Consider the following 72,089-nt stretch of genomic DNA (forward strand, 5'->3'; position numbering starts at 1 on the left):
TAAAATAGGGATTTTATCACTTTGATAATCTTGTTAAAACTCAACAGGTATTCATTAATAAGTATGGTCCAAGTATGCTTGATGATCTAAAGGAATATCTCTAAGTAATATCGGGCAAGGTTTAGCTCAAGCAAGGAACAGTACTCCCGAGTACACTTTGCTAATAAGTTATTTTATAGCAAAAAGCTAAAATGGACCATTGAAGAACAAGGTTGCTCGTAAGGATTTGTCGGGCAAAGTCTGGCAAAACCAAGAAGACTGAAATCTACCCGGTGAGTATTTTACTTGGTAAAATACTCTTCAAGTAAAGTCTACCCGGAAACTGATTCCGAGTACACTTCTATGTTACCAAGTCATGAAGGATGGCCGAGTACACAGCGTACTCGGAGTATGAAGACTTTTATAAAGCCTACCCGGAAGACTTGTTCTACACTTAGTTTATTTTTGAATATGTAATTTGAATATGTACGATTGTATTTAGGGTTTTTAGAAGGAATGACAGCTGTCCTAGGATGGCAGACCTATAAATAGAATATTTAGGGCACGCCTCCAGAAGACGCACAATACGGATAAGACAGACACATTAACTGAGAGAATATTGTGTGGCGGCTGTCCTAGGATTCCTTAAAACCCTAAATCGATTATCCTTTTGTATGATTAAGTTATATAAATGGAAATCTTTTGAGTGAATCATGTGTGTGCTTTCTACCTTTGATTATTAATTGCAACCGTATGTTTGTTATTGATTCTGCCTTTAACAAACGGTAATCTTTCTAAATATAGTAACCCGTCATTAACTCCCTTGTCGACACATCAATCTGTGTGAGTTATGACATGATTAAGTAAGATCCAGCTGAAATCAGGGACCTGACAAGTGGTATCAGAGCTGATTACTGCTATTTTGGAAAGATTGTTGCTGATTGAAGATTTGAAGAAGAATGACGTAAGCAGGCTACTGTTCCATTGATTTGTGACGTCAGCAGCTCCGTTTTCATTTTTCTTCCAGATCTACAATCTACCAGTGTTTTCTCTTCCTTATTTCAATTAAAGCGTTAATATTTATATTTAAATCTTGTTCTAATCACATCAGACACATCAGATCTGAGCATTCTGTTTTCAGATCTGATTGTTTTGAAACTCTATTTTTTACAAAGAAACTGATTTTTAATTTCTCAAAATGTCTGGATATGAGAAACAAGAGGTGTCTACTAACAAGATACCAAGATTGTCTGGACAGGAATACTTTACTAAGTGGAAAGTACTCTTTGAAGCAGTCGTATGCTACAATGATGTTGATATGTGGAACTCCTTCAAGAATGGTCCACAAGGGGAAGCTGAAGAAGGTGCAAATCCTGCAGCCACTGCTGCTGTGAGAGAAAGGTTGATGACAAGGCTTTAGCTATGTTGAAGTTAGGTCTGTCTTGGGAAATACTTACCAAGGTTGCACATCATCCCAATGCCAAGGCAATGTATGATGTAATACTTGAGATGTTTGAAGGAAATGTTGAACTCAAGAACATTAAGAAGCGGAGACTGAAGCAGCAATTAGAAAGATTCAAGTATAAAGAAGGAGAAAGGTTGAAATCAATTCTGGAGAGGTTTTTGGGAATTGTAAATGAGCTCGGAACAACAGACTATGTCATGACTGACTTTGACCTTAATACTAAACTGCTCAACTCTATGCCAAATGAATGGTATACTGCTTGGAAGTTCATCCTTACAAAGCACAACTTCAATAACCTAAAAGTAGATGATGTAGTGTGCTTTCTCCAAGTTGCTGAGATAAAAATGATAGAAAATGAGATGATAAAGGAGGAAAGACCCTGCTTCAATGTTTCAAATGCATTGATTGCACCTATGGGTAATCTTACTACCAAGAATCAGCAGCAAATTCCTATCATTGAAGAACCTGCTGAGCACAATGCTGATACTCCAAATTCCTTCATTAGTGGTAGCACAAGTAATCAAGGAAACCAGCAAAGATTCAATGTGCAGCTGATTGATGACACTGATTCTGCCTCTGTTGCAAGTGGGAATGTTCCTCACACTGGTGGTGGACATGGTCAAAGCAGTGATACACAGGCTTTGTTGTCTATGTTTACTGAGTCATATAATGCATTTGTTGCAAAGAACCTAATCCACACAAGTGTAGTACAAGATGATTTAGAGCAGATTGATGCAGATGATTTGGAAGACATGGATTTGAAGTGGCAAGCTTCCATGTTAGCTTTAAGAAGTAAGAGGTTATATAATAGAACTGGTAGATCTCTGGTTTCTGGTCCTAATGAAAGGATTCGATTTGACAAGTCAAAGGCAATCTGCTACAATTGCCAACAACCAGGACATTTTGCAAGAGAGTGCAACTTGCCAAGGAACTATCAGATGAATCTATTTCAGAATCAACAACCGAGTGGTCAACATCAATTCCAGCAGAATCAGCAAAGAAACAACAACCAAAACTTCAACAATCAAAACTTCAATCCTAACAACAATTACAATCCCAACTTCAACAACTTTCAGCCTCAAATGAACAATCAACAGAGTATGCAACAGAATCAAGGCTTTCAAATGAACAACAATCAGAACCTTCATGCAGTTCAAAATGTTCCAAACAACACTGTTCCAGCCAACCAAAATCAACAAAGAAACCAAGGAAATATAGCAGTGACTACACAACATGAAGGTAACTTTGATTGGAGCAATCATAAAGAAGACATTGCAAATGATATCAAGAAAGCAAAATGTGGCATTCATGGCCATAACTGAGAAAGAAAATGCATCTTCATCTCAGGTACACTCTGCTCCTACTACTAATTTAAATGAAGTTATCAATGAACTAAAATTAAAAGTAGGCAAGCTGGAAAGTGAGTGTTTTAAGAAACAAAGTATTATCAATGCATATGAGGCAAGTGAAATGGTGAGTGAGGAAAGAATGAAAAGCTTGGAAGAAGACTGTGTAAACAGTTACAGAGCTCAGAAAAAATTCACCACTGAAATTGATGGGTTGAAGAAAATGATAATAGAAGAAAAGGTACTGAACACAAAGTTGCAAGTTGACAATGAATTCTTGAAGAACTTGGTCTCCACTGGTAACATTTGTGGAATTTTAAACCAAGTTAAAGAAGAAGACAAATACAAAGCAGTACCACCACCTTTCAACAATAACTTTATGCCAAAAGTGGATAAAGAGAAAAGAAATGCATATCTACAACAATTCAAAGATGTCTTTCAAGACAAAGAAGAACTTGTGGATTTGTACAAGAATGTTGAGGTGAATGATGAAGGAGAGTTTGTTGCGAAGAAAGAGTTGAAAGAAGAAAAATCAATTGGAATTCAAGTTTCAGAAGATGACCTTGAGTCAATTGATTTGAATCAAGATGACTTGAGTGATTTGAGTGATCAAATTACTGAAGAGGAACTTAAAGCTGCTGAAAGAGGAAGAAGATACAAGAAACCTGAATCTATTGATCAACTTCCAAAGTATCCACCTGTCACACCAAGAATGAAGAAACAAAATGATAAAATGAAAAGAGAACATGTTTCTTTTGATATTTGTGAAAGGAAGAAGATAAGCTACAATGCAGTCATGCCACCAAGCAAAGAGGTGTTGGAAATGATAAAGCAGAACAACAAGAAAAGGGTGAAAGAAGATGTGAATGTTGAAAACTTTATCCCCATTTATCCTATTTTCTCAAGCATTGAAGATTTTGACATTGGAGAAGTAGAAACAATGAGAGAATATGAAAAGAGGAAATCAATACAAAGGGAAAACATAGAGGAAGAACCTTTGAGTACAAGAAAAATTGTTTTTGTTAAAGGGAAAGTAGAAAGAAGTGACATAAGAATAGCTGAATTTGTTCCTTTCTTAATTGATTTTGACAGTTTAAATTCTAAAAAGACAATTGGAGTTGATTCACCTAAGCCAAGTGAAAGATACAAGAAACCAAAAGAACATGAAATGTTCAAAGGCAAAGTATGGTGCAAGAAGTGTGATGAATATGGTCACCACACAGACTCATGTAATGAAATATTGAAATTTCAACCATTTCATGTCCCAGATGGAACAAAGTATGGACAGGACTTTGTCCTGTACAAAAAGAAGTATGATGTGTATCTGGGAAAAGGAAATGTGTGTGGAAAGGAGACAAGTACTAAGAAGAAAATTGAAGTTAAAGGAAAGAAACAAGTGACTGAATCATCAAGAAGAAGTAAGTCTCCTAAGAAGCATGAGAAAGTGACCAAAAAGAACAATCAGCCCTTGAGAATCAAACAAGATACTCAATCAGTTAAATCTGATGAATCTCAAGAATCATCAAGCAGTGAGAAGACAAGAAGAAAGGATGCATATCCTAGAAAGAAACCAACCGAACTCACTGGTGATGAGAAGTTCTTATTGAAACATGGACATGAACCACAAGGTTTCCTTTGGAAACCTAAGACTGAGAGTAAGGTTGAGATAGTTGCTGATGTGAGAGACTACTCTGAAAAGAAGGAGTATATGATAAAGGAGTATGCCACTGACTCAGCTGAATACCAGTGTTTAACCTCACTTGTTAAAACTCCAAGAGAGTGTGGTTATGAAACAGACAATTCAGACAATGTAGAACTCACTCATGAAGATCCTGAACCAATAACACTCACTTCCCAAGCTGCCTCTGAAACTGAATCTGATAAGCTGCAAGTTGATATGGCTTGCACTTCATCACTCAACTGATCAAATTTTTCTTTGTGCAGGAACAGTCCACTCCTCTGAATGACATATGGTATATGGATAGTGGTTGTTCTAGGCACATGACTTGTGACAAAAGGTCACTGGTGAATTATGAAAAAAATATGAAGGTCCTGTAGCTTTTGGGAGTGATGAAAATGGTGGAAAGATTGTTGGAAAAGGAATCTTAACAAATGGGAAAGTCTCATTTGATAATGTATTTCATGTTGAAGGTCTACAATACAATCTGCTGAGTATATCACAAATGTGTGATAAGGGATACAAAGTCAGTTTTGATGATTCACACTGTTTCATTTTAAAACCTGAGTTTGTAATTCCACCTGATATGATTATGATGATGGCACCTAGGAATGGCAATTTGTATGATTGAATATAAAAGAGGCTGTTTCAAAAGGAGGTGCATGTTTTGTTTCCAAAGCCACTGAAAATGAATCAAAATTGTGGCATAGGAAACTTTGTCATGTGAACTTGAAGAACATGAATAGACTTGTCAAAGGGGAGCATGTCATAGGCTTACCTACAAGAGAGTTCAAGTTGGATGATCATTTTTGTTCATGCCAAAAGGGAAAACAACACAAATCTACTCATAAGCCAAAGCTCATCAACTCAATTGATCAAGTACTTGAATTACTTCACATGGATCTTTTTGGTCCTGTAAGTGTGCCAAGTATAGGAAAGAAAAGATACTGCCTTGTGATCATTGATGACTATTCAAGATACACTTGGGTTTATTTCCTAAGTACCAAGGATGAGACTGCAGAGTTGATTAAAGGTTGTGTAACAATGATTGAGAACAAGTTGAATAAGAAAGTCAAGATAATGAGAAGTGACAATGGCACTGAGTTCAAGAATGGAGTTATGCAAGAATTATGTGAAGCAAAAGGAATACAACAACAATTCTCAGCTCCTAGAACTCCTGAACAGAATGGTGTAGCAGAAAGAAGAAATAGAACTTTGATTGAAGCTGCAAGAACAATGTTAGCAGATGCTAACTTGCCTGTCACTTTTTGGGCTGAAGCCATAAATACAGCCTGCTATGTTCAGAACAGGGTACTTGTGAACAAAAGGCATAACAAAACTCCATATGAAATTTTCAATAATAGAAAGCCTTACATCAAGTTTTTTAAGCCCTTTGGATGCAAATGTTTTCTTTTGAACACAGAGGACTATTTGAACAAGTTTCAAACAAAATCCCTGGATTGTTTCTTTGTTGGATATTCTACACACTCAAAAGCTTACAGAGTTTATGTGCATGGTCATATGAGTGTTATAGAATCATCTGACATTATCTTTAATGAGAACCAATTCAATACAGTCAATGGTGCAGCATGGCTGTTTGATCATGAAAAGTTAATAAAGTCTTTCAAAATCTATTCTGAAGACTTTGATGACACATTCTACAAGACCAGTGTGATTGAAGAGAAGAAAAAGAAACCATTGGACTTGGAAGAATTATGGAAAAAGGTTGCTAGCAAAGAAAAAGAATACACTTTTGTGAAGAATTCCTCAAATGATGTTGTTGAGCAAATTCAAGGAAACATTCAAGAAGATAATCACATTCCTGAAAATGATCACACTGAGATTAATCAAGACAATCCAGATGTAGTGTGTGATCAAATTCAGAATGAGGGAAACACAAGTAACCAATCAAATGAAGATGAATCTGCATCTACTGCAAGGTTTCAAGACTTGTTTCAAAGATTGAATTTAGAAAACAATGGTGCATCCACTTCAAGACAAAATACTGAAGAAGCACCAGAGTTTCATGATGCAGAAACTGAGTTGATCATTGAAGAACCTGAACTCAATGAGTCAAATCTTGACACAACTGTGTCTACAGATATGATTGAATAAACTCCTTATGTGGAAAAGAATCATCCTTCTGAAAACATCATTGGTGATTTACATGAAAGAGTCACAAGAAGTCACTCAGAAATTGCAAACATTTGTCTTTACTCCTGCTTTCTATCCCAAATAGAGCCTAGGAACATTGCTCAAGCACTGAAAGACAATAGTTGGGTGGAAGCAATGCAGAAAGAATTGGCACAATTCAGAGATCTACATGTGTGGGATCTTGTTGATAAGCCATTTGACAAATATGCAATAGGTACCAAATGGGTTTTTAGAAACAAAAGGGATGAAAGGGGTTTGGTGATTAAAAATAAGGCTAGACTTGTAGCACTGGGATGCCTTCAAGAAGAAGGAATAGACTTTGAGGAAGTTTTTTCTCCTATTGCAAGACTTGAAGGTATCAGGATTTTTCTTGCATATGCTGCCTCAAAGAACATTAAGGTGTTACAGCTTGATGTTAAGTATGCATTTCTAAATGGAAATATTGATGAAGAGGTGTATGTAGCTCAACCTCCAGGTTTTGAGGATCCAATGTATCCAAACAGGGTATATAAACTAAACAAAGCCCTTTATGGATTGCATCAGGCTCCTAGAGCATGGTATGATGAGTTGTCAAATCATCTTCTTGATAATGGTTTCAAAAGAGGAGCCATTGACAAGACACTCTTCTACAAAAGAAAGGGATCAGACTTGCTTCTGTTACAAGTGTATGTTGATGATATCATCTTTGGTTCAACCAATGAACAAATGTGCATGGAGTTTGAAGGGGTAATGAAGTCCAAATACAGCATGAGTTCTATGGGAGAAATGAACTTCTTTCTAGGATTGCAAGTTCAACAGAAAGCTGAAGAGATCTTCATTCACCAGAATAAATATGTGCAAGACATACTGAATAAGTTCAACTGTAATGAGTACAAAATTGCTGAAGCACCAATGGACAGCAAAGAAAAGATGATTGCAGATGAAAAGGGGGAGCCAGTAGATGAACATGAATATAGGGCAAAAATTGGATCCCTGATGTATCTGACTGCAACAAGACCAGATATCATGTTTGCTGTATGTGTGTGTGCAAGATTCCAATCAAGTCCAAAAGTCTCCCACATGAATGTTGTTAAAAGAATATTCAGATATTTGAAGGGAATACCAGACTTAGGGATTTGGTATCCAAAGAACCAAGATTTTGATCTGATTGCATATACAGACAGCGATTATGATGGGTGTAACATGAGCAGAAAGTCAACCTTAGGAGGATGTCAATTTTTGGGTGAAAGGCTAGTGTCATGGCAATGCAAAAAGCAGACAACAGTCTCAATCTCTACTGCAGAAGCTGAATATGTTGCTGCATCTGCCTGCTGTGCACAAGTTCTGTGGATTCAAAATCAGATGCTGGATTATGGTTTGAATTTTCTGAACACCCCTATTCTTATTGATAATACTGCTGCATATCTTACTGTTAAGAATCCAGTTCAACATTCTAAAACTAAACACATTGAAATCAGACATCACTTCATCAGAGATTGCAGTGAAAAAGGTTTGATTGAAATGCAAAGAGTTGATACAATTGACAATTTGGCTGACCTATTCACCAAACCACTTGACAGAACCAGGTTCAATTTTCTTTTGAAAGCCCTGGGAATGATCAACTCTGATGAAATCTGATTAAGGATGTGTGCCTAGTTGTGTTCCTCTATGTGCTAACTGATTATTTTGTTAGAGGGCACACAGATTGAATGTTATGTGAATATGTTTAAGTATGAAACTGAGTATGTTGCTGAATATGTTAACTGTCATGTGCTTTAACTGATTATGTGTGTAAAATGTTAAGATAGGTAGTCATGCTATGAATTACCTGTTAATCTACTTATCTGATATCATTGCTTAATTGCTTGAATATGTGCTTTATCTGATCTTCTGATGTTATTAAGATAGGATAGACATTGAGTGTTAGTATTGTCTTCTTATCTTAATGATGTTATGTTTGATTAAGATTTGATTATGATAGTTGATGTGCATTTATGATGTTAAGATAGGTAGTCATGCTATGAATTACCTGTTAATATTGCTTAATTGCTTGAATATGTGCTTTATCTGATCTTCTGATGTTATTTAGATAGGATAGACATTGAGTGTTAGTATTGTCTGCTTGTCTTAATGATGTTATGTTTGATTAAGATTTGATTATGTACTGCAACTGTTTATGTCAAAATGTGTTTTATGTTAAAATTATGTGAGAAAATGAATTTTCAAAATGAAGTTTGCTTAAATACTCTATTTTGAATCAAAACATGAGCATGTTGTTAATGGAGCAGAGATATGATAAGATTATTCAGTTCAAGCTTTAAAGAAGCTTAAAAAGAAGGATTTTTAAAGGAAAAGTCTCAAGTAGTTATTTTTGCTGAATGTCATTTGCCCAGTTGGAAGGACATGCACTTGTGTATGTTTGGTCCTTAAATCTCTACAGATTCAAATGATAGCCATTGACCTGAAAACTGAATGCATTTGGGGCAATTTTAACTTGTTTCTTATTCCTTCACTTAAAACTATGTCAATAGCTCTGATTTTGAAAGGACATATTTTCACATGTATGTTTGGTCCTGTTGACTACTTGTGGTCAACTAGGATAGCCATTTACCTGCCAATGGAGTCAAATTGGGGTGATTGAATATTAAACTGAATTTAAATTGGGAAATGATAGTACATTGACTACTTAGCCAATCATATGGATTTTATAGGCTAAAAGGGCACTTAGTACAGTAATTAACATGTATGGTTGCTTTCTAATGATGTGTAAACTCTAAGGTGATATAAACATAATGAATATGCTAATATTTATATGTGGAGATACATAGTGTCCTTGCATGTCTCAAGATAAATCTCTCCAAATGATAGGTAGAAAAGTGATTACCCAGTCATACACAAGCCTGTTGTTATTTGGTCAACCCAAAAATGAAACATCTTTAAATATAACAAAGAACATGCTTCAAAAAAATTTGAGAAAATATCAAAAACAAGGGGAAGAATGAATAAATCAACCAAAAGTTGATAAGTGTTTTAAATATTTTATCAAACAAGAGGGTTACAACAAGAACTACAAAGATGTTGACAAAATCTGTCTCATCTTGAATGAAAGGCATGTTATTTAACTATAAGTCCAACGTTCAACCTCTACATATGTTTGAAAATCAAAAATACAAAAAGATCAAATAAGTTCTGTCATACAAAAACAAGTTTTTGACCAAATACAGGAGGTTGGAGTCAAATTGGGGTGATCTGGGGAAAGCCAAATAAGCTTTGAGAAGAGATATGAGGCATCATAGAACAGTGTTGACCATTATTGCATTATGCTCTAATTGAACCTTAATCATATCACCAAAGAAATGATAGTCATATTAAGTTCATACCTACTGTTAACCTGTCTATACTGTCATAATAAAGCTGACCATGAAGTATTGAGAAAGCTACTTAGTCAATATGATCCATTTCTTGAGATCTTTTCAGAAAAAGGAAGAAACTGTTTTGAAGTGAAATACAACTGAAATTTGATCTCTAAATGCACCATTTGCTCTTAAACTCTTAAACTATGATCTGTAATGAAAAATTTTGTTTTGACAAGTGGTTTAAGTCAAAAAGTGTTGCATTTTGCCTTAAATAGGTTGAATATGTATGTTCGGGTAAGGTTTGATGTTTTACAACCTCTCCGGGCACAAAACAGTTGTTTATGTGTGAATATGTATTTTGGGGTAAGGTTTGATGTTTTACAACCTTTCCGGGCATAAAACAGTTGTTTATGTGTGAATATGTATTTTCGGGTAAGGTTTGATGTTTTACAACCTTTCCGGGCACAAAGCAATTGTTTATGTGTGAATATGTATTTTCGGGTAAGGTTTGATGTTTTACAACCTTTCTGAGCAAGCTTAGTCACTTTTGAGATAAGTTCATGATTTTCGGGCATGCTTTGAAGTGTTTACACTTTCTGGGTAGAGTACACTGGTGTACTCATTTCCCGAGCAAGCTTGAAGTCTTGAGATGTATATGTGTTTTTAGCTTGTCTCTAACAAGAGATTCTTGTTCCGAGCAAGCTTTGCATTCTATATGCTGATTGTTAATCCCAAGCAAACTTTGTGAACTCCTTGAGTACACCGAGTAAGCTTTGTGTGTGAATATGTTTTCTTTGAAATTACAAGTGTTTTTCGGGTAAACTTTGTTCTCCGAACACACTTTATATTTCGGTACACTTTTGTTCCCCTAATATACTTGGTAATTTTCAAAATTTGACTTTCCGAGTACACTGTCTACTAGAAGTTCGTTATGGGCACACTTTGTATTTTTGGAAGGTCATTCAGGTACACTTTGTATAATAAGGCTGTTCGGGCACACTAACATTGTGAAGGTTTCTCGGGCACACTATGTTTTCAAGTATGCTTGATTGAATATGTTTTTATTATGATTGATTGAATATGATTCTTATTTTGATAGGGTATATGCTAGATTAAGTTTTTAATTTAAATTTGAGAAATTTATATGGGATCTTAATTTATTCCTAGCAAGGATGTTTATTTGATATTTTATACTTGATTATTTGTCTTGTGATTAAGTTCTCAAGAAATCTAGTATTTCGAGTAAGCTTTCTTCATAATGTCTTAACTTTAAATTACTTAGCTTGACCAAGTAATGTTTGCAATAAAACAAGGGATCGGGTAAACCTTATAAAAGTTAAAGAAAATATCATCAAGGTTTAATATTGATCGGGTAAGCTTTGTATGTGGAAGTATACCGAGAAGACTTTGCAAGGATTCACTTTTCCGAGTAAGGTTTTTATTAAATGAAAATAAATGTTTTTAATATATCAAGTGGATAATGTTACTGTTTGACAGCTAATAACTCACAAAATGACAAAAAGCATTTAAAACTCACTTTCAAAAAGTATATAAGAGGGAGATAGGTAAAATTTTCAACATTACTTTTTCCCTCTCTCTCCTTCCACTGCAACTGCTTACTCGCAATGAAACCTAAACTGACTTATCACATTCAACTTTAATCCAAACCCTAACTTGTATCGGCCCTCTAATTCCGACTCGGTAAGCACTGATAATGTGTTTTTCGATCACGATTAGACCATAATGGGCTATGATTATGTATTTGATTACTAACATCTTGTTTATGTATTTAGGTTATAAACTTGTCGAAGAACAGGTTCTTGATGATTTCTCTCTCTTTCTTCTTCATTTTTATACCTTGAAATTATCTAAAGTACTGAACTTTATGACTAATTTCACTTTGAATATGTTTGTTTATGTGATTCGGATATGGCAGACGATGAACCCAAATATGTCTTCGAACCAAAACATAATATGTGTGCACTTCTGCAAGTGACACCTGACAATGAGCCGATGGCAAGGATGATAACATAGATGGCACGGTCAAATGTCAGCTTCGCATTCACTGAAAGCCCTATCATATACAGAAATCGTTCTTTGGATTTCTGGAGATCTGCAGAACTAGTTGAAGACATCAATGGTAAAAGAATCGAAACAACTGTTGCCAGACAAGAAATCCACATTACAGAGAGGTTGATAAGAAGATGTCTACGGTTGAATGATGATAATCATTACCATATAAACTTCAGCACACCTCACTTGATGAAGATATTTGAAGAAACAATTGGGTATCAAGGAAATGTTCATGATGGGCAGTTTCAAAAGGGTATGTTCCCTATGTTGTATAGTTTTCTTATTCACCATGTGATACATGGATTTGCTCCAAGGAAGGGATCATGGACCTTGATGAGTCATGATTTGGCAAATGCCACAGTTGGAATTATGTATGATCTACCTTTCAACTTTTCAATGATGATATTTGAAGGTTTAGAAGGAAACTTGACGAAGGCTGAAAAGAAAAGATTTATACAATATCCAAGGTTCCTACAGATAATCTTCAACAGTGAACTCCAAGATCTACCCACTGTTGGAACTACACACCAATTGCAAAATCCTGATACATACAGAAGAATCAAGAATCCAGGTGTTTCAAATATGTACCACTCAAATGTCCCATTTGAGATATTGCCATGGTTGTTGAACCATGACTAGGCTGTGATGCATGTGCCTGAGTTAAGCTCAGAGGAGGAAGGAGGAGATGATGCTGAGAGTGATGATGATGGAGACTATGATGATGGAGATGATCATGTTGATGGAGATGAAGGAGGAGATGGAGTAGCTATGGAAGTTGTTGCACCTGATCAGGGGGAGCAACTTGAGCAAATAGAACAACCTATTCCAACACCACCACACATTGACCAACCTATTGTACCTTCACCACCACAAACTCCACCACATCAAACCACTCAATCCCCACCTCAAACCCTAACCATAAGCCAGCCTGAAACTTCAACACACACATCCCCAACACCACAAACACCACCAACAACATATAGCCCAACTAACACAGATCCATTCATTTCAAGCCCACCTCATACACAATCACCGCCACCATCCATTTACCAAACTCACACCACTGAACAACCTGACTTTGAACCTATTTCTACATCACAACCTACAACCTCACAAACAGAAACATTTCAAAGAAATCTTGACTTAATGTTGGAAAATGTTGAATTGAGAAGAAGGAATGAGGAAGTGACAGAGGAGAATGTGATGTTGCTAAAGAAGTTGGTAGAAGCAAATTTGAGAATTCAAGCCCTGGAGCAGGAGGTTGAGAAGACCTCAGCTGCCCCAAAACAGGGGGAATGAATCTATGCCAACTGTCTCAGGTGAAGAGGGTGAGAATGTGGATGCTTTAAAGTTGATTATGAATGTGTATGATGATGTTGAGGAAAGTAGTGAGGAGAGGAGGATATTGGATAATGAAGAGTATGAAGGTGATATGTCTGAGGGTGCAGAACAAGAGTATGATTACATTGATGAAAGGAGGGATGCAGAGAATGTTGAGAAAGTGGATGAAACTGAAAAGACAAATGTTGAGGAAAATGTAGCTGCTACTGATATGGCTATTGATGTTCAAATTGGAATTGAGACAACTGAAGTGTTGAATGAAGGAGATATTGTTGTTGAGGAGCCTATCACTCAAATTGAACAACCAGAAAGCTCCAAGAGGACAGAGTATGATCCTGAGTTAGAGGCACTAGAAAGAGAAATTAATGATTATGTAAACTCTGAAGAAGATGAAGAAGAAGTAGTGCCTAGAGAGATGGATAAAGGCAAAAGGAAAGTTACAGAAGAAGAGACTGTTAAGGCATATCCTGAAAAGGATGTATTGTTCAGAGAGGATGATATTGCTGCTGCTGATGCTCTAAGGGAACAATAAAACATTTTAAGAGAAACAAGGGACAGAGAAATACTGGCCCAAACTATGGACCCTATAGAGTTGGCAGAGCAGGAGAACTTGCTCAAACAAGCCGAACTTGCAAAGGAAATTATTGATGACGTGGCTGATCAAGAAGCAATTGAAACTTTGATTATGATGAATAAAGCTGAGGAGGCTGACAATTCCCTAGCCATGGTGGTCAGCATGTTTCAACCCAAAAGTCAACCAGAAAAGAAGTCAGCTGAGAATACTGAACCAACCAATATGAATACAGATATGATGACTGAAGAAGAGATTGGTGAGTCCATTGCTTCAATGGCTGCCAAGAAATGGACTGAGCAAGTAAAAGAAGATCTGAAGAAGAACCCTACTGACAGCTGGTCAGAAAGGGTAAAGGTGCCTGAGCCTCATGAAACACTTAACCAGAAAAGAGAAAGACTTTCTAAACTTCATGAAGAATTTTCTGAAAAATTCAATAGGTTTGCCAAGACCTACATGAGAAGAAAGAGGGCATATGAGCAGAGTGAGCATGAAAAAGCTGCTAAGAGGGGCAAGTGGGATGAAAAGAACAAGTATTTTGTTGAAACACCAGAAGATGAAGCTAGTCCTATAAGGGTTGTTCCACTGCAAACCTTGCAACCGGGTGAGAGGGTTCAAGGTGTCCCTGATGTGCCAATAAGAAGTGAACCAGATCATCCACCTTCTGATGAACCAAAGATTGATGCCATGAATGATTTAACTGAAGGATAGGATGAGTCTGGAGATTCTGATGATAATGATGATGATCCTGAGAATGATCAAGGAAAGAATGTGAAAGCTACTAATGTTGTGTCCCCACAGGTTGTAATGACTGATGAACAGAGGGCAAACATTGAGTTGAGTATGAGGGTGGCTAAAAGGAAAAATCCTTTGGTTGTAAAATTGAGAAGTTATGGCATAAGTTTTGATTCACTGGCTGATCTTGATGATGATCAGTTGCAGATGAGACTTGACAAAGAGAGAGATGCTTTGAAGAAAAAGATGGTAGAGAAAAATAGGGAAAGTCAAAAATTCAGGGAATATCTCAGAATGCAAAACCAATCAGAAAAAGATCTATCTAACCAAAACTTTGACAAACTTCAAGATCTGTATAACAGTGAGAGAGAGAAGGTGATTGAGAAGTCTGTGAAAGAGAATGAGAAACTAGAAAAGATGGAAAGTTTAAAGAAAAAGTTTGGAGGAATGTGTGGATACCTGCTGGAAAGAGGTATGAAACCAGAAATTGTTGAGCATTTGTCAACGTAATCAGTGGTAGACCAGTATAATAAATTGAAAAGAAAAGAAAAGCTGAAAAGAGCTCAAACTGAAAGTTCTGCCAAACAGGTTGAAGAAACTGATGAACTTCATGCTAAGAAAAGAAGAATTCAAACTTTGAGGGAAAAGGCAAAAGAACAAGCAAGATCGTTTAAAACCCCTACTCCTCAAGAAGTGAAATCTAAACCTGAGGATGAACCATTTGTTCCTTGGGAGAATGAAGAAATGATCAACATTCTGAGGAACATAATGATCAACCAAAGGGGAATGAGTGAAGCAGACTTTAATGTCTTGGAAAAGGAGGATTTAAAGACTCTTTTCTATCTTCAAAAGACTGAATGGGAAAAGGCTTTAAGAGAAGGTGAGAACCCAAGGTATTATGCTGATGGTAGATTTGTACCTGCTGGTTTAGCAAGAACTCCTAGTATGGCAAAGATGATGCTCCGTCTCAAAGAAGCAGGAGAAGACATTGAACTACTTGCTAACCTTCCAACTGAAATGGTAGAGGCTGCCTACATGAAAGTTTTCAATTTGGGACCTAAAAAGCCCAAGAAGTATGTTCCTTTCAGACCTCCTAAATCCAAGAAGATATCCAAGAAGTGGTAGAGAGCAAGGTGGAAGAGGTGAAGGTGGAAGGGGTGAATCAAGTAGTTCTGCACAACAAAGAACAACAAGACCACAGTCAAATGTGGATCTTCCAAGAGAACTTTACTATGATTCTGTTTGTGAATGTTTAAGAGTAATCATGGAAAGTAGGCAATTGAGAGAGATAGTTGTGAGGAGTGACTTCTATGAGTACACTCAAGAGCAACTGGAACGGATGGTTACTCTGAATTTGTATGATTACAGAGACAGATTCAAGATGGTTGGAAGGCAGATGAATGATCTATCAAAATTTTTGAAAGAAGAAGCTGAGAATGGATTCAAGTTCCTGAAAGAAAAGAGAACTTGGGAAAAAAATCCAATTTCACAGGTCAAAGAGGACTGGAAAGCTGAGAAGGATGGACATTGCTGAAAGAGACTATTCAATGAATGTCAAAGACAAGAATCCATTGTCAAATCTGAACACTTGTATAAGTCTTGAAAGAAGGATGACACGCCCCGACTACACAGTGCAAAGAAATGGTGTTATTACAGAAGTTGAATACAAAGAAAGTAATGACCACTATTTGCTGAGAAACTCTGATGGAAAAATACTAGGGATTATCAAGAGGGATGAAGACTTAAATTGCTTACATGATGAAGATCTAATGGATATAAGGGACTTGGTTATACCAAAGAGTCACACTCACTACCGAGCCCTTAACATCTTTAAAATGAGAGCTGCATCGGTCATAAACAACAAAAAACAAGCCGCTTACAATGCATGGAAAAGACATAATTCCTAGATTAGGTTTTACTTTGTAATGTCTTCGGACAGTTTGCTGTTGATTATGTAACTTGTTTATGTTATTTGATTATGTAATTTGACTTCTGGATTTGATATGTATTTTGGCTAAGTGTATGTAACCATAGAATTGTTTTGGGTCAGCTGAGGTGTTCTAATCTAGGGAGAGATTGTTGAGTCAAAGATTTGATCAAAATGAGATATATGGAAGATTGGAATCTTCTCAACCTCCTCAGAATTCGCTAAGTAATGGATCCGGGTAAACCTTGAAACTCCGAGCAAGCTTTTACTTAGCCGGGTACGAAATTTTGTCTATTGGGCAAGGTTTTCTTCAAGTAGTCTTCTTTAGTGGGAATCCGAGCAAGGTTTTCAAATTAGTGTATTCCCGAGCAAGGTTCACTAGTTTATGTAAATCCGAGCAAGGTTCACTTTATCAAGCAAGTCTGTTCTTCAGAGCCAAGTATATTACTCTAGTAAGGTTTTGGTTAACCAAGTCCAAGAAACGAAGTGATTGGAAGACCGGGCAAGGTATTCATTAATAAGTATGGTCCAAGTATGCTTGAAGATCTAAAGGAATATCTCTAAGTAATATCGGGCAAGGTTCAGCTCAAGCAAGGAACAATACTCCCGAGTACACTTTGCTAATAAGTTATTTTATAGCAAAGAGCTGAAATGGACCATTGAAGAACAAGGTTGCTCGTAAGGATTTGTCGGGCAAAGTCTGGCAAAATCAAGAAGACTGAAATCTACCCTGTGAGTATTTTACTTGGTAAAATACTCTTCAAGTAAAGTCTACCCGGAAACTGATTCCGAGTACACTTCTATGTTACCAAGTCATGAAGGATGGCCGAGTACACAGCGTACTCGGAGTATGAAGACTTTTATAAAGCCTACCCGGAAGACTTGTTCTACACTTAGTTTATTTTTGAATATGTAATTTGAATATGTACGATTGTATTTAGGGTTTCTAGAAGGAATGACAGCTGTCCTAGGATGGCAGACCTATAAATAGAATATTTATGGCACGCCTCCAGAAGACGCACAATACGGATAAGACAGACACATTAACTGAGAGAATATTGTGTGGCGGCTGTCCTAGGATTCCTTAAAACCCTAAATCGATTATCCTTTTGTATGATTAACGTTATATAAATGGAAATATTTTGAGTGAATCCTGTGTGTGCTTTCTACCTTTGATTATTAATTGCAACCGTATGTTTGTTATTGATTCCGCCTTTAAAAAACGGTAATCTTTCTAAATATAGTAACCCGTCATTAACTCCCTTGTCGACACATCAATCTGTGTGAGTTATGACATGATTAAGTAAGATACAGCTGAAATCAGGGACCTGACAAAATATCCCATGTTTTTTTCTTTAAGAGGTTGCAGGTTCAAGCCTCACCATACTCTGTTTTTGTTGTTTTTTTTATATCCTAGTCAATATTTGTTATTTAGTTAGGGTATTTATGTTTTTCGTTAGTTTCTCCAATATAGCCATTATCACCATTCACCATGCAACATATATAATGGCAACATGGGTTTTGAATATTCTTTCATTATTTATCTTGTGTACGTATATTATAATTAATCATTTATTTGTGTTAGAGTTAGTTTTTCATGTTTGGTCATGTATGTAAGACCATATATACAGCTTATGTTTATGTTTTTCTGGTATGAATAAAAATGAATTAAAAGTCTATGTTCTATCTAGTTTCCAATCTAAATGCTTTCTACTTACTCCTTTCCAATATCACCATATTTCCGTGTTTTGTTATGTTCATCGCATGTGCCTCGATCCGACCCGAATAATGACCGGCCCGAAAATTTTGTTAACCGAAAAAGTTGGGACCCCATTGACAAAAAATCCTAGGTCCGCCACTGCATGTGATAATCGTAGAATTGGGATGGGTTAAATGCAATGTTGACCCTAAATCAGTGTTAGGTGGTGAAGACAATTATATAACTTTCAATAGTTATTAGTAGGGTAAAGTTAAAATATGAAGGCAGACAAAAATGAGAAGTGTGAAAAGGATCTGTGATCACATAAAAAACCCCTTAAAATAAATTCAAAAAATATATATAAAAAAACCATAACTCAAAATAAAAATAAAAAACAAAAAAAGGTTTAAAAAAAACTAAAATGTTTCCGTCATCATTCTCGTTTAAAAAGAAATTTATATAAAAATATACAAAAAATAAATAAAATTGAGGAAAAGACACAATAACGAGATCAAAGACACAGTGACGAAAATGATAAAAGACACAATAGATCGCAAAATATAACACAATGCCGAACAAAATATAGCACAATATAAAGGAAAAAGACACAATGTCAAGAAAAAAAACACAGTCAATGACGAAAATAAACACAAAACACAATAATAAACAAAAATACACAACGACTTTTTCCACTTACCATTGCTTTTTATATGAGAACGAGAAAGACGGTGAAAACATTTTTGTGTTTTTACGTTTTTCGTTTTTTTAATAAATTTTGAGTTATGATTTATTTATTTACTTTATTTTAATTTTCAAGGGTTTTTTTGTATAGCTACAAATATTTCTCATCCTTCTCATTTTTGTTTCCCTTTATAGTATTACTTAACCCTAATGAATTAATAAATAGTTACAATACTGCTAGGAAATTAAGAATCCAAAAACATATTCTAAACAAATTATTTAAGTGAAACAATGTTATCACAAAGATAAAAGCAACCTTCTGTTGAGCTCATATTAAAGATACTAACGAGGTTTTCATGCGATGTGATGGAAAACTCAGACACTGGTATGCATGTAATATGTTATTTTTCTTCATTGTGCATATGTTATTGAGTAGAGGTGTAAATGAGATGAGCCGAGCCAAACCTAAAGTCAACTAGGCTCGAGCTCAGCTCGTTTTAACTTGTGAGAGCTCGAGCTCGGCTCGATTCAAGCTCTTTTTAAAGTTTGAGGCTTCGAGTTTGGCACATTAGTCATTTTTCTATGATCGAGTTTGGCTCGTTTAATATTTATTAAATGCTATATGCATTTTTAATTATTTATATACTTTGAAAAAAACTTAAACAAGCCTAAACTCGGCTCGAGCTCATGAGCAATATTAAGTTAACACATAGAAGCCTCAAAAAATAAAAATTTAAAAGTTCACAAGGCTTGACAAGCCTGAACAATCTTTCCATACAAGACTTGAGCTCGGGCGATAACTAAATGAACCTTATTTGAGGCTCGGACTCGATAAATGTCACACCCCGACCAAAGGCGGCGGAACATGCCGGGGTGCAACGGATTGCCCAAAACACAAGACACTATTAAAGTGAAATATTTAATCAACTCATTTAAATTCATAAAATCATAGAGAGTCACATAACTTGTTCATACAAATAACTGAAATTCAATCATAACAAAGACTATATTGTTCGTTCTGCTAATATCATAATAGTCTTGATAACGTTTTCCTTCAAGTCCTCAAATCAATCTATAGTCAAACCTGTAACATTGAATAAAATAAAATTTGTCAACACAAATTTTAGTGAGCAATTTCATAGCTTTGAACAATAAGTATATAATAGGAAATTCCACAACTTGTATACAAAACAATAAGTAATAGCAACAATTTAGATAATGAAATCGTTAATAAGAATACATTAACGACACCTTGCTATAAAAGAATATCCAATAGTCTAGGATTTATATGAAATGGTTAATAAGAATACATTAACGACACATTGCTATAAGAGAATGCCAAATAGTCTAGGATTTATATGAAATCGTTAATAATAATACATTAACGAAACCTTTCTATAAGGGGGTGCCAAATATACTCGGATTTATGAATCAACCAAACAAAAGCGGTAAACACATTAGCATGTAAGCATATAGCACCAAATCAAGCATTTATTTAAGTAAAGTATACAATAAAGTTTGTGGTTTAAGACTCAAGTATAAACATTTAGTTTGAATAAGTATGCAATATCACCTCAAAACGAAATATGGAAAACAGGGGATGAAAGTACTCACATTCAAGTAATAAACTTGATCGGTAAAATGACGAGTAACTTGAAGGATGAGGTTTAACGAGCAAATTCTAGATGAAAAGAAGTCTTGCATTAGAAAGGTTGCCTAGGAAGTCGTTAAATAAAATAAATGATAAGAAATGCAAACAATTTAAAGTTTAAGGTTTAAAATGTAAATATTTAAAAAATTATAATAATAGTCCTTTTAAAAATATAAGTTTGCTCAAAACCGGGTTAAGGTATCTAGCCTTTAATCTTACTCAACCTATATTAAGTAATAAGGTGGGTAAAAATGCAAGAATACAAGTCTCTTTATAATATAGATACTAAAACGGGTTTTAACGAGTGTTCGGGTTGTTGGTTCGGGTCTTGGTAATTAGTCAAACCCAAAGTCAACTTTTCAATATAAAGAATGTTATAAGATAACTCAATAAAATTCAATAAGACTTAACCAAGTATGTAGTTCTATTGTTTTAGAACTAACAGCGTCCGTTAAGCGAGTGTTCGGTTTCGTTGGTCCAAACTTTGTTATAAGATCAAGTTGGATTCAAAATCCCAAGTACTTTGAGAAATAATTAAAATTAGTTTATAAAGTATATTTAGAGAAATATACAAGACTTGATAGCTAGAAACACACTTGTGTGTCTTAAGCGAGTGAAATCGGGTTTGTTCGTTTTGGTTCGCTTTCCATCTCGGAATAAGATCAAGAATGGTCACTACATGCCCAAACATCAAAGAATTTTTATAATAATTTATGAATGATGATACTTAAGTTTTACAACCAAAAAGTTATCAATAAAGTCTTTAAACGAAAGTTCGGTTCTCAGTTCGGATCTTGTTTCAGGTTAAGACCGAGATTAGATTTTACAAACCCATAACCATAGAACTCATAAAAATGATTTTAGAAACTTATATCTAACATAAAACATGTTTATACAATTATTTAACAAAACTAGTAAACAAAGTTCGGTTCACGGTTTAGAGCTATTTACGGTTAAACCAAGGCTAGTCTCTACAAACCCATAACCATGGAACTTCATAAATATGATATACAAACTAAAATGAGCAGAAGTTAAGCATGGTTAATATGTATAAACAAGTTATATAATTATATATATATCAAGGACTACGTAAGTCCTCCATGTAGCCTTACCTTACAAGGCCCGACACTCCACCAACCGAAACTGGAGAAGTGACCACCAAAGGTAACAAGGTGTGTATATTATATATATGTTTTATAACAATCTTCAAGTATTAATGAAAGCTAACAAGTTGATTAAAATGAAAGACTATGGTATGTTTGACTTTGGGAAGTCAATGTGCCAAGAACATGAAAAACAACCCTTAAATCTTTAGAATTTGATAAAGATGATGAAGTGTGAGCATGGATTAATGAAGCATGAGGGTGGGTATAAATAGGATAAGGTTGAAAGGGTTAAGCATGAGGTCTGATGGGTAAAAATTCGAATTGGATAATAGGATATAAACCAAAAAAACAAAGAAACTGATCTGAAGCTCTTAGAGATACGCACTGGGGATTTCGCCACACCCATCGCATATCTCTATGGGGTGGGTGGCTAGATCTCCAAACTTTGCAAAAATGGCAGTTTTGGCCCTAGAGTTGTTTTAAAGCGTTTTTAAGGCATTTTAAGGACCTAAATGGATATTTTTGAGACTCGAAAAGTTTGAAACAAATATGTGACATACAATCCATCATTTTGATTATTTTAAAGGTTTCGGTTTACAAAACGGGTCGGTTTACATGATAAACAAATACAAAAACGAATACACGATTGACTCGAAGTTGACAAATGTCACAGTATCCCCAACTTTTTGGAAATTTCGTCCCGAAACTAAAATAAACTTAAAGTTAAGAGGTAATTACTAACGAATGTCATTTTTAGTAAAGCAATTGTAAGAAAATTTTTAGAAAACAAATAACGTCAAATCCTTGCATGACTCGAAAAACGCCACAAATGAGAAACATAATAAATGCACTTATATATAAGATGTACCCGCGGCGTATCCACCTTGCCTTTATTATCTTGCACTTATACCGTTTTTCTGCTATCCTTCTCGGGTCTGAGTTATCGTTCATAAGCGTACTTACTATGGCTTCCATACGAGAGTTTCGATAATTAAGTGTGCACCCATAATTATTTAGATCGTCATATAGTTCACATGGTTCGTTCCTTTGTGGGGTTTAAAAGACATATTTATTTTGAAATCTTAAATATTAGAGATGTAAATAAAATCTGTTGAATTTTACCAATATTGACAAATCCAATAACAGCGGTTGAAAATTCGGGGGTTGACTTTTAAATAAGAAAGAAAAAATGGGATAAATAATTGAAACAACTAAAATCTTAAGATATATACCGAGGTGAAAATAACAGTTCGGTTTAAATAAGTAAAGACGATCGAATAAATAAAATAAAATTTAAGGTAAACAATATGAAATGAGATTTGAAGTCAAAAGTCATCAAGGTAAATGTCAATGTCTATAAATCAAGGTACTAAATAAAATCGATTAATGAACCCGATAATGAGGACTCCGATAAGGGTAAATAAGGAAAGAAATCCAAATAGTGAGTACATGAGGCTGGGATAAACAACGATACCATTAGCAATAACATCGCACGATGAGTTTCATACGCGAAACAAACTTGAGGTCATAAGTATTTGAGGATATGATTGCGTGAAATTTGATAACATGAGAATTAGGTGAATTCTAAGGGGTGACATAAGCATGTATCAAACACAAAATCACAATAAGTTTTGCTTAACTTGGCAAAATCATTGAAGAAATGTATCAAAATGCGATCACGGCTTCTATTGTGAAACCATTTACATAATCATGATTATAGTAACGGTTTCCAATAGCGTCACACTTGCGGACAGCCACATATAGGCTGTTGGATGAGTAAATGAAATGATGTGAAAAAAATGCATAGAATTGTGTTTTGCTTGAAAAGCAAAATACTCGAACATAAACAACATAGTCATGAAAATATCGTTTAAAAATGTAAACGAAATTTTTAGCGAAAATGAGGTTTTGAAAGCAGTACACAAATTGTTATTGAACGACTTGAATTCGGTCATGAATAATCAAAAGACAAAATGAAATCTCATGTGCATAAAATTACCATCGAAACATCTCATCAATTGAAAAGAAAATCGTAACAACAGTGAGACTCGAAGAAATGACAAAATATGTAAATCGTGTATCATATACTCTTTTGAAATTATAAAAGTAACATCGAAAATGAAGTCTCAAGTAAAGTCGTTCTATCGTTTCCAAGAAAATGTATATAATAACAAAGAATCGCGGTAACGCGTAGTTAGAGAGACATTTAAACTGAAAATTTTGTAAGTTAAATTGTTAAAGGAATTTTGCATACGTAAAGTTGTTGTGATGATAATGAATCATGAAAGAAATGATGTTTGCGATAGTAAGAAGTAAAAATTTGCATAAACCATTATCGAACAAAATTAATTTTACAATATTTAGTGTATGAAGCATTTATGAGTGTGTCCCAAAAAGGATTTGTAAAGTCTTGATCATTGAGTTTATGAAAAATAATGAAAGTTGTAATTTGTTATTGAATAAATCTCTAATTCAACATTCAAAATGAAGCCTCGTATTTATGAAGTCATTATGGGATTATCACCTTAGGTGACAATATTTATAATTCTTGAAAACACGTGTATAATTGTTTAATAATCTTTGAAAACAAATCCTCATAATAAAATTTTGAGTGAGTATAGTTGTCATGACAATATTATATTCTACAAAGATGATTTATAAAATATGGGTATAATATGTAAATCATTATCCTTGAAATAGTTTATAATTTAAAAATGAATATTTGAGCACACGTGGTCGTTGTAAATACACTAGTTATATATATATATATATATATATATATATATATATATATATATATATATATATATATATATATATTATATATATATATATAGGGAATGGATCATCCAAGAAGTCAGGTTACAGCGAGAAGTGCGAGAAATCAATCAAGACCATTGATTATGTGTAATCAATGGATTAAAAAGTTTATGGCAAACTTGTAATTATGAAGGTATTAATCTACCAATATTTTAATGAAGAAGGGTAGTTTAGTATTTGTTTTATAGAATTTTCAAAGTGAAACTTAATTCATTAATAACATTTACTTGTTATTATTACTAACTAATAGAAAGTTACATTTAAATTTTTTTAATTGTCATTTTTTAATTGATGTTATTTGTCAAACTAATGTTAAACAATATAATTTTAATCAAATACTATAATATCTTCAATCATATTTCTTCAAATGCGTTAAATATTAAATATCGCCAACGCAAATTTATATACTATAAACACATGCATATTAATGTATTGTGTAGGTGGAATCACGAATGTGTATTTGAAAATTTTACAATTGTAGGCTATTAACATGATATGTTATTTATTATATGTAGTATAATATGAAAAATAAAAAATAATATATTTTGTAAGTTCATATATTTAAGGTGTATTAGTATTTCTAATTGTGTACGTGTGATTATTATCGTTTGTAGGTTCATTTATGAACTGTGTAGGTTCATACATTACTGTGTAGGTGATATTTTCTATGGTGTATGTATAATTTTTATCCTGTGTATGTTCATTTATGTGTTGTATAAGCTCATGTATGTACTATGTAGGTTGTATTTCGAATTGTGTATGCTAAATTTTATTCATGTGTATGTTCATTTATGTACTGTGTAATTTGGCGGAGCTATTGAATTTAAGAACTATTATTTGTATAAATGTATGAAACTTAAATTATAAGAAAAAAATAATATTGATAAATCAACAAAATTGAATTTGATAAAATATAAAAAAAAAGAATTTAATATAAGTTGATTTGGCTATATTTTAAAAAATAAAAAGAAAAATTAATTATAACTTCTCCAAACATTATGACTTACCAAATATGAAAAGATGCACCATTTACTATAACACCCTTATCATTAAATAAATAACAAAAGAAAAGAAAAAATTTGATTGGTTGAATTCATTTCTCGCACTTCTCGCAATAAGAAACACTTATAAATTTCTTTATATATATATATAAAGAAATTTAAGGGAAATATGAAGCTTGCGTGTGTATGGAGAGGTTTTAGGCTTCGAATGGTGAATGGTTTGAAAATTTGATGAAGAGTGAGTGTGTTTCGGGTGTCTTGCGTAGTTGGGTTTTCTTGAGTTGAATTGATGGGGTTTATTGAGTTTATGTCGTTTGAGTGGGTTAGGCTTAGATGACTTGTGTGAGTAATGGTTGGGCTATTTGGATGAAGTTTGCTTATTTGAGTTCGGGTTAAGTTGATGGGTTGGATAAGTCGATCTTGACTAGTTTGGGTTGAGATTTGGTTTATACATGTATTTTGCAAGGAGTGTTTGGGTTACTATTTTGGTATCAAACTCTATGGTTGGATGGAAACGGTGTGGCGACATGGTTTGTGATTTGACATAGCATGGGTCGAAGGATTTGAGTCATAGTTGGGTAAACTTTGGTTTGCATATGTTCGAGGCATTTGTCAGTGCGTTTTCGGTGTCTTCGAAGTATCAGGATAGTGAGTTTGATAGGTTTTCATGGCGTAAAAGTGTCGGTATTTAGGGATTTTTGTTGGGTTGAAGTTGTACATCTTGGATTTGCATGGGGTTTGAGTTGGTGAGGGTATACTTTTGGATGTTAGGTTTCGTTCATTTTGAGGAAAGATTTGGTTGGGTGGGAAAACTTTTGAAGTATAAGGATGGTTTGGTTTAAGGTAATAGTTCGAGATGGAATACGGGTGTTTAGAAGCTTGTGGTTGCGTGTAGGGAAATTTTGACTAGTAATAGGTTCTAAATTGAAAACATCATAATTTATAAATAATGATTGAAACATTCATGAAACTTTTGATAATAAAATTACAAATTAATATATATATATATATATATATACACACGAGAAAACGGAACTTTCGTGAACCACCATGGGTTGTTTGCTTTTAGCAAACTCATGTTTGTGAAAAGGTTGTTATAAATAATTAGATAAAGTTATTTAGGAGGTTCCTACAAATGTTTGAAATGTAAAGTTTTTTTTTATAAAATACTGAGATTTCAAGTTTGTGAATCACACAATTTCTTTGCTAAAAATTTTCCACTAAATCGAGAGTTGTTACGATACGTCGGGTCGGCTTAAGTTGTAAACTAATTTACGAGAAAATTTTGAAATAAACCAACCCGCGTAACGTAAATCGTTCTTGAAATGCTTAAAATTAAATAGTGGAAAATATCACGAAAAACTAAGATAATAAAATTCGCATTTAAAGTTTGTTGTATAAATAAAAGTCGATTGCCATGATGAAGCAAAATAAATTTTATAAAGATCAAAATAAAATTTTGCTTATGAGAAAAATAAAATAATTAAAATGAATGTCGAAATTTGTTATGAGATATCAATATGAATGATGAATGTCGTTTTAGGAATACAAATTTGCGTAATGAAAATATTTTTACCAAGTTCGTTATTTAATATCATATAACGAAAAAAATAATAATATCATGGTAAGTTAAAAGGACCGGCATTGTGAATCGAGAAATCGAAATAAACGACATCTTTGTAAAAAAAAGTAGAATTTCTATGAAGTTTTGCATGAGGATTTCAAGACAATTACAAGCTATAAGTTTGTGAATTTCTTGAAAAATCAAGGTAAAACTATCTTAAGAAATTTAAAACAAGTTGAATCGTATAATGCTAATTTTATTTGTGAAAAGTTATAATGAATCAAAAATTTCATAATGAAAGTTATGAGAAAAAATTTGGGTAATGAAAATCTTACTATGTGTATTATATAATATAGTGTGACTAAAATGTTGTAGGAAATTTAAATAATCAATATTGTAAAATGATAGTTCAAAATAAACGGGATTGTTATAAAAATAATTTTTTTTATGAAATCTTGTATGAGAACTTTAAAAACAGTTTAAAATTTATATAATGAGACTCTACTTTATAAATCAAGGTAGAATTTATCAATAAACCTTTAACACGATGAAATTTATATGATAAAATTTTTGTTTGTAAAAAGTCTTAATGAACAAGGATGGAATATTGAAAGTCATTAGAAGTAATTTGAAATATATTAACTTATATTGAAGAAAAATCACAATAGACGAAATCTTGTAATGAAAATAATAGGTTGAAATCAAAATGAAAAATAACTTAACTATGTGAAATCAAAACGTATGAGAATTAATCATAACAGACAAATAAAATTATACAAATGAGAATTTTGTGATTGAGGATTAATATGATTAAGTAGAGGAAAATTTATTCAATTCTTTGAAACTTGTAAATAATGTCTTTGTAAGGCCCCGTTACCGGTGCCTCACTTTAGATGTTGGATTTACTCATAAACACAGCTTTAAATATCAGAGTTAATTAAAACTTTCGCGGAATAATATTAAAAGTCAACAATTCATTACAAACGTGCATAACTTGTCTTTTTAAAACTTAACATAACATATAATTTCAAACATCATAACAGATCTTCAAATATCAACCTCTTCCAATCCTGCCATGTGTCTCCTTCAAGCTAGTTGTTGCAATCTATTCACCTGCGCACATACTAAAAGTCAGCTACGCTGAGTGAGTTTTAGTTAATCAGATAACTTACTTTACACACACATATACGTGCCCGAAGGTACGCATTACATACTTAACATGTTCATCATTCCTTCATATACATTCATAACTAACCTTACATTATAAAGAGCATTTCGCCCTACATACCTCGAATATTATTAGGGTCTGGTACCCTCTATCCTCGGATATTATTAGGGTCCGGTCTCCCTTCTTTCTCGGATATTATTAGGGTCTGGTACCCTCCATCCTCGGATATTATTAGGTTCCGTTACCCTCCATCCTCGGATATTATTAGGGTCTGGTCTCCCTTTCTCTCCTACTATCATGTCATACCTTTTCCATGTATATAATTATAAGTTTCATACATACATACATCATTAATCCATCACATATACAATCATATCGTCAAAACGTCACCTGAAAGTGCATGCAATATCCGAAGATCGTTCACTCACCGACAAGCTTTCATTCACATTTAGATATACATAAATAACATAAAAATCATACATGGCATAAACTTACCATTTAATGTAAGTGTATTAACAATCACATCGAGTATGCACACAACCTCGAAAACATAACAAGGAACGGGGCTAGAAACTCACCTGAAAACGGTTACGTTCACCGTTAATTGTTATTCCTTTCCGTAGCTACGCGCGACTAACTGTATAAAAATTACACGTATCAATTAAAATTCACTACTCATATCGCGTTTCTAGTCTAGTTATAACCTTCAACGCACGGGGGTTCGGGGGCAGCGCCCCTGATAACGCGGTTCTAGGGGCGGCAGCCCCTAGCGGGGTCCAAGGGGCAGAGCCCCTGGCTGGGGTCGAGTTGCCAGGTCAGCTTGGAAAAATTTTATTTCCATTAACTGTCTTAACACATTTTCCATTATAATTTTAAATCCTTATTTAATTTGCTAACTTAAAAAGTTTGAGGGCTTCTTTGTAATTAAACCACTATTTTCTAAGTCCAGGGACCATTCTGTCATTTTATTAAACTTTAGTTCATCATCCAGTCCTTAACGAATTGAGGTTCATTCGTTACTTCTGTCTCTCATAACGAATTGGCTAATTCGTTACTTTATAACGAATTGACCTTCATAGAGAACTGAGCCCTATAACGAATTGGACCTTATAACGAATTGAACCTTTAAAACAAACTAGTCCTTGTAATGAATTGGAACTTATAACGAAATGGTTAACGAATTTGCTTAACGAATGAAACTCATTCGTTATTCTATCTTGACGAACTGACATAACGAATCAGCCTAACGAACCAGAACTCATTCGCTAACTCTTCGTAACAAATTACTTAACGAATTCGTTACACGCGCGCCTATGGTTAGGTAAGAATGTCAGAAAACATTCTCTGACATCCTTACTTCGTACTCGTCTTTCAGGCGCCGCCGTGCCGGAAAACCGGCCAGTGGCCGGAAAAGCGGATTTTACCCTATTTTACACCGTTTTTCACCATTTTTGGTCCCGTTCAATCCAGATCTGAGTTAGGGTGACCCCTAAGCTCATCTTTGCTCGGTTCATACCCGATTCCACTCAGATCTCGCGACTTGAATGGTTTAAAGGTGTCGGCTCGTCGTTTCGTGACTAAATCTAGCGGGTTTGGATCTATACAATATCATACTATCTTTACCTCGGGTTGGTGCTCGAGTTTCTTGGTGATTTCGGCTTGAGAGAGGAAGTAGGATGAGAGAGAGCTAAGTGTGTTTTTGATGGTGTAAGGAATGAGTGAAATGGATGGATTAATGCATAATTGTTGTTTATATATTATGGGTCATGGCTTAAGCCCATGGTCTTTTCTTCTTTCCTTTTTAACTCAAGTCCGTAACTCATATCTATTTAACCCAACACAAGCCCGACTCATAATAACTCACAACTTATTTTATTAACTGAAACGAGAAAACGGGATGTTACTGTCTTAAGATGTAAAGGCGGAAAAATCGTGCATGAGCCACCATGACTTGATGTCCCGACGATAAATCTTAAATAAAATGAGATAAAATGTGGAGTCGAACAGGTGCACGTATCACCGCGTCTTTCATGTTAGCGACTCAAATCACGATAATAACAACCAATAAATTTTGAGATACAACGAGATGTTAAAACACTAGTCCACGTATCACCATGGCTCTATTGTTTCAACACCAAAATTTGGATGGCGACCGGAACGATCGCATTCGACAACTTAAAGTGGTTGTCTCATATGAGACAATCTTTAAGGAGATTTGAAACAACGGGATCCAAGTTAAGCTCATGATCCATTAAACACAATAAAAACTAATGTTTTTTTTTGTGGTAAGGTAAGGATACCTTATATTGTTACGAGAGTGTGTGTATATGTATATTTACGATTTGTTGAAATAAATAAGTATATAAATAAGTAAGTGTAATGAACAATCGAGTAGAGTAAACACGTATAAGAAACACGTATAAGGACCATAAAGAATAAACTATACTAGGTTGTTACGTCTAACCACATATCCTATAGTCTTGTGGCTCTGATACCAATCTGTCACACGCCAACCAAAGGCGGCGGAACATGCCAGGGTGCAATGGATTGCCCAAAACACAAGAAACTATTAAAGTGACAATATTAAATCCACTCATTTAAATTCATAAAATCATAAAGAGTCACATAACTTGTTCATACAAATCACCAAAATTCAATCATAACAAATAATATATTGTTCGTTTTTCTAATATCTTAATAGTATTGATAACTTTTTCCTTCAAGTCCTCAAATCAACCTAGAGTCAAACCTGTAACATTGCATAAAATAGAATTTTATCAACACAAAGGTTGGTGAGCAATTTCATAGCTTTGAACAATAAGTATATAATAGGAAATTCCACAACTTGTATACAAAACAATAAATAATAGGAACAATTTAGATAATGAAATCATTAATAAGAATACATTAACGACACCTTGTTATAAGAGAATACCAAATAGTCTAGGATTTATATGAAATCGTTAATAAGAATACATTAATGACACCTTGCTATAAGGGGATGCCAAATAGTCTAGGATTTATATGAAATCGTTAATAAGAATACATTAACAACACCTTTCTATAAGGGGATGCCAAATATACTCGGATTTATGAATCAACCAACCAAAAGCGGTAAAAACATTAACATTTAAGCATGTAAGCATATAGCACCAAATCGAGCATTTATTGAAGTAAAATATACAATAAAGTTTGTGGTTTAAGACTCAAGTATAAAACAATTAGTTTGAATAAGTATACAATATCACCCCCAAAACGAAAAATGGAAAACGGGGGATGAAAGTACTCACATTCAAGTAATAAACTTGATCGGTAAAATGACGAGTAACCGGAAGGATGAGGTTTAACGAGCAAATTCTAGATGAAAAGAAGTCTTGCATTAGAAAGGTTGCCTAGGAAGTCTTTAAATAAAATAAATGATAAGAAATGCAAACAATTTAAAGTTTAAGGTTTAAAATGTAAATATTTAAAAAATTATAATAATAGTCCTTTTAAAAATATAAGTTTGCTCGAAACCGGGTTAAGGTATCTAGCCCTTAATCTTACTCAACCTATATTAAGTAATAAGGTGGGTAAAAATGCAAGAATACAAGTCTCTTTATAATATAGATACTAAAACGGGTTTTAACGAGTGTTCGGGTTATTGGTTCGGGTCTTGGTAATTAGTCAAACCCAAAGTCAGCTTTTCAATATAAAGAATGTTATAAGATAACTCAATAAGACTTAACCAAGTATGTAGTTCTATTGTTTTAGAACTAACAGCGTCCGTTAAGAGAGTGTTCGGTTTCGTTGGTCCAAACTTTGTTATAAGATCAAGTTTGATTCAACATCCCAGGTAGTTTAAGAAAATAATTAAAATTAGTTTATAAAGTATTTTTAAAGAAATATACAAGTCTTGATAGCTAGAAACACACTTGTGTGTCTTAAACGAGTGAAATCGGGTTAGTTCGTTTTGGTTCGGTTTCCATCTCCGAATAAGATCAAGAATGGTTACTACATGCCCAAACATCAAAGAATTTGTATAATAATTTATGAATGATGATACTTAAGTTTTACAACCAAAAAGTTAACAATAAAGTCTTTAAACGAAAGTTCGGTTCTCAGTTCGGATCTTGTTTCAGGTTAAGACCGAGGTTAGATTCTACAAACCCATAACCATAGAACTCATAAAAATGATTTTAGAAACTTATATCTAACATAAAACATGTTTATACAATTATTTAACAAAACTAGTAAACAAAGTTCGGTTCACGGTTTAGAGCTATTTACGGTTAAACCAAGGCTAGTCTCTACAAACCCATAACCATGGAACTTCATAAATATGATATACAAACTAAAATGAGCAGAAGTTAAGCATGGTTAATATGTATAAACAAGTTATATAATTATATATATATCAAGGACTACGTAAGTCCTCCATGTAGCCTTACCTTACAAGGCCCGACACTCCACCAACCGAAACTGGAGAAGTGACCACCAAAGGTAACAAGGTGTGTATATTATATATATGTTTTATAACAATCTTCAAGTATTAATGAAAGCTAACAAGTTGATTAAAATGAAAGACTATGGTTTGTTTGACTTTGGGAAGTCAATGTGCCAAGAACATGAAAAACAACCCTTAAATCTTTAGAATTTGAGAAAGATGATGAAGTGTGAGCATGGATTAATGAAGCATGAGGGTGGGTATAAATAGGATAAGGTTGAAAGGGTTAAGCATGAGGTCTAATGGGTAAAAATTTGGATTGGATAATAGGATATAAACCAAAAAAACAAAGAAACTGATCTGAAGCTCTTAGAGATACGCACTGGGGATTTCGCCACACCCATCGCATATCTCTATGGGGTGGGTGGCCAGATCTCCAAACTTTGCAAAAATGGCAGTTTTGGCCCTAGAGTTGTTTTAAAGCGTTTTTAAGGCATTTTAAGGACCTAAATGGATATTTTTGAGACTCGAAAAAAATGAAACAAATATGTGACATACAACCCATCATTTTGATTATTTTAAAGGTTTCGATTTACAAAACGGGTCGGTTTACATGATAAACAAATACAAAAACGAATACACGATTGACCCGAAATCAACGAATGTCACAATAAAACTCAACTCATACTAGATTTTTTGACGATATAATCTCGAATAGCTTGCATACGGTTCGACCCGTTTACACCCTCTTTCTGAGTTTATATTTATCGTCCATTATTCATATTTTAGACCAAACCCATTTAAATAGTCAAAGCAATCAACATCGAAAGAGATGATCATCAAATCATTAATCTATTGTAATAGACCCTTGAATACAATATGCGCCTATGTACGCACAAATGTAGGTATGATAATTAAACTAGTAATAGTTCATAATATATTATAAAAATGTCGACAGACGCACCTACACCAAGTTTCCAACCATTAACTACTAAAAAAACACTCCTCTCAAATATAATATTCAGTTTTGGTCTATTCAAAACTTCTACCAGGCCTGTCATTTTAACCATAACTTGAAACCCTACCCGAGAAAGCCTATCGTGTATATGGAAAAACACTAAACCGAACTTGAACTGTAGTAATTCAGTTTCGTTAACGGTTTTATTTTCTGGGTTTCGGGTCAACCCGAAAACCCGAATAAAGTATGCGTCAGGTGTAGTCAATTCAATTCACATTCTTGTTTAATTGTTATCTGATGCAGGCCCAAATCCTTCCCAACCAACCTAGCTGAACAAATCCTTGGGCCATCTTGAAGTTTAGTTTGCATTTTAGTCATGTTATTTAATTTATGTTATTTGTTTTATGTTATTTAATTATGTCACATGTTAGTTATGCATGTAGTTTGATCATGGGGTTCACGTATGTCCATGATCCTAAAGATAAGGTAGAGTGGTTAGTGGAGTAGTTGTTGCATTGCATATTTATATTCATGTAATTTGCTTTTGATAATTAACAAGAAAATTGCCCCAAGCTAGTCTTTCCTTCCTGTTATTATTCTTGGAGTGTTGCCTACTCTACAGGCACAACATTATCCTAAAGTATATTATGGCTTGACATGATTTCAGTTGCTAGTAAGAAGCATTAATTAATTTATGGTATTATTTTCTTTGCGTGGTGGATCATTTGGCGGGCTCGGAATCAGGGCCGGCTTCAAGAAATAAAAAAAAGTTTTGGGTCGAAGGCGAAGTTTTTTTTGGGCTTTAGATAAAAGGAGTATTTTGTTGGGTTTAAACAATTTAATTTTTATATGAGTTTTCTTAGTTATAATTTGAGTTGTGTAAAAAAATTTTGTATAAAAAATATGATTAAACATGTCTCAAATGAGACTAGAAACCCATAACCTTTTGGTTATGAGTAATACTCCTTTACTACTAGACCAAGCTAGTGGTTATCTTATTGAGTTTAAACATTAAATACACATATTGTTTTTAATAAAAACACATATAATTTTTTTCTAAAAAACTTTTCGGGCCTAGCGTGGTGTCGGGCATGTAGCCGTCGACCATCCAGCCACCCCTAAGGGCCGGTCCTGATCGGGATGAAGTTGTTTTTTAAACGAAAGTTAGCAGAAAATATCTCATTTTCAACTCTCTTCTTATTTACTCATTTTCATGGATTACAAATAGAGATAGTAAAAATATTATTGATTGGACGTTGTGGCTTAAAATTCTTCTTCTTGTAATGTAACTGATTTGTTGTTGTTACTAGCTTTTGCTAGTTTTGGTTTAATAAAAGTTGTTTAAAAAAAATTTATCCCAAAAGTATATTTGGTTCAGTTAGCATTCTCTTCAATTTAATTCACGACTAAATGATTGTTTTATAGTTATTTCCAAAGAATTTAAGACTAATAAGTACATATTTAATCTCACAACTCTTCAATTGTTGTCTACCATTGGGATAATTTTTTATTTACGTTCGAGTGAAGATAATTTAAAACATTCTTTTCCAGTTTTCTCAGCCAAATTTTATAAACCTGCCTCGGATAATCCAAACCCAAAAAAACAAGAGACATAAGAGTCGGATTTGAACATTGTATTTAAATTTTTCATACCCGAGAAAAAATAAAACCAGAAATATCAACACACAAAACACTTTGGTTCCCAAATCACCTCAAATTTGATATTTAAGTTCCATTAATTAAGCAATTGGCCGTTTCGTTTCGTTAAATGGAATGTGATGGTTTAAGACTTTCAGATTTTTATGGCCTCAGGTTCTAAACCTGATTTAAGAGAGCTTTATCACAATCATAGATTTTTTTTATCAAATGTGTTATTAGGTAATATTTTGTCTCAAGAAAACTCTCTTGGTTATTGTATGGATTATGGAAGGTTGCTTTTGTGCTTTTTTCCATAGGGGTTTCTTAAAAAAAGTTGCATCACTTCAAAGTTAAAACTAATAAATTGGAGGTTCAAATTAGATCATGGGGTTTTCTTATATATTAGTGGGTTTTCTCATGAGAGAGGAATGAAGATAATTGACGAGTCTGTGATAAATATTAGGAAAAATTACAGAAATAGACAAGTTTGACCAATAATTTATCAAAATAGACATGTCTATTTAGCCCACATCACTCCAATCATTGGTTTTTTAACAAATAAACAACTGACACGTCACCGAAGCCAGCTAAGGCGGCTAAGCCTTAGCCTCCACTTTATGGGTACGGAATTTTATAAAAAGTAAACGGGTCCCACCTTTAACCAATAAAAATTCGACACGTGTCAAAGGCGGCTAAACTTAGCCTACATCTATTGGTATTTAGCCGGCATACTTGACTCTTAGCCAGCTTCGGGATACGTGTCTATTTAGTTAGCCGGCTCCAAATATTCCTTCTTAGCCGGCTCCAACTCGGCTTGTAAGCTAAGGCTTCACTTAGCCGCCTTTAATTTTTTCATTTAGTCGTCTAATTTTAGCCGTCAAAATTGAATATTTTACCAACCTTATTAAATATTTAGCCGGCTTCACTTAGCCGTCTTCGTAGTCGGTGTAAATTTAGCCGCCAAAATTGAATATTTTACCAACCTTACCAACTCTATTAAATATTTAGTCGGCTTCAATTAACCATCTTCTTAGCCGGTGTAAATTTAGCCCCTAAAATTAAATATTTTACCTACTCACTTAATTATTTAGCCGGCTTCGTTTAGCCGCAATTTTTTTCTCATAGCCGGCATGTTTTAGCCATCGGCAATAAATATTTTACCTACCCAAAATTAATTTTTCACCAACCATTTTTATAAAACTATACAACCATATTCCCTACATCTTATAAAACCATCTTCACCCTCTCAAACTTTTTAATTTCTTATCACAAGATACTCATTTTTTTAAAAAATATGTTTGTTAACGTCGTCGTTTATAGTGGTGGGAATTGGCATGTTGTTGATCGGGTTGTTGAATACCTTCCGGTTGATTTACACTGGGATAAGAAGACGACTAATTGAAGCCGGCTAAATATTTAATAGAGTTGGTAAGGTTAGTAAAATATTCAATTTTGGCGGCTAGATTTACACCTGCTAAGTGAAGCTGGCTAAATATTTAATAAGGTTGGTAAAATATTCAATTTTGGCGGCTAAAATTAGACGGCTAAATGAAGAAATTGAAGGCGGCTAAGTGAAGCATTAGCCTACAAGCCGAGTTGGAGCCGGCTAACTAAATAGACAAGTATCCCGAAGCCGGCTAAGAGTCAAAGATGTCGGCTAAATAACCATAAATGTAGACTAAGTTTAGCCGCCTTTGACACGTGTCAAATTTTTATTGGTTAAAGGTGAGACCCGTTTACTTTTTATAAAATTCCGTGCCCATAAAGTGGAGGCTAAGGCTTAGCCGCCTTAGCCAGCTTGGGTGACGTGTCAGTTGTTTATTGGTTAAAAAACTAATAATTAGAGAGATGTAGGCTAAATAGACATGTCTATTTTGGTTAATTATTGGTCAAACTTACCTATTTATGTAATTTTCTCTAAATATTAGACGTTAAAAAATATAAAACTAATAAAAAACAGTATCAACAAAAAAGTAGATACTTTATAGTCGTCGTTATCACATAAATAAAGAAATTAATAATTTATTGACAAAAGAAAAATAATAATAAACGGTGTGGCTCTGCCCACTTCAATAGTCACTATTTTATAGAATCTAAAATAAAACCATCGTCCATTGTTTCATATGCAGGTCTTTCCTCGAAGTTGTCATCGTGTCACTATCCTCCCAAATTCCGTACATTAAACCCATCATTTCAGCCATTTCATAATATCACATGGAGAACAACAATAACAAACACCCGTTGCTGGATAACCTCCAACGAGACAGACTGGCATCGTCTGCATTAGGCCAACAACCACCACCTCAACCTGATGGTGGTGGTTGTGTGGGTTCAATTGGTCGTGGGTTTTGGTTGTTTTTAAAGGTGACGGTGGTTGAGGCTTACAAGATGGGTCGATCGGACCCGAGAAAGGCCGTGTTTTCGGCCAAATTAGGGCTGGCGTTGGCTCTGATTTCGCTCTTGATATTTTGGAAAGAGCCGTTTCCGGATATTAGTGAGCATTATGTCTGGGCGATACTTACTGTTGTCGTCGTCTTTGAGTTTAGTATAGGTAACTTTTATGTTCATCTGATTTGTGTTTTAATTTGAATCAACCTAATGGCTTACATGAAATTTGAAAAAGTGCTTCTGACTTTTCTATGTTGCTAAATATTGAGGATCTTTCTAGAAATGATTGACTCAGTAAGGGTACAAATGTCATTTTACTTTGTCTTTCGGTAATTAGCACGATCTCTAATTTCACCATGTGTATGGCTCTGATGCATGACATGTATAATTTGGTCAAATGTTGGGTCTGGACGAGGCTGATATGTAAAAATGACCAACTTACGGAGGAGATTATAAATTGATTAATATAGTTATAAACTTTTGCTTGCTTGGAAATCTAATGGTATCCAAAATCAAAATAAACTGTCATAAATGTGTTTGTTGCTTGTCATATATTGTGGTGGGGTAGAAAATAGATAATAGAATGGCCTGTTATGTTATACCCTATCCATGTGTCTCAACTTGTCATTTAAAACCACAAAATATAATATACATTCATTCAAGGATGCTACATTGGGGTGTTTGAATATGTGCTATTTTATTCTGATTTTGATTCTTGAGGTCATAGTAATAATAATCATTTAATTGATTATTATGCAGGAGCAACGTTTAGCAAAGGATTTAACCGTGCACTGGGAACTTTGTCGGCTGGTGGACTTGCTTTAGCCATGGCAGAGTTTGCTCACTTGTGTGAACGAGCTGGCGAGCCCTGGGATGAAGTTGTTATTGTTATTAGCATATTTACCATAGGTAACGACCACCACCAGGCAATATGTGTGGGTCGGGTAACCGGTCAAAACAGACATTGTCCCTAAACATATTTTGTCCAAACTTTTAAGATTCATATATGTTTTATTTTCCTCACTTAACTTTAAAAAAGTTAAGCATATATAAAAAGTTTGCAATAAGATCGAAACACCTCATGAAAGTTGCATAACTTTAGAGTAAAGTTTTTGTTTATATTAAATAGTTGGTGTGTCAAATATGATTGTAAAAGTAATATTTTCATTGAGTTGAATAAAATGATTTAGGAGGTTTTGTGGATTGTAAATACATTTTGGTGACGTTTGACCCAGCAGATTCGTTTCCTTTTAAGCAAGTTTTTGACCCGTTTGACCTGTTAGCATTAAATCATAAAAGGGTTTAAATTATCATCTTTGTAATACGATTATATATCTTTTGTAGGATCACTTGCAACTTTTGCAAAACTTTACCCTACATGGAAAGCTTATGAATATGGCTTCCGAGTGTTCACGTTGACTTATTGTTACATAATGGCATCCGGATATCGCACTAATGAGTTCATAGACACAGCCGTGAGTCGGTTTTTTCTAATTGCATTGGGTGCGGGTGTCAGTCTGCTTGTGAATGTTGGCATCTATCCAATATGGGCCGGTGAAGATTTGCATAATTTGGTAGTTAAGAATTTCTATAGTGTTGCTAGCTCCTTGGAAGGTTAGTTAATACATTGTGATGTTTTATCTATATCTTAAGTTTATTTCATGACTCTTCCTTTTGAGGTCAAACATAAAATTTACAAATTCAAAGTTCATGTGAATTTCTTCACATTTTAACACGTTTTGTTTTCAGTTTTCTAATATTTATATAAAATCTCCAGCATATGTATCCTTATTCTCTTGGAAATTCAAAGAATCCATATGAATTTTTATTTTTTAAAAAGTGTTTCTTTTGACTTAATAAGTCAACGCATACCCCTGTGTTTTGTGAAGTTTTATTTTTAAATATTTCTTTTTGGCCTTTTATTTTCAGGTTGTATCAATCAATATCTTGATTGTATTGAATATAAAAGAATTCCTTCAAAAATCCTTACTTACCAAGCTCATGAAGATCGGCTTTATAGTGGTTACAGATCGGCTGTGGAATCTACAAGTCAAGAGGATGCTTTGGTATTTTACACTTCAAACCTTTTGTTTTTTCCAAAACCATATGTTTTTTTGCTAGTAATACATGACACATTATTTTTCTGTTGATTCTAGAATTACTTTTAGTTAAAGAAACAAAAGAATTCAGAAGTATTCTGAACTTGAAAAGTAATTTGTTGACTTTGAAAACTCAGAACATATGATTTGATATCTTACAATTCAAAACTTGTTTTTTCCAAATTCATATGTTTTTTCTGTTAATAATACATCACACACTGATTCCAAAATAATTTTAATTAAAGAATTTAGAACTATTTTGAATTGGAAGAGTAATTTGTTTGACCTTGAAAAGCCAAAGATGCGGTTTAGCATTCTGAACTTGAAAATTAATTTGTTGACTTTAAAAAGTCAAAAACATATGATTTGATATTTGTTTTGTTCAGTTGGGCTTTGCTATATGGGAACCACCACATGGTGCTTACAAGATAAATAAGTATCCTTGGAGAAACTTTGTGAAGGTTAGCGGTGCTTTGAGGCATTGCTCGTTTATGGTCATGGCGTTGCACGGATGCATACTATCCGAAATACAGGTATTTATTTGAGAATGGTCATTTTGGGTTATATACTTATATGGATTAATAAATATTAAAAAATTGGGTTATTAAATAATTATTTTTAATTGTATAATTATTTATGGATTTAAAAGAAGACTAAAAAGAAACTATTCTTGGGTTGACCCGAACTGACCCATGGTATATTTACCCGTTTTGACACATTTACTCTTAGGTATGTAAATGAGTGAATCCAGCTTTAGAGGAACTCAGGATCGGCTCGTTAAAAGATTGTATCTAGTTGACTTTAAACAAACTCGAGCCTCAAAATAAACTTATTTAACATTCATGAGCCAGAGCCAGAGCCAGAGTCTAGTTTCACTTATCGAGCCTAAAAAGTTATTTAATATATTAAATATATGTATTTATAGAATAATAATTGTTATATATAAAATTATGATTTAAAGACAGCTAGATAATGCATATTACGTTATATAAAATCTATAATTAAAAATATATAAATATACTTGAAATGTATATAAATTATAATAAATTAAAAACGAGCCCAAATTACGAGCTGAGGTCGAAAAAAAAAACTACTCACAAGCCCAACTCAAGGTTTAGAAAAACTACTCAACGGTCGAGCTTGGGCTCTGCTCGACTTGTTTGCACCCCTATACCCTGTAGCTTCCTTCTTATAGGTTGTCTTCTTAAACTCTAATAACATGTAAATAATGTGCAGGCTCCTGCGGATAGAAGACGGGTTTTCCGAGACGAGCTTCAAAGGGTAGGTACAGCTGGCGCGAAAGTGTTACGTGAACTCGGTAACAAAGTAAAGAAAATGGAGAAATTAGGTTCGTTAAACATACTCGATGAAGTTCTCAAAGCAGCGGAAGACTTGCAAAAAAAAGTTGACCAAAAGTCATACCTTCTCGTTGACTCAAACAGTTGGGAAATCGGGAAACCACCAATCGAGATTCACGACCCACAAGACTTCTTAAAGACGGAAGACCCGTATGCATATCATGGGTACCACTCGTTTAGTGAAACCCTGCTCGATCTTGGAAAGTCTAGGACCACCGAAAGTGAAAGTACTAATTTACCCGTTGAGGGTACAAATGGTCTTCACAAGTCGTTGACCCGACAGTTCTCGTATAAGCCCGAAAGAATGGTGATTCCAGATGAAGCGGATACTTATAAGAGCGCGAGTGTGCTTTCATTGGTGACGTTTACTTCGCTTTTGATCGAGTTCGTTGCGAGACTGGGGAATCTGGTTGTGGCATTTGAAGAGTTGAGTGAGATAGCCAAGTTTAAGGCTCCACCAACTGAGTCCGGGGGGAGAGTGGAGGATGAGATTTGTGGAATGTGGACAAGGCTATGTAGATTTTTGAAGCCTACAAGTAGAAATGATCAGAATGTATTAGTTTAAAAAATAAAATGTTTAAAATGAGAATGTGTTAGTTTTGTAGGAATGTTAAATGAGGAGCTTTCTTTCAATCTTTCTTGATTTATTTGTTAGCTTCTTTTTTAGGTTATTAGTTATTATGTTTTTATCATTACCATTAGCGGTAGATCAATGTTACTTTTTTTTTCTGCAAGTCTCATTTCACGAAAAAAAACAGAAAAGAAAACGATCCCTCCTACCGAGAAGCTACTATGAAAATGTTCGGATGTAAGATACATATATGACGTATGAGTATGGAAATTAATATGACCCATTGTAGCGGTTTATCAGTTATGTTGGTGTTACTTTTTAAAGCATTTACGCTTTGTTTTTGAGGTTTTTAACCAAGGAAAGAAAATGAAATGAGAGGGAAGGATAAGAAAGGGAATGGAAGGGAATGCAATTTTTTTTTAATTGGTGAGTTCTTGAGTTGGAAGAAAATAAGAGGAAAGGAAAGGAGAGAGGATAATTTATTGGGAAAAAACATCAATTTAATCCCTCATAACTCCTCCTATTCCTTTCCTTTCCATCCTAAAAAAACTCAAGAGCATCCATTTTTTAACTATCCTCAGTTTTCCTTTCCTTTTCTTCCTTTAAAAAAACTCAAGAGCGGGGCGTTAGTAAATTGATATCACTCTGGTGTAATATACATATATGGCGTATAACTAGTACGAGCATGGAAAGTTATATAATACATCATTTATTTTTATTTAATGGTGTTACTAGGGTATAGGCCCGTGTTACACACGTGTGAAAAAACATGTTAACAAACATAATAAATTTAAATAACAAATTCAAACAACACAAAGCTTTTTCAACTTTTGGACTAAAATGCTAACCATTTACAATGTTTAGATATTAAAAGTTTAAATTTACAAAAAGTTTGTGACCACCAAAAAACATCAATGACCTAAACATGTTCTTTTATATCAATCCACCATCAACTTCTTCAAATATTCTAACAAAAGAAACTCATTTTGTTTCACCACCTGAAAATTTAAAAAAACAATATCATTCAAATTAAATATACCTTTAAAATAATAATATGTTTAATAATGAAAGCCCGTGTTACACACGGATGTTGTAACATTCATTATAGTTCAAACCCGACTTATCTATTATTAATTTTTTTTTCTTTTCTTTCTCTTTTTTTTGTCTCATTATTTATTCGAACATTCAATGCTAGATAAATTCTCGGGTCGTTTAACATATGCATTTTCTTTTATTTGTTACTTAGATTTAACTATGAGTTATGTACACTAATAGCCCCCTAGCTAATTTAAACCCACTTTTACACCCATATCCATAGAATAAGGACCTAATTGCAAAAATTATTCAATTCCCCCTCCTCTCTTCCCTTTCCCGCCGACCCACCACATTCACCCTTTCTTTACTGAGTTGCAGCCCTAATTCTTGGATTAATTGACGAAAATGATGTAACCAATCAATTCCTAACCAAAAACCGCGTCCACCGACACCCTAAACATGGTAAATTGTTACCAATTGACAGCTAATCGCAACCTAATCAAGTCGCGGCCAAATCCTCTCTAAATCCTTATATATATTCGTCTAAAATTCAATTAAACTCGTACCCACACTCCTCTCAGCATCGCGAATCCAAACCATATATCAATTGCAAGTTTTTGAGCCGTCTGCACCCCGTTATTGATCGAGTTTCAACTGAGAACCCTAGGAGGTCGTTCTTATTCAATTCGTTATCAACTCTTGTAATTATTCCATGTTTCTGTGTCGTTTTTAATCAACCAACAATAACCCTAAATCAAATGTAAACGATGGTGATCAAATAATCTGAATTCGGATTTTAGGGTTTAATATCAATTTAGGGAAGAACAAGAAAAACCATTGTGTTTATTAATTTGCAGGCTCACAATTTAATCAACATCCGTGCTGGCTCAGATGGCCAGCACTGTTTATGCTAAACGTATGAACCGGCCTGGGCGCGGGGTTCGAGCCCTCCCATGCCCGGTTTGTAATTTTTTTTATTGTTTTTCTCCTTTTATTTCTCTTAATAATTTTTGTTGATGATACAACTCTAATTAAACACTATCTTGATAAACCGAACCCTCGGCTTCGTGTTTTCTTGTCTTTTGAACTTATGATTCATAATTAATCTATATATATATGTGCTCATATATTATCTATTTTATTTGTTTAAAATAATCTAAATAATAATAATAATATTAATATTAATAGTTTAAACCCCAAAAACACTCCGAAATTCTTTTAAACCGATTTGTAACCGTAAGGTTATGTCGTATTATTTTATTGTTTATACCCCCCTTAGTTCATATTATTTACAAATTTGAATAATTAACCTAATGATATTTTAAATAACAATTGTACTTACGACCCAATCAAATCCTATTCTTTATAAGTTTTGTTAATACTTTGTTATAATAAATTAATATTATCTTTAAACAACTAGGAGCTCTATCCCAAGGAGCTCGACAGTTTCTACTTAAATTTTTTATCGTCATCTCATATTCGTTAATCCACTCGTTAAGGTGAGTTTACATACCCCTTTTTCTATATTTTATATTTTGGGGGTAACATGTATACGATATTCAAGTTTACTTATGTTTTATTCCCACATCTATTCAAAACACAATTCAATATATGTTTATGTGTGATTATTGCATGCTCTATGATAAATGCTCTATGTGTTTAATTGTTTATTTTATGCTTGGTGATTGGTATCTCATCCTCATCTAGTATGATCATACATTTACCCAAGTACTTTGATTTCGTATCAATAAGAACGGGTCCATATCTATTTAGTTGTTTATATCTACATAAGAATTGTAATACTCATCATTTACATATGAATTGTGATGTATCTCTCTCTATATATAAAACTAAAACTTATGTATTCTCACCAACATTCGTGTTGACAAACTCTACTTTCATACATGTTACAGGTACAAATAGTTGATATTATTCAAGATTGAAGAAAATAGTTAGACCTTAGGATATTTATTCATATTACACAAAAGAATGATTTATTTGATTTAGTTATTGTAATTTGTGTATTTGATGTAATGTTAATGAAATAAAAAAATAATTGCCACATTAATTAGTGTCTTATAAGCTACTGTCCAATCAATACGTTACGCCCCGACATGTTCCGCCACTTTTGGTCGGGGTGTGACAGATGTAAGTTATAATAAAAGTAAAAAAATATTACATGTAATACGTAAATTGAGTTATATTATATAAAAATTTTTATTTATGACTTTTATAATAAGTTTTTGATATATTTATACACTGTTAATTATAAATTATAATTTGTAAACCAAACCTTGGTGTTTGATTTATTTTAATACAAAACATTTATACCGATATTATTATACATTTTATGTGTATAAAAATTATTTTTAAAACAAAATGTTGTCACATATTAAAAAATGGCTTTCTATAACGTTAGAAGAATTGGAGACGAAGACTCAAACAATAATGTAAAATTTCAATATCTTTCAATGGCTAGCAACTTGTGTATCATACGCGTGAAAATTATATATATATATATATATAATATATATATATATATATATATAAACGAAGACATAAAAATCTTACGTGTCGCGATGTGGTCGCTCCCCTTTTTTTGGAGTCACCAGATTTGCTTGATTTTTAAATGGAGGTTTCTCATGCATTTGACCCGAATTCATGGGTATGAGTCTTACCAAACCCATATATTCCTTAAATGGGTTATAACATCTCATAAAATTAAAAATTATTCTCATCAAATTATTGATGTAAAAATCCTATAAAATATTATATAATAAAAATTAATATCTTATTTATTTTAAAAAAGATATATATATTATTTAAATTAAAAAACCAATTTGATAGTTTAAAAAATAAACGGGTCTTGGGTCTCATCAAACTATAAATATATTATTAATTTTTAAAAATATTATTTATAATTAAAAAAAGAATTTTATAGTAAAAAAAATAAACGGGTCTTGGGTCTCATCAATATCATATAGCTTTTAAACCGGGTTATAAAATCTCATTTATTTGTGAAACAATTTATCGCCAAACCATAAATATATTATTAACTTTCATACAATAAAAAAATATAAATTCAAAAAAATAAATATATATTAGAACAAACAATATATAAAAACCCCCGTAATACGGGGGATAAAAACTAGTATATATATATATATATGTATATATATATATAAGAACTCTAAAAAGGTTAAGAACTCTTAAGAACCCTTAACAACTAAACAATTTTTTAATTTTTTTTATATATTAACATTATTTAAGAGTAGTTTTATCATATTTTATATAAACAATTTTGATTACATATATTAATCACAAATTTACATATATGTAAATTTATGTACTAACAAATTTACATAAGTGTAAAACAAAACATAGATATGTATAAAAACTAATTTTCAAAACTGTAATCGTAGATATAGAGATCTACTCTCAAAGAACATTAACATACAAATTTTTTTTAAAAAAACGTTAGTTTTCAAGGGTTCTTTCAAATTCTTAAATAATTTAACAGTTCTGTAATGATACTCATCCTATATATATATATATATATATATATATATATATATATATATGCTGTCTACATCTTACCTTCCTCAGACCCTACCATAGCATTGCTATTGGTGGGATATACTGAGTACGATGATGATGATGATGATGATATATAGGGTGAGGTTATCCTAAAAAAACCATAGTGTCTAAGAAGTGTAGGAAGGAATGTGAACCCTTAGATCTATAGAATTAAAGGCCAAGATTGAAAGTTATCTAAGAGTGCAATGTGTTTTATTTTATAGCTTGTTTTTTAAGCCTTCAGGGGCAAAATAGTCCGATGTGTTTTTTAAACATACAACAAACGTCTAATGAGTTTCAAATCAGTAACCATCACCTCCTAAATTGTAGCCTTGATTTATGTTGAATCCAAAAAGCACCAGATCATTTTTTTTCAATAATTAAATTGATAAAAATATTCAATCCCTCAAATTAAGGTTCCATAGATATCCAAAATCATGGATGGGTTTATGTTTTAATATTGGATTTTTGATTTTTGATTTCAGCGTCTATTGTGTCAGTAGGAGTGTTATTTAATCCTTCAGTTGTCTTACATTATTGTTTTTAAGCGATGGAAGAAAAACCGTCTGAGAAGGTTCCGAGGATGAAGCTTAAGATGCAAGGTATGTTTTTTAGTATCTCAAGGTTATAACACACCAGTAAACTAATACGAACCATAACACACTAGTTTAATATTATGGCTTACGACACATCAGTTAATTTGAAAAGAAGTATGATATTACTATAACACATCAAATTTAGTGAGCACTAACAATAATCAGCATCGTAAAATATTGAAGAATTATTGGCAATGATGATGGATTTATAAAACTCGGAAATAATGAAATACATGAACCAGAATTTTTGTTGGAGACTTGGAGAGAATGATGATGAATTGTAATCTAGTAGTATGTCACTTACATATATTTTAAATGATAAAAATATAATTAATTGCATTAGAATAGGAAATCCATAACTACCTAAATTAAGAAAACATGCTAGACATATATACCCTTGGCTAACATGGTGTGTTATTGCCACATGTCATCGTCATGGTCCTTCCTACACTTTTTACAAAACTTCTTTTTATTTTAACCTTCCTCTATATATATATATATATATATATATATATATATATATATATATATATATATAGTTACAATAATAATAATAAATAATAAATTGATAGTGTAATATTTATAAGAACAAATAATTTTACATTCATTAGAAGGTATCACATTATTGTTTTTATTAAAACAAAATAACAAACAACAACAAATAAAGTAAAATGACAACTTCAAACATCTTTCTAACTTAAACCATAAAGCCACAAATATATATCAATAAAAACTACATCATGATATATGAAGTCATAAAGTCTTGTTTATTAAACAATCATAGAAAAGATTAAATAATGATTTCCCCACGTCAGATGGGTCATGTTCGTGTTACTCGCCATTTCAAGTTGGAGTGCAAATGAGTCAACCCAAACAGGAACCGTTAATTAAACATATACAACCACCTAAAGCCACTGTTTTTGTGTTACAACAAAGATGTAAAACTTGAATATTTGGAAGAAGCTGATGGTAGTTTTTTGGAGAGTTATGTTAAGTGTGTTGCAAGCGAACATTTATAAGATTCGGACTATGTTTTTTAATATGAGTCATGAAATAGCGGGACCCTATGTAGGTTTATAGTTTGTATTTTTGGTTTTGCTTCATGTTTTAAGTATGCTAATATAGTTCATAGTACTAAAGCTATGTTAAGATCAATATTAGTTTTGCCTTTTTTGCCATAGTGTAATTGTGGTTAACCAATTCGAAAACAGACAACACGATCACAACATTCTAGGCAGGATGGCTATGTTAGTTACGCTGATACATGTACAACAATACATGTCTCGTCATTTTTTACTTGAATAGTGTGGTTACAAGTGGGACACAATTAGAGGTGACAAAATGAGCAGGTTGGGCAATAAGTAAAAACATGCAACTTTTTGTGAGTTGAAGCTTTGATTGAAAAGGGGACGGCATGCATCTTGTCTATCTCGCTCTTGCGAATTTCATCGGGTACCAAAGGCCACATGGCTGCATTCACGCACATCCCCTTTTGTAGCGTTGCTCATTTCCTACTTTGATGTACAAACAAATCAAGATGGCCATCCTGCTTTAGCCTTGCCACCTCAAAGTAAGCCACTCCGGCCCGCTTGTTCTTTTTTAGCTCGGGCTAGACAAGTCAATGATGAAAGCGCAAAGGTGTGCAAGAGAGTGGTGCTCTGAGCATCAAACTACCGAAACAGTATGGTACATTTTATTATCTCGGGTGTTATAGAGTAATAAAATAGCAGAAGAAATCTACAATTATAATTATGAAAACCTGACGCCTTGCATACGTGAAGCAAGCTCTCCTGCCTTGCATCTAAGGCTTCAAGGAGCACTTTGACACCTTTCAAAACCAAGAGTCCGGACATCAAACAAGTTTTGGTTACTAATATAACTAGTCGTAGGATATGATTACAAAAACAATACAATAAAAACAGTCCATACTACTCCTTTCCTTTCATTTTCTTATGATGATTTTACTTGCCTACCAATGAGTGCATAAAACCTTAAAACAGATGTCAAATCCTACAAAAACAAACTGAAACATACAAAGAGAATACACACCATCTTCTAAGAAGAAGGTGTTATGTTAGCATCATACTCATGGCCACATTCATTTATGCACACGGGATCATGGAAACACGGTTTGCTTTTCACGTGATACAAAGTGTCCTAAACTTAGCTTGAGGGTGCGGGTTCATGGGTTTGATCATGCATTGACTTCCGCAGCCAGATTTTCCAGTTCCTGTAAAGCGCCTAACGCAGTGTTCCCGTAGTCAGGATCTATGCAAGACTTCACCACACTTGCCACTTGCTTCACTTTTGATTGCTGCATACAATTAAATATGCATAAACAAATTCATCTTTCATCTGTTTAAAAGATAAAGAATGTGCAAGAAAGTAGAAAATCAATCAATCAATCAATCAATCATACCTAAAGCTTTTATAGTAGAAACAATCACATAATATACCTAAAGCTTTTATAGTAGTGTATAATATAGGAGTTTTTTTATACATACACTGTGGATAAAGGTGCAAATGAGACGAACTGCTCGCGAGCTACTCGAGCCCGGATCAATATAAAGCTCAAAACGAGCTGAGCTTTTTCAGGCTCTAGCTCGAGCCTCAAATACAGCTCATGTAGTTATCGAGACCGAGCTCGAGCCTTGTATCGGAAGCTCGTTTAGGCTCGTCGAGCCTTAACAAGCTTTGTGTATTTTTAAGTTATACTGACTTCTATGTATTTTTAACACCTCATAGTCAAGCTTGAGCCGATTTTTGGCTCGTTTAAGGTCATACGAACTCGAGCCAAGCTTAGAGCATTCTCATCCAACCCCCTATTTTATGTGAGGTATGTTTTTATAATTTAGAGAGTGATTTAGGGTGTTGTGAGTGAAGAGTTTTTATAATTTAGAAAATGCAGTGATTTTTCTGTATATTTGAAAAGCTACCGTTCACCCCCTATAATTTTTTAATATTTTTTGAAAGTGGTTGTGAGTGAGGGAAAGAGAAAAGATAATGATAAAGGTATAAAAGAGTGTCACTTAATTGAAATGGAGAGAAGAAATGTAGTGAGTTTTAGTGTAACTTTTGGTTTGGAGATAGGGGGTGGGATGAGAATGCTCTAACATTTAAGGTCTCTCTCTCTCTCTCTCTCTCTCTATATATATATATATATATATATATATATATATAAAAGATATAAATTAATCAATTAATATATAATAAACAAGCCGAGCCCGAGTTTGAAAACACAACTAACAAGCCGAGCTCGAGCCTTAGGAAAAGAGCTCGAAACAAGCCGAGTTCGAGCCCTCGTAAGTCAAACTGAGCCAAGCTCGAGCCTGGTCGATCTCGTCGGCTCAGCTTGTTTTCACCCCCCCTAACTGTGGATGATTTTCATATAGCTTGATAAAATGATTATATGGTTTTATGGACATTACACTAGCAATTTGGGTCGGACCCAACTTAACAGTTTTCATTTAAGCTATCTTTCTTATTTTACTAGATATAAAACATGACTCATTTGTAAGGGATCAAAACTGTCACCTGTGCATAAACATACTAATGATAAAGAATCTGTTTTCAACTTACCAGATGCTCATATTTGCTCTTCAACTCTTGATAAACTACAAGCTGATGCGGGTCTGTCACTATGACTGCGGTCCCGGGCCCACCCTGCAGCCCAAAATCAGGTGGTATACACATGTTACTATTGTTGATCAAGACACGTAAACTATACAGAAAAAATGGGATTCGAAAGAAACTTGAAAATATTAATACCATGTGAATACATTGTCATCAAAATGCATATTAAATTAGATCCATATGTCATGACTTGCAATTAAAATCATTATAACTTTATGGAAAAGAATTTTATAATAAGAGTTACCTAAGATGAATCATGATAAACTGGGAAGAGTATTTATTAAAGTGATTAAACCTTGGTTTAATAAGCCGAACAAATTTGTCCAATATTTATTAATTTCTATAAAACACTCTTCCTAGTTCCCCATAATTCACTTCAGTACCTATTACATGATCATAATTGTGATACATTGAATATCGATCTGGTTTAACATGATTAAAATATAAAATGTAACCTAATTCATAAAAAAATAATAAATAAAGCTGATTTTGATTATCAACATAAATGTCAAACAAAGTATAAAAAATATATATATAAAATCGAAAACCAATTCATAACTTGATAGAAATATATAACTAATTACCTTACTGATACTACCCAGAGGCCTTCCAAGCAAATCACCAATTGTTTTACGTGAAGGCCGGCCCCGCCTTCTTGATCCCGACACACCCTCACCACCACCATTAACTGCCGCCACCTTGGGTCTAACAACCCTCTTCGGCCTCCCTCTGGGCCACAGATAATTTCCCGACAATGGTACCGTCACCGCCTCAAACCCAGTCCTCTTTGGTCTCCCCCGACCCCTCTTCACCCTTACACCATTCAGCTTCCTACCCGGCCGCCCCAACCCCGCCTCCACCACCTGAATCTCACCACCACCACCACCAGGCTCAGGCACTTGAGCCTGAATCTTACCACCACCACCGGAAGCACCACCAGACTTAGGCGGACGACCACGCCCCCTTTTCACCGCCACCGGTGTCTGTGCGTTCTCAGACGCTGGTGGTGCTGGCAGTGGTGCAACCACAACCCCATCATCACCCAACCCCAAGGAAGCCAAAAGCGGCCCGGAACCAGAACCCGGCCCAGTCCCAGACCCATAATTTCCACCAAGATCTTGACCACCACCAGCAGCATCGTAGATAAACCGCGCCTCATAAGAACGAACACCGCCATCATACGGCTGCACTTCCTGCACCTGATTTTGTACCTGTTCACCCAACCCTAACCCGGGTACCGGCTTAAGCTTAGGCGGCCGACCCGGCTTCCTCTTAACCGAACCCGAATTCTCCAAACCAAAACCAACATTAGCATCAGCACCAATAGCACTACCACCACCAAATTCAAGTACATGTTGGTAATTAGTTTGAGGTTCGCTAGATCTAACAGGTGGTGGTATCATATAGGAATGTTTGACCATAACAAGTTGACCCAAATTCTTCAATCTTTTCAAATGGTGAGTCAGCAGGGTGGAGTGAGTTGGGGGTAAATTAGCAAAGTGTTTCTCTATGTATTTAGATATTGCTTGCCTGCTGGACCCATCTTTATCTTTCAAAGCAGTGATTGTAGCTGTTATCATCTGATTCATTCATTAATTAACAAACACAAAAGAGTAGACTTTATTTATTGAACAATTAATTAATTAACAATTGTGGAGAAGAAGTCGTTGTTACCTCGGGGTAAGGTGGGTGGGTCTGAGTGGGGGTGGTGACAGCCGGCGGAGGTGCGGCGGTGAAGTGATCGGTGGTAATCGGCGGTGGCTGATCGGTGATTGGGTCCATTGAGATGAGGGTTAGGTTTTGGTTGAAGATTGGGTCACTTTTCTTCACATGGAACTTCCATGATGAAAATACCAACAAACAAATTTAATGTACTCTGTTTTTTTTCTTTTTTTTTTTATTTTATTTGATAACATATTATTATTGTAGGTAATTAGATACTTGTTTAAGACATGATAAATCATACTAATAAAAATATATGCTATGTGATTTTTTCTTAAATAATTAAAATTAAGACAGGAACTGAAATAGGTGCAAAAAAATTATCTATTCAAAAAAAGAAAATAAAAGTAGGCTATAATCATTTTCCCTTACAACTTGGAAGATTTTGTAAATACAGATTATTTGCATGTCAGTATATATTTATTTATTTTCTTCAGTCTTTAGAAAATCAAAAAATATCTCAAAATTAAGTTGTTAAAAAGCTGTGAAAAATGAGTTCTTCTGATCCATACAGAAAATGATAGTACATCGACTAGATAGTTAACCATGTCTGCTTTAATTTCTTTTTATCTAACTACAAAAGGGTGACATATTATGTGTTAATCTTGAAAGAAAGTGAGCACCACTAAAAAGGGAATCTGGGTAGACTTTTTATATGATGCATTGATACGTTTAATGCTTAAGTATGCTTACTGAACAGTGATATAAACTTAATTTGTTTGGCTACTTGTTCAATGGCTTATCATAGGTGTATGATTTCATGGTCTTAAATCTCGTATTGAGAAAGTTGCCAAATTCTGAAATACTAGGTCTTTATGTTGTTTGTTTATTTGGAAATCATGTGTTCCTGATTATCAGGGCACAACGGATATTTCTGTTAAGCTTTATGCTAATCCCGTAATTGCAATTTCTAAATCTATCACTAATTCGAAATAGTGTCAAAATCACAAATGATTAAAAGATGTCTCACGATATTCTTAAACTATGAGTTGATCACTCCAGTTGTTAGTCTGTCAGGATCGTAAGAATACTATCACTACAAACTCGTAACCCACAAACATGCTGACAAGACGGATTACGAAATAACTAAGGGGCTGTTTGGTTCATTAAGATCTGAATGAGTCAGCTCTGAATGAGCCTCTGTCCCATTCAGCAACAACAAGAAGTCTGAATGATTCGGACCTAATTTTAACCATTCAGATGTTTTTCTGTTTGAAACCAAACAGTCTGAAGTCTGAATGAATAAGATGTTTACATCTGAATGGTTCCATTCAGATGTAAACAAATAGCCCCTAAGTGAAAACCCCTTGATTATTAATGGTGGAAACAATAATAATCAGGATGTTGCTTCAATAACACAAAGCTAACAAACACGCTATAAACTCAAAAGAGTTTTATTTATATCAGAGAAATACAAAGGAAATATCTTTAGGGTTTTTTTAGGTCGAATGTCAAGTGCGGTTGCTTTCCTTACAAATATTCTGTATGCTTGGAAAAGTGGGTTATCAGTCGTTGTCATAAATGTGACATAGTATTCCCTTTTATAGCCACACCTGACAATTTTTAGAAACTCTAATGATTGTAAAAACATATTCAAACATATTCTAAATAATTACAAGTGTCAAATAGGTTTTCAAGTAAGTTTTTGTCTTTGTCGAGCAGACCTTGTAATCCTTGTGTGTGCTTGAACATTCCTTCGACTAAGCTTTTAGTTAAAATATTTTCCTTTAGAAAATACTCATCAAGCAGACTTCAATCTTCATGATATAATCAAACTTTGCTCGAAAATATCCTACGAGCAAACTTGTTCTTCTTGATCTCTTCAACCTTTTGTCTAAGACTTATTCTAGCAAACATAATATGCTTGTGATACTGTAGCTTGCTCGAGGTTGAACTTTGCTCGTAGAAGTCCTTGTGATAATTCCTTTTAACTTCTTACAAGTATGCTTGAGATCATCTTTATTGAAATCTTTGCTCGACCCACCAAATTACTTGGTTTAAGCTTGGACAAGTCAAGAGTGTGCTCTGAAGCAAACCTTGCTCGACTGAAGAATAACCTTGCTTAATGAAGTGTAGTTTGGTCGAACTTAACACTTAGAAGAATTCCAAAAGATAACCTTACTCGAAATAAGATATCTTGCTTGAATAAGTGTAAAGCTTGCTCGAAGTGCCTAATTTGCTCGAATTCCATACTTAGCATATCTCTCAGGAGGTTGAGAAGATTCCAATATTCCTTGATCATCTTTTAGGCCAACAATCTCCCCCTAGATTGGAACAAACTCTGATGCACCAACACACCTCTAGATTACATACACTTGTTTAAAAAATACACATCAAATCCTTAAAAGCAGTAAATTACATTACTTTAAAAGAAAAGATTACATACTTGAATTCCGCCTCAAGGGCATTACATATGAAAATAAACTTACATCACAATATATAATAAAATATTATAGGTAAACCACACATTGATTACATTCAGCTTCAACTTCTTGAGCTTCTTCTTTCTTGCATTCATCTCTCCAATCTCACAACTACTGCCTTATGTTAGAATATAGATATCTTCACATGGAATGGATGATCCTCTGGGAGGTCCCATTTCATGATGTCATGCAAGTCATCCACATGGAGATATTTCAAGTTAGAATCATCTTCTATTATGCCCAGAGCAAGACCTTTTGAATTTTTCAAGATACAACTATTAGTTTTCTTTTCATAGCTTATTCTTGAGATCCTTCCATTTCTTTGAGCTTCTGTGCTTGGTATGCTCATTCTTCTCTTCATACTTATGCACTCCTTCATGTTGGCATATGGATTAACAAATCCTTTGGACTTGTCAAAAGAAATCCTTGCCATTCTGATCTCACTGAGTCTCTTTTGTCTTTTTCTTTTCTCTGCATCAGTGTACTCCATCTTCCACTTATTATTCAACAAAGGAAAACCTGTCGTTGTTTGTTCTTTTAAGTATTTGGACAAGTCATTCCTCTATGCACAAACAAATCTATCTCTTTGTTGATAATCATAGAGACGTATCTGCCAGTTCAGTTAACTGTTCCATGTTAAACACCCTGCAATCATCTCTACAAATTATAGTCTTCAACACACCACTCTTCATGATAACTTTCAAAGTTTTGGTTCTTGAATCATAGTAGAGATTCTTTGGTAAGTCCACAGTTGATGGTGGGCGTTGTTCTCTTTTAAACTGGACCTAGTGGTTGGAATGGGAACCCTTGGTGTTAAAGCCCTTGAAGAAAAATGTCTTAGTGCTTGAGGTCTTCTAACATGTCTCTTAGATTAAAATTTTTTGATAATATAAGCCTTGCTCATCATCATCATAGATAGATAGTCAACACCTTCTTTGGACAAAATTTGTATCATGTCAATAGTTTCTATATTCATATGCTCCTTTGAGGGTGACTTAGGTTCTTGAAATACATGCCTTTTGGGAGTATATTTAAGAGGTCTGGGTTGTTTTTTCATGGATCTAGCCCTTTCAATTTCTTGGCTTACTTCATTGAACAACACCAACTCCTTTTCAAATAGCTCCTTCAGTTGCGACTTTCCCAAATTATCAAATACTTCAACAGGCATCCCAATCTTCAACATAATCTGACTCAACATATCAATCTTTTCTTCATCTGACCAAGGCTTCACATTTTTACTCTTTTCAGTGACAATTAGTCTTGTTTTAGTTTGTGAAATAGAGGAGGAATATGCTTTTGTTTCTTAAATAATCTTTTGAGTTCTCATCTCCTCCTTATATTTTTCCAACTCTAATTCATACAGTTATTTTCATTGAGTGCTAGATAGTTTGCTCACATCTTCATATGCACCTTCTGCATCCATCAGCCTATCAAGTAATTGTTCTTGTTCAGTTAGAGCAATTTTCTTTTCTTATGCAATTTTTTCCTTTGCCTTGTAAGCTAACCTTTTTCTTTCTTTGTCCTCTTTCCCCCTTTCTACCTTCTCCTTATTTTCTCTTTCTCTTTTTTGTCTGGCAGTAACTTTTTCTTCTTCATAGACCTTCTTTTATAAGGCTTTGAACTTTGCTTCCATTTCCCTCTTTGACATAGATTCAACAATATCAAATCCAACTCTTTTTCTACCAGGAAGCCTTCCTTTTCCCCAAATCTCCTCAACACACTTGACTTTCTCTCCAATTCAGCTTTAGCTTTCAATTTAACCATCATTTTCTCATTTTCATCTTCCTTTGATTTCAATGCATTACTCAGATTTACAATTCTTCATATGTCATCTTGTTTAGCTGATCATCAGAGTACTTACATTGTCTTAAATAAAACAAATGTAAGTTCAGTATCTTCCTTTTGTCTTCCCTCCTTTTCCTTTCATCCTCTCTCCTTTTACCTAACGAATGATCAAGATCTTCATCAGAAAGATTCTTGATAACTTCGGAATCCATCCCATGCCTTATAATGCAACAATCCTTGGATCTTGCCTCCTTAACTCTTCCATCTTGGCTTCAGTGTTTTCAAGATCAGTCAAAGTAATTTGAGGTGAACTATATTCAACCTCTTTTTCTCTTTCTCCTTTTCCTTCCTCATCTTCCTCAATATCAGATTGATCCTCCAATGCCCCAATTTGAGGTTTATTGAGATCCATGCTCATAATCTTCAGGTTTCACCACTTGCAATGGTATTGCTTGAATGTGTTCTTCACTAGTTTTCTCCTTTTCATCCACCACATTCACCTTCTTCTTTTGAACTTCCTCTTCTTAATAGTTTCTTCAAAGTTTGGAATGTTCTGCCCAAATATTTTTCTCTTTCTTGCATATTTGACCATGTCAACATGCCATTCTCTCTCAGCAAATTTAATACTCTCCAATAAATCAGCTATCACCTTATTAGATGAAGCTTTAACCATCTCATCCTGTATCTTCTTCCCGTCATAGTCAAATACCAATTGTCTATCAAGATTTTCTTCACTTGTTGGCTCAATAATTGGTGTTTCTTCAACAATCTCTTCTTCAATATTCTTTTTTTCACTTTGAAACTTCTCCACAACCACAGCAAGAGCTTTCTCTGCATCTTCATTTTGTTTTAACCTTAAAAGTCCTTCAAGTATCTCTTGGTCAAGCTCATCTTCATTCATCTCAAGCTGCTTCTGTAATTCAATCTGTTTCAACAAGAATATTTGCTCTTCAAATTCTTTTTCACTTAGCATGTAGTTTAAGAATTCTCTGTCAAACATTTCTTTCAGTAGCTGGTCATGTAAAAGTTTTGCCTTCAGTGCAAACTCATCCTTGTCAAGGATATGATCATTTAAACTGCCATATTTCTTTCAAGGCTGCAACTGGCTCTCTCATCTTCTGCCACTACATTTCCTTTTCTCTTTCTCAACTCTTCATCCTCATTAATTGGCTTAGATGTACCAACCTCTTTCATTGTAGGAGGTGGCATTTCATCTATGTCTCTAAATAAGTCTTTCAAATCTTCATCAATTACATCCTTGTCATGCACAATCAAGGAGTCACTTTCTTCAAAATCACCATACAAAATATCAAGATCTGGGTCAAATTCAATAGTTTTTTCAAACTCTTGTTCAAGATCAATAATCTCTGTATCAGCCTCAAAGATTTTCTCAGTTTCTCCAGAATCTATATGTGTCTCCATCACTTATGTGTTTTCATCATCAGCTTCCATATTATCATCAATAACATCCTCATTCTCCCTTACTTCCTCATGAACAATATTTTCAATTTCAATATTTTCCCTCACATGTTCCTCCTCACTTTCCTCATATAACATCCCTATCATGATCAAAGAGTTTTCAACGGTAGTAACAACATGCACATTCTCCCCCTGTTTTGGTGCATCTGAGGTCTTCTCAACCTCAGACTTCAGAGTTTGAAGTTCTGTAAGAGCATCTTTCAATAGTTTCTCCAACTCAGTTCTGTAAGAAACTTGCACCGAATCCTCGGTGTATTTCAACCAATCGTTGTAGGCATCTAAATCGTCAATGTTTAGTTCATCGGGAATAGGATCGTCCAATATAGGATTTCTTTTCTTGCTTGAGAACTATTATCAAGTTTCGATACCAATCCATAAAATTGTTGTAGTTTAGACGATCATTATCAAGTATAGCTCTTAGTGATAGGTTATGCACGAGTGGGATAATTGCGTTAGGTGGATTATTGATTGCGGCCATCTAGATAATTTAACAAAGCTCAATTTTAGTATTTTCGATATTATTTAATCAAATTTAATCATTAATACACTTTATATCTTCAAGACAATTAATGATTAAAATCTAGAACCCAACGTTACAATCAAATAGTAGTTAGGTGACCTTTATCCTACTATTTAAATTAGCAAGGTAGTCAATGTTTGACGATTGCAACCCTTTGCAACTTCTAGTTTTGTGGGATCGGTTAAACATCTTATGATTAGTTTCCATGTTTAATCCCATCAACACCATTGTACGCCGTGCTTTGGTGACCCTATTCACATGGTTTCCAAATCAAGTCGCCTTACTTACACACACATGCGAATTTGCACATACAAGTGGTTAGGTGACCTTTATCCCACAAATATGGCAAACCCAACTCAAACTCACAAGTTTCCTCCAATGTGGTTAGGTGACCTTTATCCCACATCGAATTCCCAGGTGATTCGAGTGTTGTATAAAAGGATTGTGTTAAACTTGTTTTAAAAGGAATTTAAGATTTCTAAATTCTAGACTGGAAAACAATTTGCATACCTTGCATTTGCATGCATTCAAATGCATGGTACTTTGTTTGAAAACCAAATTTCAAAGTTCCTTTAATAACACTCATTTTATTGTGAAATCATTAACCTTTAATAAAACCAAGTTTATTACATAATGATTTCTAAGGAACCAATTTTACGCAAGTTGTTGATTTTAAGTTAACAATCCATATGCAAAACATAAAACAACCAAACATGCATATATAAAACAACCACAAGTCCATAACCCATAGCCAATTAATATTAGCAACACTTGTTGATCAAAACACGTGTGCCAAAAGGTCTCTCCTATGGGATGAGAATGACACAAGGCATGTGACGGTGAACTCCCACTTGGCCCCGCATCCAAATGCTTCAAGTATCCACCTTGTATTGTAACTCTCACTTTATTTGGGGTTCCTTTTAGGCTCCAAATTCAGCTCCTAGCTTTCTTGGGCCTCTATGTTTGGGTTTTGGTCATTGGGCTAAAATCCCGTCTTGGACTATGAGGCCATTAAGGCCCAAAACCAAAAACCCCAAATCTTGTGCATCTTCTTTTACAAAAAATATATCCTAATACATTTTTCTATAGTAAAAGAAATACAACTAATCTACTTATTATTACAAACCAATATGAAATAAATAAATAGATTATAAACCCAAATAAATGAATATTACAACCATATTTGAATAATTGAATAAATAACAACACAAACACACATCCAAACACAAAGTCATGGCTAGGTTATGAACATGCAAATACATGTCCAAATATGCAAACAGTGCAAATCCAAAATGGTTCCCCTTTTAACCCTTAAAGTTTTCGGCCAAGGTTAAGCAAACCAAAAACTTTGGGTTTTTGTCTAGACAAAATAAACAATCATCCAAATGACTTAATTCTTCAAGATTAGCACATGCATGTAAAGTATAATCCTGAAAAACCAAGGGATAAATAAAAGCCCCAAATTTGTCGGCCATATGGTGATCCACACCATAATAACCCGAAAACTTTAGATCTATTGAAGCATGCATCCGTATAAGCGGCTCTTGATGTCATTGTTGGGTTTTAACAAGATTACCAAAGTCATATAACCTCATTTATATGAAAAACTCATCGGATAAATGTCACACCCCGCCAAGGCAGAAACACGGGCATGTGACGTCATGAATATCGTAAGCGTATGATTATCACAAACATAGTAATATTAGGATACCATTAGTTTTCAAAAGAGTTTCACAAACCATGAAATGTTTTTAACTAGATAATTATACATAATAAGAGATTTCTCGTATATGACTCAGATATCAATCAGGTTATACATCTGAAATCCCTCCAAAATAGGTATCCTAATTTTGCATCGAGGTCCCGGTTCCATGATTTCCTTACAATCTTGTAAATTCCCTGAAAGAAACATGCGATTTAAAAGGTCAACACAATGGTTGGTGAGTTCACAAGTTTTAAGACTCGATATAAAATCACGTTGTTTACAAAACGTTGATTCAGTTCACAAATAAGTATACGATAATATATTGAAACAAATACGGTAATCCTTCATAGACTGCGCTAAATCTACGAATTAATGTACGACCTATGATCCTATAACCAAACCACGACTTATTTCCGTTTTGCGCTGTTCAAATCTCATAGATGGAATATACGCACCCTGTTTCGATGCAATATCGGAGGTTAGCGCGACCAACCTAAAATAGGGGGGAATGTCAAGGCCAATAGTATTATTTGTATATTCCTGTGGCTAACTCCATTAGCTAATGGTTATATTATACAAGAAAGGGACTTATAGCACTACATAGTTCAACTCAAGTTCGTATAAGGATCGATTGTTTTGTTTCTAACTATCGTATAAGCAGTTGTGTATTTCTCCCCCTTGTTAAAAAAACAATAAAACAGTAAAAACGGGTCATGAAACTCACCTCGTGAGTCAGTGGTCGTTTTGCTAGCAATTTCAGAGTAATCACGGTTCAGCTGCCTTCACACATCCTAAACGCGTAAGGTCAGTTAGTTCGTTATCGACTCGCAAGTCGGTTTATGCCAGTCGCTTTCACCCAACAAGCTGTTTCGTTTATTATATTTGTGTCGGTTGCTTTCACCAACCAAGCATTTCGTTTATTAAAAGCCAATATATATATATGTAAATACGAGTACGAAAGTGTCGGTTGCTTTCACCAACCGATCGTTCCGTGTAATTTCTGGACGACCCCTTGGTGATAAGTTTTTATATTCTTTTTGAAAATAAATATTTTTATATATAGTTATATAAATATTAAGATTATAATTCTTATTAGTGTCGGTGTAAATTTGGATATAACATGTTCGTTTGGACGAGTAATAAATATATTTTAAAATTATATATTTATATCTCGATAATATTTCCTTAAGTTACGACAAATATTTTTGTGAATCATAATAGGTTTATATTTTCGTTCAAAACTTTTAAAACCGACTTTATATATATATATATATAGTTTTGTTCGTTTAACTTGTAAAAATATTACTTTTTCGTCTAACATATATATTTATCTCAAAAATTTATATTTATGTAAAACTATCGTTTTGCCACAAAATGCCATTATTCTCTATTCAACTTGTATTAAATTCCATCCAATTGAAAATGTTTACGTATTACAAACAATATTCATTATTTGTTGTTCTAAACAAAAACGTACGTAGTTTGCCAATAATTATGAAAAAGTCATTTTCCTTATTTATTACAAACTACGTTTATATGGTTAGATAACAATTTTAGTTTTTTCTTTTAAATGCATCTTTCCCTTTAAATTCCTAAAACAATATTTGTGTAATAATATTTTTGTGCAGATTTCATATTTTCACATTTCTTTCAAAAACCACTATACTTATATATATTTAATTTAAATAACGAAGTGTAATATCTTTTGTTAAAGCACATTTTTAATTACACAAAATCTATCCTTTAACAAAATATATGTTTGCGTAAACGATTCTTTTGTTTATACGTACGTAATAAGCATGTTCATTACTCATAAACCAATATATATTTACATCCATATTTTCTGATAATATTTGTTTGAATTATCCCGTTTTTTTATTTGATGTTCATGAACTTTTATCTTTTTTTTTAACCAAATATACAAGTACACTTACTTAGTGTTGTCAAAAGCAGCTATTATGTTTAAGCCATATTTATTTAGAAAATCAGTCTTTCAACTATTATAACTCTCTTGTTAACGTTAATATTTAGTGTCTCCAAACCCATTTGTATGTTTACACGGGAATTTCTCTATTCAAGATTGTAAACTTTGTTTGCATGTTAATGTGTGGGCTATCATTTGGGTGAGTAACTTAGCATAAACAAGATATCAATATGGATTAGAGGAGATTTAGGTCACTTAGTTCTAGATTTAGGATTAAGATTTAGATAGAGATTAGAGGATCTTGAGCTTGTTTCTCCGTGTAAGGCTCGTTTAACTTCTTGGGAAAGGTCTTCTACACCATATCTTGGTCTTGGAACACAAGGAAATATAGATTTGGTTAGGATGGTGATGTGTTAAATGAATGAGTAGAATATGTAAGTTGTTTAGAGAAAGAGAAAGAGAGAGAGAGAGCCGTATGTGTGTGCACGTATTACCTTAAGAAATATTTTAGAGAGTGAGAAGGTGACGGATGCTGATGGTGGTTCCGGAATTCTGAGGTAGTGGTTTGCGGTGGCCACTAAGGGTGGAGGTGGTTGATGGCGGTGACAATTTGACGGTGGTGCGTTGCGGTGACGTTACGGTAGAAAGGGTGTGTGGTGAAAGTGGCGGTGCTATGGTGGTTGTTGCATGTTTATGGTGGCTGTTGCATGTTGTGAAAGTGAGATGGTAGGGTGGTGGTTGTTTATGGTGTAGTCCGATGCAAACAGAGAAGGAGTAAAAGAGATTTCTTTCTTTTTCTTTTGAGCGTTTTCTTGAAGTTTTAAAATGATATTAATGCTTTCCAAAATTCAAGTATCTTGATTTATATTAGATAAGAGAGTATGGTGTGTTGAAAAGGTTGTCAAATATGAAAAGAATGAATGAAGATATGGTGGTGTTGGCGTAGATTTTGATTGAGAGTAAGTATTGAATTTTGTTGCTCCTGACATGTTGGATAAGGTGTAGTTTGAAAAAGATTTACACAAGTAATGGTTTGAGTTGGATTGTGCCGGCCAAGGATACACAAAAGGATTTTTAAGTTGATATATAACAAGATATTGTGAAGATACGATTACATTATCCATGCATTCATGTCTCTATGTATTGCATATATATATATATATATTAATTTTGTTTTGGATTTTGGTCATGTTGGTTTATAGTTTGTAAGTAACTAGTTCCAAACAGTTAAGAGTATTGTTCAAATGTTTTTTTCCTTTTTGTTTATTATTATTATTATTATTATTTTCTTTTTTTTTCTTTACAAGTAAATTGTATATTACTTAATTAATATGTTGATATGTTTAGTTTAGTCGTGGAGTATAACGAGCTCCCGTATTCGTACTCAAGAGTAGGAATATAAGATTATAATAAATCTAAACGTTCGACGACCCATAGAAGTTAAACTTCCTAGTTCGTTCGTATATATGTTTGAGTCATTTAAAATTATCACCAACGTCCGTGTTCGACGGACAAAAATCCGAAATTTTGAGTAATATAAATAAATTACTTGTATGCAAGTATCGTGCATATGCAACCTATGCTAGACTTATCGTGATTAAACTTAACAAAATTTAATCATGTGGGGATTAACGTTAAGAAATCATATTTAAGCATCGTATGGAAAATGACCTGTTTTACGGAGTGTCACAATAAAGAAGTTTTAAATCATGTTAATTACATGAATATAAAACCGATTTTATATGCAAAAGCCAAGCCCCGGATCCATATACGAATTTGCATGCTTACCAATATAAACAACCATAGGGTGTTTATGTAATATACCTTTAAGATTCCAAGAAAATGAAGGAGATGGAGATATGAATGGCGAGTCTTCAAGATAGAAGAACCTCAAGCTTCTATACCCTTCAAGCTTCCAACAAACACCCTTGTTATACTTAGGATTTACACTTGAAAACTCATCCTTGTTCCTTTTACCCTTTGGCCGAAAATGGAGAGATAGAAGAGAGAGTTTCTTCCTTCTTGTGTATGTTAGAGAGAAAAATGGGTGTAACCAATGCACCTCCCAAAACCACCAATAGATTCAATTGGATGTCTTGAAAATATAAAGTAGTTAAGAGATGAGAGAGAGGGGGAAAGTTTGGGTGACCATATGGGATTCCCTCCTAAGGATTTCAAAATAAAATCTCTCTCATTACTTATGTTATATTATTCAAGTATCATGCAAAATCCAATATAATTTGCATGTTGTAATTTAACCAATTTAAATAACATAGTACATGCAAAATTCAAATTGCAGTAAGTCTTGCATATTGTTATTTAACCAAGTTGAATAACATTACAAGTAACATGCAAAATATAAAATCACCCATAACATAAATTATCCATATAATTTATTTATTTCATGCAAATATTTAGAAACCCAATTTCCAAATATTCTAAGTGTTGATATTTATTTGTTAGATCATATCTCAAATAAATAGTGTGGTGTTTGTCTAGCTTGTTATTGGGTGTGACCCGACTTGGATCATAATGTACTAGCCATATTAATTATAATATGTGTCTTGGGTAGACCGAGTCCGATAGAGGGTTCTTTCTTCGTATCTTAATTCTCACAAAAGGGTTTAACACATTGATATTGATTATCACTTTGTTCATAAACTCGTTTCTTCGTGACATTACAAACCAAGTTCATCCTCATCAAGCTTCATGTGATGGATTTGTTTACTACCTGTTTCAAGACCTCACTTTGTAGACTTCTGCGCTAAGCATAGGTAAAATACATAAACTTGAAAAGGATAAAATTTAGATTTAATTTTATCTATTTGTCATGATCATATCTTCCCTAAACAGGACTTGAATATTAAGCAATGTGGATTATGCTACCTTAAGGAGGCCCAAACTCACTCGCAATAATATGATTGCGTATAGAAATACCCTTTTATAATCATTTGTGATAATAAAATTTTGAAGTAACTTTTCTTCTTTTAGCGAAATTAAATTTCAGATTGAAGCTTCAACAGTTAATATTTTTTTAAAAAAGACTATATAACTGAAAGGAAATCATCAAATCTGCATACGTCACACGGATTAATGGTAATACACCAACCAAACTATAGAACAAACTATGAAACATAGCATTTGTCTGCCAGGACTGGTTTTTCACAATCTCCTCGGAGGTAGCATGATTCTGCTTTTACATATGCTTCTTGGGCACAATAGTATCCTGTCATAGGTAGCATTTAGATTATAAGTGAATCCTCAGAACACAGAACGATTAGAGTAGCTATGTAATATATTCAACTAAAATATATGTTCTAGCAAAAAACGAACCTCATTCTTCATGACATGTTGGTCACCAAGAGAGAAATATTCAAGCATCAAATCCTGTTGTGGACCGTTACCATCCGAATATATTAGGAAATCATCATATCCTTTTGTTTGGTATGACGAAAAATCTACACCTTGCCTTGGATCATGTATACCAGATATTTCTTGCTGAAATTTGGTTGTTGTAGTAATTCCTCTACAAAAGCCTTCTTGCTGGTTTGAGCCTAAACCATTTTCACATGTGAATGGGGTACATTCTTTAGGTTGTGAAATGCTTTTCCGACTAGTTTCACACATTAATGATGAAGTTATAGTAGTCTGGCTAAGCGTGTTATTCATTTCTGCCCCATGTCCATTGGCAGAAAGGTTAATACCAATAGCATTACTGCCACCTTGTTGATCACTTTCAAATGCTTCTATACGCGGCATACGTCCATACTTTCTTTCGTTAACTTGTTTTGCTACCAGTGCTGTTCGTTTTTCTTTATATTTGCTTACCATTTTCCTGTGTTTCTAGTTAAATGATAGACAATTTAAGTACAAATGAATAAAGCAACAAAGAAATCAATAAGTTGGTACTCAACAAATTAATATGTAACCACCACATTGTTTGTCATTTCTTCTTAGACAGCTTCTAATAAATTTATAAAATTCCATGTTTAGGATTGCAGAATAGATACACAAACGCATACGTGGGATTGGGTGCTGCCACACCCCTTGAAAATTTAATATCAGTTGACCTTTAGAAATTTTTACACCGAACCCATGAAATGTTGAGATTGATCCTCAAGAAAATTTTAGTTACAATTTTAAAATTTTACAAATTTATCAATATAAACTAATTCTGCAAAAACAACTAACCTCGTTCCATAGAATAAAAACAAATAATCACATTTAAACAAAACTGATAATTAACTATTCAACTCAAATGCCCAACATACCATTTAAAACAATTAAAACTCACGACAGACTACTTAGTTCACACATTTTTAACAAATACAAAACTAACCAAAAAAAGAGATTATGAGAGGCATTTTTATCTACCACATTCTACCTATAAATTGAGTTTACAAACTAAAAACTCAATCGACTATTCTAACGTGATGTCTACCGTGCAGCAATTAAATATTTAAATCTCAGCGTTAACTATGTTTAGTATGGTTATTATGTACGAGGTCATATTTCGTATTTATAGATTCTAAATGCTAACTAGGGTTAATATACCGGTCATTAGAGTTGCAAGGCCTGTTTGGATTCTTTTGGAGACTATGCGGTGCATTGCAGAGAATTGTTAGGCTTTAAATACATACATGATTTGGTAGGGATGTTCTGTGTGATTTTCTTAAACGGGTAGGGATTTATGCTAAAAAGGAAGCCCATGTTAACTTTCTCACGGATCTTCTTGAAGATAGGTCTACTTTACGACCAACTGATATTCTTGTGTTCGGGTGGGCAGGGGGAAACACGCTTGTGTGGATCTTACAGGAGTGCCTCCTCTTATTGGGCTCAGGGGCCGTGGTTTTGTTGTGGGTCAGGCTGCGTTGAAGGCTAAATCAGGCAAAGTTGTTAAACATAAGAAAGCTTGTTTAGAGAATCAACACACCTTTCTTCCTTTTCCTTTACGTTTGGTTTTCTGGCCCCAGAGACTGTGAATTTTTTGAGTAGGTTTCAACATGTCGTTCATGGAACCTCTTCAGCTCCTAGGTCCCAAAGCTTCGTTTTTAGTAGGATTGGCTTTGCTATTCAAAATGGGGTTGCGGCGCAGCTTGTTACCCGTTTGCATGCCACTTTATTGTAATCATTTTGTAGTTCTTGAATTTCAAAAATAAGATTAGAGTCTAGACGGAAAACGGCTAATGTGTCATGATTTGAGAAACGTCGCATCCATTAAGACGCACCTTTTTGTCACATATAAACATGGTTCAGATGTCAAACATTATTCAGTTGTACATACTCGTGCATTTTCATACTTTGTTCATAAATTTAGTTTTTGTTCCTATTGGCCATTCACAATTCACACGAAATTATTGTGTTTACACATCCAGCTCGATTCCATGATCAGGAACCTTATAGATTTTTTCTATATACATGAAGAAACACTAATCGACCCCGGGCAGATTACGGATAACCTGGGGGTTAAATAGATGTTTCCCACGAGGGGTTAGATCCGGCAAAGATGGTTCTTCTGATAACCTGCAAAACAGACACCGTGAGCTCGTTACTGAGAAGGGGGGGGGTACCTCCTTGTGACCACCCTCCGGCGTGAGAATCAGACTAGATTGCTCTTGAATATAAGTGTATATTAAGAGATTGCTAGAGCAGATATCAGGTATAAGATATAAGATACAAGATAAGATGAGATGATCATACCATTTGGGGTATTTATAGCCGAAGGTAGGTTTCCAAGAAGGTATAGCCGGCTGAATAGTATTCCTGTTCTACCAACTGTGGCCTACGCACGTGCCATGCTGGTAGTTGGTGGGTAGGCAGCGGCTGACAGTGACCAGGCCTGCTGTGTACTATTCCTTTTCCACCAACTGCAGGCTATGCAAGTGGTATGACAGGAGTTGGTGAGTAGGCAGCGGCTAATAGTGACATACAGTACAAGAGCATGCTGCTCGCCATACCGTTGTCAATGAGCTGTCGTATCTCTGGTCAGATCTTTTGCCCATACCTCGTCAGGTACAGTACAAAAGATCCTCCAGTATCGTACGGACTGGCTCATTTGGGCGGGAGTATTCCCCCTCCCGCCTTTGTGCGGGATTGTTCCCGGCTTTGCTCATTCCTTCTTCAGGTGACATTACTGAATTATTTTGAGAGCTAAGTGCCTTGTGCGTGTAGCCTTGCTGCGCGGGTGGCCTTCCCTGATGGCTTGTATCCGCAGCTGCGGGAACAGGCGGAGTACTTCACCATTGGGAGGCATTTCCTGCGGGAACAGCTTGCGTACTGCGCGTAAGGACGTCACGTCTCTGAGCATGGTGGGTCCTGCGGATCCAGTTGGTTTCCGCGCAGACGTCTCTCTTCAAGGTGAGTCCTGCGGGTCCAACTGGGCTCTGTTGGGACCTACCTCTTCAAGTCCCCCCAGTCCAATGTTCTTCTCATGAATGTTTAATAAGTGAGGTGAACTTTTGGACTTAAGCAAAGGGTTTTGAAAAGGGTTTAGTTTTAAGGTTTTCCATGGGGATTCTTCCAGCGGAAGTCCTAATGTCACTTGCAGAAATTCCCAACTTTCCTGCTTGATCTTTGGGTATGATGCGGGTAGGTCTGTAACCTCCTCGCAAGTCAGGAACGTTGAGTCTCAGTTGTGTAGATTCTCCATGAGGTTTTGGTAGTTTTGAACATAGTGATCAATTATGTTAAAACCACCAATTCCATCTTGGAGCTTCAAACGATGTAGTTCTCGACGTTCCCGCTATGCGGGGATGTTATTCCCGTTTCCGCAAGCATTGCCCAGAAGATCCTTCTTGGTTTCAATTCCCTGCGGAGCGCTAGGTATGTGAAGGGTTTTGCCTTGACACTGTACCCGCACTCGTCTTACGGTTACTTTACTTCCAAGGTATTCCTGGCGTCAATTCCCTGCGGGTGCTCAGTATGTGAAGGGTTTTGCCTTGACACTGTACCCGCACCCGTCTTATGGTTACTTGGTTGCCGAGGTATTATTGGCTTCAATTCCCTGCAGGTGCTAAGTATGTGAAGGGTTTTGCCTTAACACTGTACTCGCACCTGTCTTATAGTTACTTGGTTGCCAAGGTAAGGGGTATATTCCCGCTTACTTTTGAATCTTTTTGAATTTTTTTGAAATTCGAAGAGTTGGTGAAAGGATAAGAACAGTCTGACCTGTTGAAGGGACGTCAGCGTGTTCTGACGGTTTCTTCTGACAGTTTCAGGACGTGCAAGAAGTTATGGCGACGTGACAGTATATGGTCATTCCAGACGCTTTTTCGGGCGCGTGAGCGCGATTTTTCGGGCGCGTGGCCGCGAAATTAATGGCACGCGTCCTTTCAACAGCTGTTGCCAGCTTGCTCTTTGCCACGTGTCATAGTTTCATTGCACCTGTGATTTCTCTCTCTTCCGCATTAAATTCATCGCATTAATTGCGATGAGTATATAAAGGGGGAGAGGGTCCTTTGCAATCCACACTTTCACTTCTCTCTTCATCTTCTAAACGATTTCCGGCGAATACTCACTATTCCGTCGAGCATTCTTCTGAAATCGTTTTTCTGTACATCCAAACATGTCTTCTTTTGTCGAAGAGTCTGACGTGTTCGTCGAGAATCCGTCGTCCACTTCCGATAAGGACGACAAGAGCACTGCTGGCGAGTGCCAGTGCGCTCTTCCTGCCGAGCTTTTTCAGTACATCGTCCGGAAGTTCATGCTCGAGTCGTTCGAGCCTGAGTTTCCGGAGCCACACCAGATGGTGTATGATGCCCCCAAGGGCAAGATAGGGGTGTACGCTGCATTCTTCGTTTATGGGAATCTCAGGTTCCCATTGACGAAGTTTGTATACCGTGTCTTAGAGAGGCACGGTGTGCATCTGACGGAGGTACACCCGATGGCGATCGCCAAGATCCGCCACTTTGAGTGGGTGTGCCTCATTCTGGGCGTGGAGCCCCATGTTGACCGCCTGATGACCTTCTATTCTTGGAGGTGCATCCAGGGGCGGTATACCTTGGTCAATCGGATCAAGGGGTTGAAGATCTGCGCAACCGAGCGCAGTCTTCGTTCGTGGAAGCGGGAGTTCTTTTATATCTCCGCTCGCGTCGTCCCGATAGCGATGACGTTTAAGAATGGGAGAGCACTCCCCGCCCTTCACGCCCCAAACTACCAGGAGGCGGAATGGTTCGCCAAGATCTCCCGGATCCAGACTCCGGTGTACGGCTTTGCGGAGTCTGGGATGGTGATGCTTGGGATGAGCCGGGTGTGGAAGGAGGCGTCCCAGATTCCCATCGTCCTCGAATACAGTTTGAACTCTGTCCCTTACGGTATGCTCTGTCTTCTTTGTTGATATAGGTTTTTCTTCTAACTGTTTCTTTTTTATTTCAGAGGGGAACGACTTGCAGTCTCTCCTGCAGCCGCGGGAGAGTGATGGTCCCGCTCGGATGGGTACTCGTGCTCTAGATGAGAACGAGTTGCCCATCCTTGAACAGACGGCGGATCGGTTCTTGGAGGTCTACCCGCCAGGCCACGAGATCCTGAGCGCCAGGCGGCCAGGTAAGGAGTTATTCAACCCTCGACCTCTCAATGCTGAAACCTCTGCTGGAATTCCTCTAATCTTGTCTTCTGATGAGGAATCCGCAGATGGTCCTCCGTTGGTGCGGAAAAAGAAGGCTGCCGGCGGGAAGGGGAAGGCGAAGGTTGCCTCCACTGCCGATCCGGTGCATCGGTCTGATTCAGAGACCGAAAGCGAGGAGGTGGCTGGGAACCCTGGTGGTGATAAGACCACTGCTCCGGAGGCTGAGACGACCGTCACCTCCGAGCAGCCCAGGACAACGACGGTGAGCGGCGTGAAGAGGCCGGCTCCATCGGGTTCGTCCCCGCCTGTTCCCACTTTTAGGCTCAAGAAAACCCGTAAGTACAAACTTCCTTTACTTGTTAACTTCATATCTTTCCGCCATTATACTTGTATCTTCTTTGTGCAGGCGTGGATGCTACCGCATTCCAGGGTGGAGCGGGGAGGAGCACCTCCGGACCCATGACGGTAGGCTTGGTCAACCTACCTGAGGCGATGACCCAGGCGGTTGCGCCTGCTTCAGTTGTTGGTTCAGTTGCTCACCCAGTTGAGCCAACTGTTCCAACTGTGATGACATTTCCGCCGGCTGTCAGTGCCATATTTACTGAATCTTTCACTGAGCCGGCGGTGACTATTTCTGCGGGTACTTCCGCAGCGGCGACCACGGTTGTGAGTTCACCTCCGGTGAGTTCACCTCCGTTGGTTTCTACCGCGGCGGCCTCCATGCCTCCTCCGACGTCGGCAGCTACGGCCGATCCTTCAGGTATGCTTGGGGCTTCTCGCCAACCTCTGCCTCCTTCCCATCTGCCTGACCTCTTGGATGGATTTCCCTTGGGTTCAGGTGATGGGTTTGGCGGCTATCGGCCTGTTGTCGACCCTACAGGTGCGTAGGGTTCTTTTGGCCTTTTTTTTATTTTTTTTTATTTTTATATATATCATCTTTTCCTAACTGCTTTTTGTTTTTTACAGTGTCGGATTCCAATGAAGTGTATGTTCCACGATGGAACATCCGCCGAGGAACAACCCTTCGCACGCCTGTGGAGTGCGTGGAGTGGGCTCGTCACGCAGCTCCCAGTGGTGCGTTGGGGGAAGCAATGGCTAGCTACCAGGAGGGTAGGCTAACCAACGAGCTTCGGATTCTCCTGGCCCGGATGCAGCCGCGCGTCGAGCTGCTCTGTCGTGAAAACGACAAGTTAAAAGCAGCTCGTATTCAAGAAGTAGCTCAGGCTCGGGCTGTCCGGGAGGAGAACAAGAGGCTTACCGCAGTAGCTGCGGAAAAGGAGAAGGCCTTTAAGGCCCTCGAGGTTGAAGTTCAGGCCCGGCTCGAGGCCCGTTCCAAGGCTGCCCAAGCTGTTAACGAACAGCTTCGGCTGGCTAAGGAAACTGCACGGAACGCAAC

At 35.0% G+C, this 72,089-nt stretch overlaps 2 protein-coding genes across 2 annotated transcripts; one reads left to right on the forward strand and one right to left on the reverse strand.

Annotated features, from left to right (window-relative positions):
* The first annotated feature begins 37,545 nt into the window (after window positions 1-37,545).
* On the forward strand, window positions 37,546-41,793 carry LOC143622572 (aluminum-activated malate transporter 9-like). Its single transcript, XM_077093680.1, has 6 exons — window positions 37,546-37,867; window positions 38,464-38,613; window positions 39,049-39,318; window positions 39,634-39,770; window positions 40,190-40,336; window positions 41,040-41,793. The coding sequence occupies exons 1-6, from the start codon at window positions 37,705-37,707 to the stop codon at window positions 41,724-41,726; spliced, it is 1,554 nt and encodes a 517-aa protein (XP_076949795.1). The 5' UTR covers window positions 37,546-37,704; the 3' UTR covers window positions 41,727-41,793.
* Window positions 41,794-48,800: 7,007 nt separating this feature from the next.
* LOC143622571 (uncharacterized) lies at window positions 48,801-52,433 on the reverse strand. The gene is made up of 4 exons (XM_077093679.1): window positions 52,247-52,433; window positions 51,157-52,152; window positions 50,519-50,602; window positions 48,801-49,253 (listed from the first exon to the last, which is right to left on the reverse strand). The coding sequence occupies exons 1-4, from the start codon at window positions 52,352-52,354 to the stop codon at window positions 49,134-49,136; spliced, it is 1,308 nt and encodes a 435-aa protein (XP_076949794.1). The 5' UTR covers window positions 52,355-52,433; the 3' UTR covers window positions 48,801-49,133.
* Window positions 52,434-72,089: the final 19,656 nt, after the last annotated feature.

The sequence above is a fragment of the Bidens hawaiensis genome, unplaced genomic scaffold (assembly GCF_021521415.1).
Source record: "Bidens hawaiensis isolate Kalapana, Puna unplaced genomic scaffold, B.hawaiensis_p1.1 tig00003219_1, whole genome shotgun sequence".
NCBI lineage: Eukaryota > Viridiplantae > Streptophyta > Magnoliopsida > Asterales > Asteraceae > Bidens > Bidens hawaiensis.

Bases quoted from the DNA above. Each gene is read 5' to 3' on its own strand.
- LOC143622572 (XM_077093680.1), top strand. From the start codon at position 37,705: ATGGGTCGATCGGACCCGAGAAAGGCCGTGTTTTCGGCCAAATTAGGG. The intron at 39,771-40,189 runs GTATTTTACACT...TGTTTTGTTCAG, and splicing joins CAAGTCAAGAGGATGCTTTG to TTGGGCTTTGCTATATGGGA. The intron at 40,337-41,039 runs GTATTTATTTGA...AATAATGTGCAG, and splicing joins GCATACTATCCGAAATACAG to GCTCCTGCGGATAGAAGACG.
- LOC143622571 (XM_077093679.1), bottom strand. From the start codon at position 52,354: ATGGACCCAATCACCGATCAGCCACCGCCGATTACCACCGATCACTTC. The intron at 52,153-52,246 runs GTAACAACGACT...TGAATGAATCAG, and splicing joins CCCACCCACCTTACCCCGAG to ATGATAACAGCTACAATCAC. The intron at 49,254-50,518 runs GTAAGTTGAAAA...AATTGTATGCAG, and splicing joins AGAGCAAATATGAGCATCTG to CAATCAAAAGTGAAGCAAGT.